This window comes from Oryctolagus cuniculus, chromosome 8, assembly GCF_051225735.1.
Source record: "Oryctolagus cuniculus isolate XC-2025 breed Fujian yellow rabbit chromosome 8, ASM5122573v1, whole genome shotgun sequence".
Lineage (NCBI taxonomy): Eukaryota > Metazoa > Chordata > Mammalia > Lagomorpha > Leporidae > Oryctolagus > Oryctolagus cuniculus.
In genome coordinates this window covers 65,830,743-65,902,831 of record NC_142874.1, presented here as the reverse complement: position 1 = coordinate 65,902,831, position 72,089 = coordinate 65,830,743, and the positions used below count along the sequence as shown (strand labels likewise).

The window sequence follows — 72,089 nt, the reverse complement described above, 5'->3', positions numbered from 1 at the left end:
GGATGCTGGCATTGAGAGTGGTGGCTTAACCCACTGTGTCACAATCCTGGCCCTGATTAGTTACTATTATCATTGTCATCATAACATTGCTACAGATGAAGAAACTGAGAACAGAGATATGTACCTTTCTCAGTGTCACACAGCTGAGGGGGCTAAGGCAGGATTTTAAAACATTTTTATTTATTTGAAAGGAGGACACACACATGGGGAAAGGGGGAGTGAGCAGGGGTTGGGAATAGAGAAAGAGGTATCTTCCATCTGCTGGCTCACTACCCAAATGCTTGCATCAGCTTCAAATGCCTGCAACAGCTAGGGCTGGGCTGGACCAGGCCAAAGTCAAGAGCCTTTGAGCCAATCTGGGTCTCCCTTGTGGTGGCAGAGAACCAAGTACTGAGCCATCACCTGCTGCCTCTCAGGGTGTATTAGCAGGATGCTGGATGCCAAGTGCAGCTGGAACTTGAACCCATGCACTCTCATATGGGATGTGGGTGTTTCAAGCAGCAACTGAACAGCGGTGTCAAGTGCCCATTGGGTAGGATTTATACCCCAGCAGTCTGACTGTAGCTTTTAAATTCTTTGTCGCTTTGCTGTATTGCTTCAGATAGCTGTAGATGCAGAGACATAACTTAGAGTCAGTAAAGACCATGGATGGAAGGAGCCTTAGAAATCACCCAACATGTTAACCTCCTTGTTTATAGCACAGTGCATTATTTCTTTTTAAAAGAGTTATTTATTTGAAAGGCAGAGTTGGAGAGAGAGAGAGAGAGAAAGATCTTATATCTGCTGGTTTGCTCTCCAAATGGCTGCAGCAGCAGGGGCTGGGCCAGGCTGAAGCCAGGAGCCAAGAGCTTCTTCCAGGTCTCCCATGTGGGTGGCAGGGGCCCAAACACTTGCATCATCCTCCATTGCTGGGAGCTGGATCAGAAGTGGAGCATCTGGGACATGAACCGGCACTCCTATGGGATGCTGGCATGGCAAGTGGTGGCTTTACCTGCTGTACCACAGTGCTGGGCCCAACAGGTAAATTGAGGCCAAAAGCAAGGAGTGAGTTTGACAAGTTCTCACTGCCTATAAGTGGCTAACCTGGAATGTTTCCAAAGCATTTTTGCTGCACCATGTGGCTTCTGAGACTCGCTGGCTACCAAGCCTGGAAGGCATACTGGAGCCTCGACAAATGAGCTCTGCCACTGCTGGTTTTGAGCAGCCATGTTCTTCATCTCTCAGACATCAGGGTCTTCAGAAGGGGAAAGTGTTCTTGTCTTTTTAACCAGGACAGGAGATTGGAACAATTCTTTTCCTCTAAATTGATTGTTGCATGCATAAACTCAGCCATCACTCAGGAAGGAAAGCCTGAAGTGGGTGGGGAAGATATTTTACAACTATGATAAAAATCTATCTTCTAAGGCTTTTCTGTTAAAGAGGTATGCCACCAAGAAGCCTTGCAAGCTGCATTAGGAAAAATGGTCACCAATGGTTTCCAAAACATTGTGTGCTTCCTTAAAGATACACACATGTGAATTTAATAGATATGCCCAGACAGCGTTTTATTTTCAAAAGATTTCACTGCACCCTTCAGGGATATAAATACACAATCCCTCTCTTCATAGAACTTATTGCATAGTGGAGAAGGCAGGTATTTAAATTTTTACCTGTAATAGAGTAAAATAAGAGCCATAAATAATAAATAATATTGAGAAACAACTGAAAAGAACAATCAAATCCAACTCAGAGTATTAGGGAAAACTTTGCAAGATTTGAGCCAGACCCTAAGACAGGATGGATTTTGGTACTAAAGTTGGGAACAAAAACTAGATAGGCAAAAGGAAGCACTTAAGAAAAGACATGTAGATGAGAAACACAGGGTGTATATAGAAAACTGTAGTAACTAGTTTGGTTATATCATGGAAGGCTCCAATTGCCAAAGGAGTGCTGTGTTCAGTAAGCAAGAGAGAGCTAGTCTAAGGCATGACTAATCAATCACGAACACGATCGGGAAGGTTAAATTTTAGGAAGGCGAATTTTGCAGGACTGAAGTCCAAGGAGACTGAAGGTGAACAAACCTCAAAAGACACAGTTGCAGAGCCGGCACAGCGCCTCACTAGGCTAATCCTCCACCTGCGGGGCCGGTACTCCAGGTTCTAGTCCCGGTTGGGGCGCCGGTTCTGTCCCGGTTGCCCCTCTTCCAGTCCAGCTCTCTGCTGTGGCCCGGGAGGGCAGTGGAGGATGGCCCAGGTTCTTGGGCCCTGCACCCCATGGAAGACCAGGAGGAAGTACCTGGCTCCTGGCTTCGGATTGGCGCAGCGCTAGCCTTAGCGGCCATTTTTGGGGTGAACCAACAGAAGAAAGACCTTTCTCACTGTCTCTCTCTCACTGTCTAACACTGCCTGTAAAAAAAAAAAAAAAAAAAAAAAAAAAAAAAAGACCCAGCTTCAAAGCTCTCAATAACAGCCAGTGCTTGCCTGGACAGGAGATCTGGTAGTGGGAGTAGAAAGCATATTGAAAGACATTGTGAAAGTGGTCTTTGGGATATGAGGAAGATGAAAAATGATTTCAGCAGTTCAGGGGCTCAACAACAGGAAGAGTGGCAGCATTATTATAGAAGTACAAAGGAGGGGCTGGTGTTGTGGTGCGGCGGGGCACACCACAGCCTGCGATGCCAGCATTTCATATCTGAGTGTTGGTTCAAGATCTAGCTATTGTGGCCATTTGGGGAGTGAACCAAGAGATGGAAGATCTCTTTCTCCCTGTCTCTCTCTCTCTCTGTCACTTTGCCTTTCAAATAAATAAAATAATCCCTCATTGTCTTTTTTTAAAAAAAGATTTTTTAAAATTTATTTGAAAGACAGAGTTACAGAAACAGGTAGACAGTGAGAGAGAGGTCTTCCATCTGCTGGTTCACTCCCCAAATGGCCCCAATGGCTGGAGCTGAGCTGATGCAAAGCCAGGAGCCAGGAGCTTCTTCCGGGTCTTCCACATGGGGGGAGGGGCCTAAGGATTATGGACCACCCTCCGCTGATTCCTGAAGCACGTTAGCAGGGAGCTGGATTGGAAGTGGAGCAGCCAAATCGAACCGGCATCTTTTGGGATGCTGGTGCTGCAGGCCGGGGCTTTAACCCATTGTGCCACAGCATTGCTCCTTCCCCTGAAAATTTTTTTTTGAAAGAAAAGAAGTATGGAAGAAAGGAAGAAGATTTGGCCTGCAATGGGAGACGGTGAAATTTCAAACTGTTGAGATAGAGGAGCCAGTTGGTTACCAAGGGAAGAAGGCACATTTCATTTTGGGTTCCTGGTGTGCCTGACATACTTAGTATTGGGAGCTATTTGCATGGGAAATAAGGGAATGCAGTAACTTTACTATACAAGGGTACTTCAGAAAGTTTGTGGAAAATGGAATTTAAAAATACATTTATTTTTGTACAATTTTGAAATCCAGGCAAAGTTTTTCACAATATTCATTCTCCACAAACTTTTTGAAGACTCTCATATACCTGTTATATTCTGGTCCCTGGGTAAGTATCACTGTGTTGTAGCATCTAACCACATAACTCCACCATGAGGTTGTGATCTGGAGAGACTGATTGGTTTGCTCATGTTCTCATGGTTCATTCACCTTACCTCCTACTGAGAACTTTCCATGTGCCAGACCCTGTCGTAAGTGGAAAAACTTAGTCAAATCTAGCTTCAAACCTGAGTTTTATGAGGAAATGAGGGATAGATTAGATCTAGAAGGGAGGAAATCTGAGGTGAAAAGGTGAGGATACTATGTTGGGAAGTTAAGGGAAGAGGAAAATGGCCCAAAAGAAAGCAGATAACATGCAGGCAGAGGAATAAAGGGAATAAGGCTACCGTTTTTTTTTTTCTTTTTTTTTTTTTAAGATTTTTTTTATAAGGATTTTTTTTTTATTTAACAGATAGACAGTGAGAGAGAGAGACAGAGAGAAAGGTCTTCCTTCCATTGGTTCACTCCCCAAACAGCTGCTGTAGCTGGCACTGCGCCGATCCGAAGCCAGGAGCCAGGTGCTTCCTCCTGGTCTCCCATGCAGGTGCGGGGCCCAAGGACTTGGGCCATCCTCCACTGCACTCCCGGGCCACAGCAGAGAGCTGGACTGGAAGAGGAGAAACCGGGACTAGAACCCGGCACCCATATGGGATGCCAGCGCTGCAGGCGGAGGATTAACCAAGTGAGCCATGGCACCGGCCCCCTTTTTTTTAAAATATTTACTCATCCACTGGAAAGGCAGAGTTACACAGAGAGAAGGAGAGAGAGAGAGAGAGAGAGAGAGAAAGAAAGATCTTCCATCTGCTGGTTCATTCCCCAAATGGCCACAACAGCCAGGGCTGGGCCAGGCTGAAGCCAGGAACCAGGAGATTGATCTGGGTCTCCCATGTGGGTGCAGGGGCCCAAGTATTTGGGCCATCCTCCAACACCCTCCCAGGTACATCAGCAGGGAGCTGGATAGGAAGTGGAGCAGCCTGGACTCGAACTGGCTTCCATATGGGCTGCTGGCATCTGATGGCTTTACCACTTGTACCACAATGTCAGAGCCCTAGTCTACCATTTCATCACAGAAAATAGAGGTAGAGAGAGAGAGAGCGAGCAAGCAAGCTGGAACTGGAAGGAATAAACTTTCATCCTATCAACAGTGCCAGATGTTACATGAAGACCAAGGATATGAGAAATGAGAAAAAGTCTCAATGTGATGGTGGATTGGTTTGAAAAATTCTAGCAAAAATGGAGAGAAAACCACATCAACATGGTAGTGTGTCTAGAAGCCAGATTTCATGGAATTATGTAAGTGGGTGAAAAATACAGACAATAGGCAGAGATAGTTTGGTAAACAAAGAGAAAGAGAGGCAGTGATTGACAAAGACAGAAAGGTAGGAGACTGGCAGGTAAGGAATTCTATGGAGAGGGTCAATTGTCTGACCTTTAAACGAGGTTGGAAAGAGAGGAAATTCAAAATGAATGGAGACAAATTATGGGATCCAGGTCTATGATGAAACTCATAGACAGGCAGTGAGGGTGAAAGAACAGGAAAGTTGGGGAGATGGCAGGTCTTAGAGTGAACTGAACTTCTGTTCAAGATCTTAGAAACTGGAATATAAGGGTGAAAAGGAAAGCTAAAGTTTGGTTATATTGAGGCAGGCTGAGATGGAGTGAAGATGGAGTTTGCTGGATTGAAGAGGAAGGTCAGTGTCTTGACAGCATCATCAATATGTCTGGATCTTCCCGAAGATGGTGGAAGAAGACTGAGTGCAGAAGATCCAAGCATGTTGATGGAGGCCAACAGGAAGTTTGGGAAGGAGCCTTCAGGTCTATGACAGGCATACAGATGATTTCAGACAGTGGGGTAAGCCGATGACCTTCACCTGAAATGAGGAGAGGTTATTGAGTCCAGGTTTTGGAATCCAGGACAGTCAGTCTATGTTTGAGTGAAGCAGAAAGAATGCTTATTCAAATCAGAAGGGAGATGTATAGGACACATTAAAGAAATAGATTACGTGAAATAAGACGGTCAATAGCTGAGTACATTTGGATGGGGATGCTGGCGCAAGAAGAAGGGAGAAAAGGGTGAGTGACAGAAACAGATTTGAGAGAAAGATGCAGGGAAGGGGAGCAATGGGAAAGTCTAATTGGATCTCTGGTTGAATTGCAGATCTGTGTGTGCCCTAAAGTGGTTCTGAACCAAACTACTGTAAGTAAATATAGCTCAAGTGTGTCATGCCGTCTAAATATTTTGGAATGCAGAATGGAGCTATTGTACAATGCCCAGAATGCCTACTTTGGATCGACTAATTTAAGGAACAACGAATCTGGCAAGGTCAGGAGAAGGTTTTTTTTTCTTTTTTAATGGAATAAATGACATCATACATCAACATTGTTTTAAAAGTTGTGGTAGCTATATAAGTAATGCTGTGTCCTAGAGTAACAATTTTCACTTTATTTGGGTAATTTAAAATTCTTAAATGCTGTAGAAATTTAAAAACTCCTGCTTTTCTTGGATAACTCATGCCAACTTCATAAAGTGCAGAACTGTTATGTTTGTTTCTGTGTATATGGTGTTTAACAAGAAAGTAATTTAGATTTGGGGAGAGAAGTTATCAAAACAAATCGGCTTAAAAAAATAAACTCCTTGGGGCTGGCATTGTGGCACAGCAGGTTAAGATACTGCTTACAACGCTGGCATCCCATGTCAGAGTGCTGGTTCAAGTCCCAGCTGCTCCACTTCTGATCCAGCTTCCTGTTAATGTGTCTGGGAAAGCAGCAGAAGATGACCCAAGTGCTTGGGCCCCTGTTTCCATGTGGGAGACCCGGATGAAGCTCCTGGCTCCTGGCTTTGACCTGGCCCAGTCCCGGCTGTTGCAGCTATTTGGGGAGTGAAGTAGCAGATGGAAGAGCTCTCCTCACTCTCTCTCTTCCTCTCTCTCCCTCTCTCTCCCTCTCTCTCTCTCCTCTCTCTCTCCACCCCCTTTGCTCTTTTTGTGTCTCTCCATCTCTCTTCCCATCATTCTGCATTTCAAATAAATAAATAAATACATAAACATTTAAAAAAATCTTCCCCCCCACCCTGAATTCCAGAATCCTTCTATGGTTTTAAGTGGTGGCACAGTGTTCACAAAGTCGAACCTCACAGAATCGGGCATTGCATGTAACACCAGCCTCATCACATAGCAATGGAGGGTCTTGGTCAAGCTCAGCCTTCTTCAGCTTCAGTTTCTTCATCTGTAAATGGAAATGAAGAGAACATCTTCCCTGAGGCTGAGGTGAGAGGAGGCAGTTGAAACCATTGCCCCAGAGAGAAGGGTCCTGGCCTGACAGTAATGATAGTGCTCCTCCCTAGTGTGAATTCAAAGTTTGGGGATGTGGGAACTAGGCCATGTCTGTTCTCTCAACTGACTTGGTAGAATGAACAAAGAGCAAAATCATGATGCTTATTTAAAAAGGCAGTCATCTGGGCCACTGGAGGAATAGCACACAGGAGGAGTTTTGTGAGGGCTCCTGGGTAGTGGCCCTTGGAAGCCCTGCTTCCAATTCTCTACTTGTACTGCCCCATTCCACTGGTGGGTCCTCCCTGAGAGACAGGCCAGTTCTTCTTCATTTCAGGGAGACTGGCCCTGATGTAGCTCTGTTTTCTGATGACATCAGCTTCTATTTAAAGCAAGTCTTTGGACGAAAGCTCTAACTTTGCCTCCCAACTGATTCATACCCTGGGTCTTTAAGATTAGTTCTCATCCAGAGGTTAGGGCTGGGAAATGGAAGATAGCCTTCTACAGTACCAACTCAGCATAGGCTGCACACCGTGCAAGGGTTGGTGCTGGGAGCTCTCATGGAGCCCATTAACTGCTGTTGAAACCTCTACATCCTGGGTTCTCTCTCCACTGTGACACTGCCATGCTCTGAGCACCAGAGGGCTGCTGGTCACCCCCCCCAGGGGAATAGACAGGAGGGCCATAGTTTGGCTTAGGACAATTCCAGAGTGGCCTTCTGATTCCTCCTCTAGGCCTTTCCTACTTCAAATCTACATTTGTCTGGAAGCTGTACTAATTTCTAGAAGTAGAAATTAAGGAATTAGAAAATTAGATTTAATTTTGCTGATTAGGTTCTTAAATAAGATCATTTTCATATGATTACAGAACTAAATTATTCCAAGGAACACCCAGATATTTTGCCAGTCATCAAAGGGGTTAACCAAATCTTATTTGTCTCCTGTCTCCTGTCTGTCCCCTCCCCTCTCCTCCCATTCCCTTCCCTTTTTGAATCTATCTATTCATGAATCTATTCATCCATATGTTTACCTATCTTGTCCATCTTCATCATCATCTGTCTAACATCTGTCTTTATCTAGGTATCTGTTCATCTATATCATCTTTGTGTTATGTGTCTTTTTCTACTTCACGTTTGTTTTTGCAGGGAAGAGAACAAAGGATGATAAAAGGGCAGTGACCATCTGAACTCTCAAATGTTATTGGCATTTTCTTGAAATATTTCCTGAAGACAGTTCAATCATCCTTAGCTTGTATCATTTGATGAAGTAGTGGTCATGGAAGAAGAGGAGTTCTTTGGGGTTCAGAGAGACACAATTCCAGGTACCGGGACCGAGGGAGCAAAGGAATTTTGTTGCTTAAAGAGAATTGGAGATGACAGAAAAGCAATTGTAACCCCTTTTGCCTATCCAGAGGGAGAGGCTGATGGCCCATCTCCTCACTTTCCAGTTGTCAGGAGCCAGGCTGTGGCGCTCCTGTCTATACCCCTGGGGGGAGTGACCAGCAGCCCCCTAGTGCTCAGAGGATGGCAGCGTCACAATGAAGAGAGAACCCAGGATGTAGAGGTCTCAACAGCAGCTAATGCGCTCCACGAGAGAGCTCCCAGCACTGTCTCTCCACGAGAGAGCTCCCAGCGCCGTCCCTCCACGAGAGAGCTCCCAGCGCCGTCCCTTGCATGGTGTGCAGCCTTTGCTGAGCTGGTGCCGTAGAAGGCTGTCTTCCTTCTCCAGAAGAACATCCCGCTGAGCTCTAGGACTCATCAGTGGCCCCAGCTGCTGAATACCCTGGATGACAGTGGTTCTCACCTTCCTCCAGTCCTCCAGGAGGTCCCCCAGCACACCTCACATTCCAGTAACCTCCATCAGCACCAGAGGTCTAAACCTCCCGGCATCATCACGTGGTGCTTCTTTCCACACTGCGTTCCATCCCTGTAGCCTGACTCGGTCTCCTGTGCATCTCTGTAATCTCAAGCTCCCCCACTGCCTTCTGGAATGCCTGGTTTGCTGTCAGCAAATGCTTCCACGTCCTCGACTCTGAACCTTTGCTTTCCCTTCTTCCAGTAACTGAAACGTGGCTGTCCCCTGAGGGAACTTCTTTTCTGGAAATGGTATTCTCTCAGGTGGAAGTGGTCTTTTCCTTCAAGTGGTCTTGAACCCTTCATTTGCTTCAGAAGCTGTGTGTGGAGCAGGCCACTTTTTGTTTCCTATTAATCCATCCAAATCATCTGTCCTTTCAGCTTCAAGAATCCCAAGTCCTCACCTAATATACCTCCTCGTAGTTCTCATCTTCCAGAATCTTTTGCTATGTCCCCTCATTTTTGGATGGCTGTATTGACTGGTTTGACTGGTTTACTATTTCCTCCATTATTCCTAAATCAATGTTACCAGTTTTTTTGTCAGTGTAATGATTCAAGCAACATACTGGTCTCTCAATTTCTTTTTTTTTTTCTTTCAAAAAATTAATTTACTTGAGATTCAGAAAGATGGTGGAGGGGAAGGGGAGAGAGAGAGAGAGAGAGGAAGAGAGAGAGAGGGAGGGAGGGAGGGAGGCAGAGAATGAGAATGGCTTCCATCCATTGGTTCACTCTCCAAATGTCTGTAACAGTTGGGGCCAGACTAGACCAAAGCCAGGAGCTAGGAACACAATCCTAGCCTCCTGCATGAGTATCAGGAACCCATCTGCTTGGGTTATCACTACTCCTTCCTGGAGCATGCATTAACAGGAGCTGGAGTCAGGAGTCAGGCCTGGGTATTGAGCTTAGGTGCTCCCATATAGAACGTGAGCATCTTAACTGGGCTAAATGGCCACCCCAGGTATCTCAGTGTCTTGAACTTGTCTATTCCAGTTATTGCCTGCACTCTAGTATAGCCAGCCACTGCCATTCCCATGGCTGCACCATAGACATTATTAGTCATGACCAATCGTCTCACCTCTTTAAAAATGTAGACAGCAAGCTTATCTTACTTTCCAATCACGTTTTGAGCTTCCATCTCACTCTATCAGTTCCCTTGGACCTGTCCTTTGGCTGCGTAACGACATTCATTCCTTTAGCCCAAGTGATTTCTTTTTCTTTTCCTCACCTTCACATTGTTGTTTTTCTTCATTCCCAGCTTGTTTCTATGGCTTGGCACTTTAGCCCCAACCTTATAGAAAACCTGAAGCTCCTTATGCCCTTCTCTATCCATTCAGCTTATCTGAAAGACCTAAAATCCTATGGGAAATCCAATTACTCTCCGAGGTTGTGACTGACGACATGTGAGAAACTAATGTTTCCAGAGAAAACTCATACCACCACGCTGACTGTGCTTGCGGGAAGTTTTCCATCATAAATTGCAAATGTATCTGATGCTGATAGATGATGCTATTGTTCTTCCCTGGTACATTCACTCTCCTATTCTCTTAGACAATTCCTCCTCTCAAACCTCCGTCCTCTCATCCTGTTTATTCTCAACCAATGGCCTGCACCAATTAAATGCAATGAACTAAGGTTTATCTGATCTCCCATCACTAAAGCTGCCAAACTTCCTGCATCTATACCCTCCACATATTTTATTTTTCTTTCTGTTACACTGGAATTAGCACTTCTGCTCCCCAAATACAACCCTCCATTGGTTGGTGTCTTCCATCATATCTACATTTGTTTACTCAAATACCTCAGTGCTGAAATTATGATTTCTGTCCTGAATTACTGTTTTTTCCTCTAATTTTTACATTATTCATAACAATATACAAGCAAATATTATTGTTATTTTTTAAATATTTATTTGAAAGAGTTACACACTGAAAGGGAAAGATGGAGAGAGATCTTCTATCCACTGGTCTACTCCCCAAATGACTGCAGCAGCCAGGGCTTGGCCAGGCCAAAGCCAGGAGCCGGGAGCTTCTTCAGGGTCTCCCATGAGTGTGCAGGGTCCCAAGGACCTGGGCTATCCTCCACTGCTTTCCCAGGCACATAAGCAGGGAGCTGGATCCGAAGTGGAGCAGCTGGAACTCGAAATGGTGCCCGTATGGGATGCTGGCATTACATGTGGTGGCCTAACCTGTTATACCACAATGCTGGGTCCAGAATGTATTATTATTATTATTTTTTATTTTTTTATTTATTTTTTGACAGGCAGAGTTAGACAGTGAGAGAGAGAGAGACAGACAGACAGAGAGAAAGGTCTTTCTTCTGTTGGTTCACCCCCTCAAATGGCTGCTACGGCTGGTGTGCTGCAGCTGGTGCGCCGCGCTGATCTGAAGCCAGGAGCCAGGTGCTTCCTCCTGGTCTCCCATGTGGGTGCAGGGCCCAAGCACTTGGGCCATCCTCCACTGCACTCCCAGGCCACAGCAGAGAGCTGGAGTGGAAGAGGAGCAACCGGGACATTATCCGGCGCCCCGACTGGGACTAGAACTGGAGTGCCGGCACCACAAGCAGAGGATTAGCCTAGTGAGCCACTGCACCGGCCAATGTATTATTATTATTAATAATTTTTTAAAAATAAACTTCTCTTGGTCCCACATCCCACTCGTATTTCATTTCTCTCCCTCTCTTTTTCATAATCTTTATTCATTTAAACTGTCTCTACTCTCACATGTCCCATATTTACCTACCCTAAGCTATTCCATGGAGACTTTTTTGTATCCTCCATTCTGCTGAAAAAATCTTATCTGGCTTACTAATAACATCTAATATAATGGTCAATTTTCTGTCCTAATCTCACTCACCATTATCTGACACAGTTGATCTCTTTTGTCATATTTAATGTTTATTGTTTGTCTCACCAATGAAACATGTTATTCAATACTTCAAAAATTAGGATTGTTAATAGATGGTGAAAGATTACTCACAATGCATTTCAATTCTTTCATGATGTAACTTTCCATTTGGAAATTTCTCTGAGATCTCTTAAAAATTTACCCTTGGAAATAATTGAATATAGGACGTGTTTTGAAGGGTAATTGCTGATTTCTGATTCAGTAGCTACATACCTCCTTCCTTCTCGGAGCCCTTTCTTCTCTAGCCACTTTTTCCCTCAGATTTTCTCTCTGTCCCATTGGTTGTCATTTGAAGATGCTTGCTCCTTCCTCCACATCTGTGCTGGAACGCCCCAGCACTGGGAGCACAGACCCTGGAGTCAAATTGTTTTGGGGTTTAAATTCTGATTCTATCACCTTCTAACTGTGTGACCCTGAGAAATTTTACATCATTTCCCTCTTTGAACAATATGGAAAAATCATATAATCTGCTTCCTAAAGATGTTGTAAGGATTAAATGAGTTAATATGTGGAGAACTTCTTCAATAGCGCCTGTTCATCACAGACTATTAATTGTGGCTGTTAATGGCACTATTAATGGTGGCTGCTCCATGGTTTCCAAGGCTTCTTTATTTAGTGGAAGGGGACTTGCCTTTTGGGTCATGGGGCTAGTGACACTTTCACCTTCTATATGGAGAATGTCTGCATGCAAGGCGAATGAGGCCAATGCACAGAAAGAGTCTAGAGGAAGGGAATGGCATAGTCGTCAATAACTTCAGTTATGAACAACAGAATCCACTCCAGACAGTTCAGCCAAATCAAGTAAAATGATTTATTCAAAGATATTAAGTAGCTTGAGGGATTTGTGGAATTGCTGGAAAAGGCTTGATAGTTCATTGCCATGGACACTGCAGCTAAGAACAATGACCAACCTCATTGAAAAAATTATTCCAGCAAAAATACAGCATTCCTTCTACCTATTGCCATGTGACACACTCCTCAACCCTGAAACTGAAGTTGACTCTGTGCCCAGAAGAACAAGGCACCTTGATTATTGTTCTTGACAGAAAGTCAACCTCCCAGTACAGGGTCATCACTGCCTATTGTGCTCCTTCACATTTAAGTCTCATGTGGTTGAATCTGGCAATGCCTAGATCATTTGTTTTACTCTAGTTGCAAAGGAGTCCAGTAAATGCAACTTTTTAATGTTCTATTATTACTATATAAATGTATATAAATTTACTAATGTGATTTATACACTTACTATACAATTTTTTTTTATCTTTTATTTAATGAATATAAATTTCCAAAGTACGACTCATGGGTTACAATGGCTTTCCCCCCCATACCGTCCCTCCCACCCACAACCCTCCCCTTTCCCACTCCCTCTCCCCTTCCATTCACATCAAGATTCATTTTCGATTATCTTAATATACAGAAGATCAGCTTAGTATACCTTAAGTAAGGATTTCAACAGTTTGTTCCCACACAGAAACATAAAGTGAAAAATAATAGATGATTTTTTTTAAATGATGATGAAATCAGATCAGACCTATTGTCATGTTTAATCCCAGTGAGAGTCAAGTTGGGAATTGATAATTTCCTATACAATTTAACTTTTTCTATCTGGAAGGCAGGATGTACAATGTGGAAAACTATAAAAAATGGTTTTGAACAGATGTCTGTGGTGGAGAGGGGCCTCATTGACTTCAATGACTCCCTGGATCTAGCTGCATCTAAGGCCACTTCTTGGAGCTTTCTATATTAGGAGACAATAGAGTTTCTTCCTTTAGCTAAGCTAGTTTTGATTTGGTGTTTTCAAGACTCCTAGTGTTCTTGTGTGTTCTCTTCCAACTCCAGGTCCACTCCTGCAACAATCTCACATCTGGTCTCTCATTGTAGCCCCTTCGTCTGTCCATTTTCTTCTCTGGAGTCAGGAGATCTTTCAGAAAGATGAGTCTGTTTATGTCACTCTTCTAAAATCCCTAATGCTTTCTATTATTCTCAGGTGACAACCAAAGTCTTAGAACTGAGTTTGATTCTCTAAAATGTGTGCCTTGCCATTTGTGTGATGGTCTTAGGTTTTTGCTGATTTTTCTGCTCAAGTTTTAGTGGCCTTCATTCCGTTCCCTAAACAGCACCTTCCCTTCATATCAGAGCCTTTAGACTTGCTATTTCTTGTCCCCTTCCACCCTGTGTCTTTCCTCTTGACTCCCAAGCTCAGCCCCTATAAAATTACTCCTAATCTTTATCTTTCAATTTGGCTGTCACCTCATGAATGCCAATTGAATGGGAGCTCCTTAAGGCTAGGGAGTTTGTCTATTTTTCTCACTGTTCTATCTCCATTTCCTAGAGCAGTGAAAGTTGAATGAATGAACGAGGAAGGGAGTCCTCCAACCTCCCAATCTATATAAGGTTTATTATTATTCATTTCTATTTCCCGTGATCACAATATGCCTGATACTTGTAATTTTTGCTTAAATCTGATCTTACATCAAAGGAAATTATCAATGGAGTGAAAAAGCAATCAATAGGATGGGAGAAAAATATTTTTAAATCACATATCTTATAAGGGATTAATATCTTATAATATAAATAATTCCTAAAACTTAGTAACAAAAAACCCAACTCAAAAGTAGGCAAAAGACTTGAATAGATATTTCTCCAAAGGAGATACACAAGTGAGTCAAAACACTTGATAAGATGTACAGATTACTGGTCATTAGGGAAATGCAAATACCACTTCCCAAACAAAAAAATAAGGATTAATGAGGATGTAGAGAAATCAGAATACTTATGTAAGAATACTTATGGTGGGAACATAAAATTGTGTAGCCACTGTGAAAAACACTATGATGGATGCTCAAAAAATTATAAATAGACTTACCATATGATACAGAAATTTCGCTTCTGAGTATGCCTAAAAGAATTAAAAGCAAGGACTTAAAAAGATAATGGTACTCCAATGTTCATAGCAGTGTTTCTCACAATAGCCAAAAGGTAGAAACAACTCAAACGTCCATTATTGGATGAATGGATAAACGTGCCACAATATGGATGAAATTCGAAGACAAAATGTTAAGTGAAGTAAGCCACACACAAAAAGACAAATGTTGTATGATTCCACTTGCATGAGGTATCTAGAATTATACATCTTCATGGAGACAGGTTTCCAAAGGCTGGGGGGAGAGAGCAATGACAAGTTATTATTTAATGACAACAGGTTTTTTTTTTTCTCTAAGATGAAAAAAGCTCTGGAAATGGACATGGTGATGGTCACACAAGTATAAATGTACTTGATGTCACTGCATCATACACATAAAAATGGTGAAAATGCTGTGTTTTCTGTTTTGCATATTTTATCACAATAAAACACAAAATCAAAAAGAAAATACATGTTCCCTGCTAACTGTACGCTCAAAGAAGACAGTGCCTTGACTTTCTTTTCCATGGCTATATGCCGAGCATCTAGCCCAGTGTGCGGGACACAGCGGGATCTTTTGTTGGGGCTGAATAAATGAGCACATGAGTTACGGTGAGGTGAAGGAGGAACCACGCCATTCAGAGCCAGGTTTCCATCCAGGGAATTTTGGCCTAAAGTCAATGCAGCATTTTGTGGCACATGTCTGGCTATGCTTCTTTCAACTCATCCAAGCCAAATTATAATTTCTCAGGGTTCAAGTTTCCATGTCTTCAAATCTGGCTAGTGCTTGACCAGCCTTTTGTTGGAATTCTTTTTTTTTTAATTAAACAAAGGAACTATTTTTAATTTTTACTTTAAAAATTTATTTGGAAGGCAAAGTTATGGAGAGAGAGAAGGGAAACAGAGAGAAAGAGATTTCCATCCACTGGTTTATTCCCCAAATGGCCCAGAGGCCTGGGCAGGGCCAAGTGGAAGCCTGGGGTCAGGAACTCCATCGAATCTCTTGGGTAGGTAGCAGGGGTTCAAGCTCTTGAACTATTATCTGCTGCTCTCCCAGGCACATTAGCAGGGAGGTGCCTGAAAGCACAGCAGCCATCACTTGAAACAGTGCTCTGATATGGTATGTCAATGATGTAAGAGGTGGCTTAACCGGCTACACCACAACACTGGCTCCTTTGATGGAAGTTTTGAGAGAACTGAATGATACACTCTGTAAGGGCTCTTCTGTGATAATTACTCAGCTACCTTTCACATGTGTCATAGTCCTGGGTTCCTCCTTGAGGTGATGTCTTTGCTGCTAATGCTAGGAGTGATTTAAATTCATCTCTGTCACCACTACCTCCCTTCCATATCAGATCTACCCCACCTGATATAACTTAGCTGCTGCCATTTTTTTTCCTACTCTGCAGGCAATGGAGCTGCATTAAGGTTTAAAGGGATGGACCATAAAACCTTCGTTAAGTTGCCTGTATATCCTTTATGACTCTACACACATCAGATTGTAAGCTCCCAAAGGAGCAAAGCCAAGTTGTGTTAACTCACATTCATGGTTCTAAATTCAGTGCAGTGAACAGATCAGGTTTATCCTCATGACAATGATGAAGAGAAATTGGAAGATTTTTCTTCCATTATATCGAATGTAACTACAGAAGTTTATGGGGTCCTCTTAGAATTTTCTAGATAGTTTCCTCTTTTTCACTTGAATACCTTATTCCCCTGGAGTGACATGCATAGAGATAGAGCAGTAAATGGTCTGAAAACAAATGTACTGTAATCATTTACGTTGGCTACAAAAATAAAACAACCCAAACCTAGTTTTTCTTTCAGTCTTTAAATCCAGATGGCAGTAAAATTTGACATTTTAATTCTGTTTGTGAAATTCATTTTGTTTTTAAATTGGGAAGAACCATAGAGCTAAAAATTGCCTGAAATACTAGGGAAGCCTGGGGAGATCTATTGAGGAGTGTTATCAATAAGTAGTTGGTATTTTAAAGTGGATTTGAAGGCTTGTACATAGAGTCTACCAACAACTGAATGGATATGAATAAGGACCTTGATCCTGACAAGTGACCTCCTCCTACTCTATACCTAACATGAAAGAGACAAAAGAGAAATCTGAACAAAAATAGGGACTGTTTTTGTAACCACATTTAGTTAATATTTTTAAAGCCAATTCCCAAATGAGTTTGAAATGGAAAATTTAGCATCAGAATTCCATTTGTAGTTGGTACTATTTACATTATCTATGTAGTGTTGCTGAACAATACCACAAACTAGTTGGAGGTGTTGTTGTAGAACCCCTAAACTGGATCCACTCACCTGATTTGCAGAAAGCCAATCACTGACATCAGGGTGGTGGAAGAAAGTAGGTATTCATTGCAAAGTGCAGGGCAAGGAGCCAGGGAGCTATTGCTTAATTCCTGGGCTCCCCAGGGAGTTAGATGCGAAGGTTCTTATAGATTGAAATTGGACCTGAGAGGTGCGTGATCAGCTCTTGTCCAAGTTCCTGGTTGGTGAGTGGTGCTCACGACCTTCCTTTGATCGGTCAATGATGCCGCGCTCTTTAGGGAATTCATGGTGGCCAGGTAAGCTCCAGTTGGTCTGGGGAGTATGTGAAGGTAGTAGTTATGTTGTGCCAAGACCTGGAATTTACCTACACAAACCACCCCAGGACAATACTGAGCATCAAGGTTCTTATCTACTGGAGAAGCAAATGACTCCTTGAATGCAGTGATCAGAACCTTATAAGAGCAGCTGGGTCACTCCCTCAAGTCAGTGAATTCCTTTTGATAAAGGACAGGCAAGAACACCTTGGGCTAAGGGAAACAGACAAGAGGCTGGGTCCTGTTTTGAATTATAGGAGTTCACTTTTTTTTTTTTTTTAAAGATTTGTTTATTTATTTGAAAGGCAGAGTTACAGAGAGGCAGAGGTAGAGAGAGAGAGGTCTTCCATCCAATGGTTCACTCCCCAGATGGCCACATGGCCAGGGCTGCACCGATTGGAAGCCAGGAGCCAGGAATTTCCTCTGGGTCTCCCATGTGGGTGCAGAGGTCCAAAGACTTGGGCCATCTTCTACTGCTTTCCCAGGCCACAGCAGAGAGCTGGATCGGAAGTGGAGCAGTTAGAACTCAAACTGGTGCCCATATGGGATGCCAGCACTGCAGGTGTTGGCTTTACCTGCTATGCCACAGCGTTGGCCCCCAGGGATTCATTTTCAATAGTAAAATGTTTATAGTTCTCATTCTATAAGGTCGATAATGATCAAAAAGTCTATTTTTAAATATTTGTAGACTTATTTTTTTATTTATTTGACAAGCAGAAAGAGACAGAGAGAGATCTTCTGTCTGCTAGTTCACTCCACAAATGCCTTTACAGTTAGGGGTGAGGCAGATCGAAGCCAGGAGCTGAGTACCAAAGCTGGGTTTCCTATTTGGGAAGCAGGGACCCAACTACCTGAGACATCACCTGCTTCCTCCCAGGGTGTACAATAGCAGGAAGCTGGATTTGAAAGTAGAGCCAGAACCTGAACCCAGTAACTCCAATATGGGATATGGGTGTTCCAAGCAGTGTCCCAAACACTCTATTAAATGCTCACCCCACAAGTCCAATTTTCCGAAGTCACATAAGGTCTTTTCTTTCTTTCTTTTTAAGATTTATTTATGTATTTGAAACTCAGAGTTACAGAGAGAGAGGGACAGATAGAGGATGAGAGATTCTCAATTCTTAACTCTCCAGATGGATACAATGGTCAGCACTGGGCCAGGCCAAAGCCAGGAGCCAAGAGCCAGGAGCTTTATCTAGGTCTCCCATGTGCAGGAGACCAAACACTAGGACCATCTTCTGCTGCTTTTCACAGGCCACTAACAGGGAGCTGGATCCAAAGTGGAGCAGCCAGGACACAAATAGGCACTGGCCGTTGTGGACAATTGGGGGGAGTGAGCCAGTGGATGAAAGACACCTCTCTCTCTCTCTCTACCTACCTCTCCTTCTCTCTCTGTGTAACTCTGACTTTCAAATAAATAAATAAAATCTTAAAAAAAAAACTATATGGCCTGAGATTGGTGGGAATATGGTGGTTTCTTTAAGGAGTGTTATGATAATAACAGGGACCAACACAACAGACACCAGGTATAAATTATATTTAAGTGCTCAAGATTTTAATAACATTTTTACTAGTATTGACCATTACATGCTAGGACATGGAAAGACAGATAAGAGGGGTCTTTTTCAAGTTTATTGTCATCTGGGACACAGTATAATTCTTTTTAAAAATTTATTTATTTGAAAGTCAGAGTTCCAGAGAGAGAGGCAATTTGAGACAGAGAGAAAAATCTTTCATCCACTGGTTCAGTCCCCAAATGGTCCCAATGGCCAGGAGACAGGGACTCCATCTGGGTCTCTCATTTGGGTGGCAGAGACCCAAGCACTTGGACCATCTTACACTGCTTTCCCAGGTACACTGGCAGGGAGCTGGATTGAAAGTGGAGCATCTGGGATTTGAACTAGTGCCCATATGGAATGCTGGCATCACAGGCAGTGGTTTAACCCGTGGTGCTACAACGCTGGCCCCACAGCATAATTCTTGAAGTTGATGCTGCTGTGGGAGTTTTATGTTCCCTGGCTCTTGTGTATTTAAATATAAGAGATTGAGCATGTGATACATTGATGGATATATCTTTGATTTATTTTAGAAAGATATATAAATGAACTATTTTCTCCACACCTCTCTTCTGGGAAAGACACATTCTCTGGAGATGGAGAGAACAAATTTCTTCAAATCCTCCCCTCCTTTTGCTAACCATACTCTATGTTTAGACCAAAAGGAAAGAGTTATTTCTGGCACTGGGCTGAAGGCAGTTCCTCTGTGTGTGAGTATTGCTACTGTATACAGAAACTGTATACGCGTATTTATGTGGCACTGACAGTTATAGCTTCCTCCACTGGCTCTGGTATGGTTCTTATCTGATTCTTCCCCTGTTTCTTTACATGTCTCTTTCTCTTGCCATAAATACATAATGTATGTGTGTATGTGCACATGTACAAGGCATGCAATTGTATACACAGTTGATACCAAAGAATATAACAAATCATACAGCACATTCATCTGCCAATCACAGTGGATGCCAGCCATAAACCACCAGTGCAACTATACAGGGACATAGGAGCTGAATATGAGCTCTCTGTATAGGCTCGGTATAATGGGAGTAAAATATGATTAGCAGGTGGATTTCCAAAGCTTCTCCCCAGACCGTTCTGGAGGAGATGGGAACGGAAATGAGGGACAGGGGTGTAGCGGGTAAAGCCTCTGCCTGTAGTGCCGGCATTCCATATGAGCGCCGGTTCGAGTCCCAGCTGCTTCACTTCCGATGTAGGTCTCTGCTGTGGCTCAGCTCTCTGCTGTGGCCTGGGAAAGCAGTAGAAAATGGCTCAGGTCCTGGCCCCTGCACCCGCATGGAAGACCTGGAGGAAGCTCCTGGCTCCTGGCTTCGGATCGGTGTAGCTCCCACCATTGCGGTCATCTGGGGAATGAACCAGCGAATGGAATACTACTCTCTCCCTTTTTCTCTCTCTCTCGCTCCCTCTCACTCCCCACCCCACTGCCTCTGTCTTTTTGTAACTCTGCCTTTCAAATAAATAAATATTAAAAAATAAAAAGAAAAGAAAATGAGGGGCAGAGGTAAAGAGGACAAGAATTGGATGAGATGTCCTTGAGAAACAAAAAGCGTGAAAGAGGAAGGAATCCTACACTTCTTAGGAGACTACTCATTATCATATTACATCAGTAATAAACTCAGCAATTTGATTTATGGTAACTTATTTATCACTGCTCACTAGGCATACATATTTTAAATACTTTTGATATACACTGTACCAAAAACATGTGTACTAATAGTTTCATATATTTGTGGAAAAATATAAGGACATTCTATATATTTCCACAAAATATCATTTATAGAAAATCTAAGGACATAACCTACCTATAAAAATCCACCTAATTGACTGCACGTTGCATGCTAGCTGTCTCCTGTAACTGTAAGGCCATAACTCAGCTGTGTCTAAGGAAGAGGGACCTGGATCGCTTGGCTCAAAGTCAGCTTTGTACTGTGTTTTTCAGCCTCGTCCTTGCCCACCCCACTTTGAATGTTTTTAACAGGATGAAGTAAGAGGTGGTGAGAGTTCACAAATTTCATGCCATTGAGAGACCTACTTCATGTATTTTAGGATGACATGGCCCTTCTAGAAAGTTTTCAAACAAACAAAAGCCTTTATTTTAGCCTCTCAGGCTAGATCACCTGGAAAAAGGTTTTTCTTGAGAGGACAAAAAGGGGCACTAACAGTTTAGATACCTCTGTGTAAAAGTTTCACTGAGAAGAAGTTGCACATAGCCCTAGTTCCATTTCTTTCTCAAAGATGCTTTTAGAATTGACCCAGGGTAACCCTCCCGAATTCGATGTCCTTGGTGAAGGTGTACCTAACCTTCTGATTTACTGTTGTGAGAATCAAGCCGGAGTTCCCCAGTAAGCAAAGAAAGCTGTGTGAGTTTTGATACCTTATCACATTCAATGCATTCTTGGGATGGTATTGGCTTGATCGATTGCTTACACACACTTTAGAAAGCACTGTGTTTTGCAGAGTACATGTCGGTGATTTACATTTGATAATCTCTGTGATTGTGGTTTCCACAGAGCTGTTCAGTATACATCAGGTCAGACGTGGAACCATTTCTACAGAAAATAACATCCTACTTACAGTGTTTTGACTTACAGCCCTTTCCCCATTATCTTGACCTGCAATAAACATGTTGGGCATAGGCTTCCTGGCCCAAAGTGAAACTCTTTTCCAATAACATCATTTCTATGGGGAAATTAAAGTCTATCTGTGTTATGCTGATTTAAAATAACTTTACAGGAACTTAACCCACATAAATGAGAGAACTGTTTATCTCCTAAATCATTTTCTCCGTGTGTAAACGTAGAGAATATGTGGTCAAACTATGAATACCATTTAAAATTGCTTCTCAGTAGCATTCCTGCTGTTCAAATTTGAACAGAAGAGGTAGAGTCTGACCCAAGCTAGTCTGAGGAGCTCGAAGCAGGCTATGTGGAGCCTTGCGAAGCTTTTGAGAATTGAACCAAGCCGAACAAATCAGGATTTTTGAGATCATAAATGGGTCTTGTTATGCATTTTGACTGGGGAGAAGACTGGGAGATCTGCCGGAAAACTGGTTTGGGCGTTAGATGACGCAGGCCTGGGTGAATGTGCTGACTGTGGAAGGCAACATAACAGGGAAGAGGGAGACAGGAAAGATCTGCAGAGAAACAGGGTGATGTGGAGTCGAGGGACTGGCAAGAAGTGGTCAGGACTTTGACTTTGGATAAGTAGGGAAGAGACTTTGGCTTTTCTTTTCTTTTTTTTTTTTTTTTTTTGACAGGCAGAGTGGACAGTGAGAGAGAGACAGAGAGAGAAAGGTCTTCCTTTGCCGTTGGTTCACCCTCCAATGGCCGCCGCTGCAGCCGGCGCACCGCGCTGATCCTGGCAGGAGCCAGGAGCCAGGTGCTTTTTCCTGGTCTCCCATGGGGTGCAGGGCCCAAGCACCTGGGCCATCCTCCACTGCACTCCCTGGCCATAGCAGAGAGCTGGCCTGGAAGAGGGGCAACCGGGACAGAATCCGGCGCCCCAACCGGGACTAGAACCCGGTGTGCCGGGGCTGCAAGGCGGAGGATTAGCCTAGTGAGCCACGGCGCCGGCTGACTTTGGCTTTTCTGACGCTGCATCTTTAGGTCTAAATGAATGTTTGGCATTGAGTGGATGCTCAATAAATACTTAGTGAAAGAGTGGAGGGGGGCACTTCGATAATCACAAATGAGGTTGCCCACATGACTTCTCAAATTGATGCCTCATTTCACGTTTGTGTGTCACACACCTGAAACTCGACATTTGTCAACAAAAGAGTAGGGGATTTTTCTCTCAGTAGACCTTGTTGCACAGACATGGTGTAGGGTGCTAGCCTGTCGTCTTCCTCTAGGAATAAATTTTAGCATGTCCAGAGAGTGACCTTTGTGTGAACCTTCATGTTTAGAGCAATGAAAAGATTTGCTGGTAGACCTGGCTGTCTGTTTACTTCCTTCATAAATTCATGGACAGCATTGTGTTGCATTAGTGTTTGCTTGCTTTGAGTGGTGGACGGGAACTAGAAGGAAAATGTTGACTGGCAGGGAAGAAGCTTAAGGCTCCGGGACTTATGCCTGTGAAATCTCTTATTAAAGCAGATTTATGGAGTACAAGGATCTTTTAGAAGGTTAAAGTCTCTTTCTTCAAGAAACCAAAGTAGAAGAGGTCAAAATACTATGGTGAAGTCTAAACAGGAAATAAAGAAAACTCGTGGGACATTGGGTAGTAATACATTTCCTAGGTCTCACTTCTTCATATGTTAACAGAGACTTGGTTTAGATGATCTTTAGGGTTAATTCCAGCTCTACAGTCTGTAATTCTTTTTTTCTGACCTTAAATGCATTGTTGAAAATATTGTGTTTTTTTAAACATGCCTTCAATTTAACTTACTTCTGAATACTTACCTGTGTTCCATGTTCCTCCAAGAACTCGCTTTAAGCCCTTATTGACATTCTGATTGTGTTCATAGCAGTGTTAAGATTTAATGACTTAGTTTTCAGGATGGCCATTTGACCCAGCAGTTCAATCACCACATCCCATAGCATGCTAGTCCCAGCTACTCTTGTTACTATCAACTTCCTGCTAATGTGCACCCTGGGAAGCAGCCGGAGATGACTCAAGTATTTAGGTTCCTGCCACCCACATGGGAGACCCGGATTGAATTCCAGGCTCCTGGCTTCAGCTTGGCCCATCCCTGGCTATTGTGAACATTTTTGGAGTGACTGAACCGGTGAGTGGAAAGATCTCTATCTGTTTCTCTCTCTCTCTGTCTTTCAAATAAAATTAAAATAAATAAATAAAACTTTTAGTCTTTTAAACTTGGGGAACACAGCTGTCATATTTGGAATAACTAGTTTGGTGAGGTTGTGAAAGATACCCAGAAATTTATTAGGAGCCTCCTCAGCCACAAATCAACCTGTCTGCTCTTAGGTAGTGTTTATAAACCACATCTTTACACTCCCCACTGTATTTCTCTTGAGTCATTACATTCCACTTAGGAGTTGGTGGCTATAATTTGTCCTTCCAACTCTAGTCCATCGCCTAGAACCATCTTTCTTATCTAATACCACATGGGCACATAATCCTATCATAAGTGTTAATGAGTAAGTAGGTATCTCACTAGGCAGCATTTTCTGCTTGCTGTTAAGTGAGGCCTAAGCTGTTGATCAAATTCTTGCTTCAAAAGATTTGTTATCAGGCCTTTTTCTGTTGTTCTAGAGTTACTACATCATTTTTTCCTCTCTGAGAAAATTTCCTTGGTAAATATGTATAGGATTGTTGGCGTTCGATTCCAATTTATCTATTAAACTTGAGGAGTGGAGATTTACATGGAGGATATGGCTTTAGGCTGACAATTTGGTACTGGCTATAAATTGTAGGTGAATGTAAGACCTGGGTAGAACTTTTAAACTTTGCTTATAAATGTAATAGTGTTGAGTTCTTTCAAAAGACCCTGCCTTGTGGAAATAACATATAAATGTTTAGAGACAGCAAGTACCCAAAGGGAAGTGTAACTCCCTTCGCTGTTGTTTCAGATGGTTGGCTTACTGTCTGGAATTAGTAGCTGTTTCCTCTGGGCATTTTTTGAGTTCCAGTGGGGACTCTGTTGTTAATGAACCTTTCATTCAAATAAGAGACTAACCAAGACTTCCTATTTCAGAGTTTGTTTCTTAAGGAAGCAGATTTACTCCCTTGATACATTTTATAAAGGAAAGTGGAAACTTGACAAGTGCTTCTCTTTGCCTACTTGAAATGAGATTTTACAATGCAAGGAGACTTCAAAAAGCTTGTGGAAAAATGAATTAAAAGATATGTTTATTTTGGTACAAAATTTTTTGAAATCCATGATAGCTTTTTCATACTATGCATCTTCCTTGAACTTTTTGAAATACCCTCATTTAGGGACAAATAAAAGTCCTGAGGTAGATGTTTGGCTTAGTAGTTCAGATGGCCACATCCCATATTGGAGTGCCTGGGATTGAGTCCCAGTTCTACTGTTGACTAGGGCTTCCTGCTAATATAGACCCTGGAAAACAGCAGGTGATAGCTCAAATAGTTGGGTCCCTGTCACCCACATCAGACATCTTGATTGAGTTATTGGCTCCCAGCTTTGGCCTGGCCTAAGCTGCTGCAGGTGTGTGTGTGGAGTAAACCTAAGGAAGGGGGACTGTCTCTGTCTCTTTGTCTCTCTGCCTCCTAAATAAATAAAAACAAATTTAAAAATAATGAGTCTCAGTAACCTTGACCGCCTTGACATATGCCTACTTGGGTGAATCTATAGTCAGACAGAGCCTGCTGAGTCCAGGTGACTAGGGTAGGTTTAACCAGTGTATAATTCACCTGCAGCTGAAGGCTCCCATTAATGCTATGACCCCTTGTTCCTCTGGGTATCATGGACTTAGGAGTTTTCAGGGATGTCTTCAAGGGGAAGTTCATATGGAATTCAGCAAGGTTTGGGGGATGAGTGGACATCCATCTTTCAGATGCTGTAAGGGTGATGTTGCCTTTGTTGATGACAAATTTTCGCTGTATAGCTCCTCATTTATTAGAATGGTACCGGGTGGTTAATGAGTCCTGGTTTAGCTTCCTTGCAATTCCCTAGAATTAATTACCACGTGGTTCCCCCAAGTGCATTTTTCCTATTTATACACAGGTCATCCTCATCACCATTTTCCTATCAGTCCCAGGCCAAATGATCCTCAACCTGGGAGACCTAGAGGGATAATTTCCTCTTGTCTATTCTTTCCAGTTTACTGTCATAAATTCCAGGTCTATTTCCCTTCTTCTTGCTATAACTGTCTTCATTCTCTGTGAGGCAATGTAGGTCCTTCAGATTGAGTAGGATAAACTCACTCCAAGGAATCACAGAAAATAAAATAAACTGTAAATGTTAATAATTCAAAATTTTACTTCACCTTTCTCAATATAACAATAACTGTAAAGGATCCCTTAACTTGAAGTTTTAGGAAGATGTCAAAAATAATGATTGGAACAACTGAACCTAGGTTGTCAAAAGAGGTCCAGTTTTGCAGAGGCCTTCTGGGGGGTTCTGACATCCCTAAGAAGCTGGTGAGAAGCTGCAACTTGAGAGACATAAAGAATTTAGGTAAACATCCTGTTCTTGCTGCTTGTGGCATGGAGAATCCCTTCTAGACACTGAGCATTTATGATTGATTTCTGTCCTTACTTGTGCATTGGCTTGAAGTAAGGCCTTAAGCACTGCATCTATCAGTTGCTTTTCCTGGGATTCTTGACTTCTCTCTGTAATGTTCTACCAGAACTGTCAATGAATATGCAGTCTCCCAGTTCTATTTCTAGAGGTCTCAATGTCTGTGTCTGTATTCTTCTTAGGAGATGAATTATTTTTGCATGATCAGGTGTTTTAGTGATGAAAGAGAAGTTTTAGATTTTTTTTTTTTGGTGGCTTTCTCTCCTGTAGTCCCCTTTGTGGGCAGTGCCATCATGATCTTGAGCAATAACTTTGTACATTAGAGTATCAATGGCTTGGCACTTTGGTATTTCATCACTTCATTCCCACTATCCCATGAGTTACATTTACTCTGAAAAGCTTGGCCTCAGTTATGACTAAGAAGTTAGTCAACCAAAGACTTCTTGGAAAAGACCCCGAGACACAAGCAATCAAAGCCAAAATTAACAAATGGGATTATATCAAATTGAGAAGCTACTGTACTGCAAAAGAAACACTCAGGAAAGTGAAAAGGCAGCTGACAGAATGGGAGAAATTATTTGCAAACTATTCAACTGATAAAATATTAATAAACAGAATATATTAAGAGATCAAGAAACTCAACAACAAAACAAACAATCCAGTGAAGAAATGGGCAAAGGACTTAAACAGACATTTTTCAAAGAGGAAATCCAAACAGCCAACAGGCACATGAAAAAATGCTCAGGATCACTAGCCATCAGGGAAATGCAAATCAAAACCACTGTGAGGTTTCACCTTGCCCCAGTTAGAATGGCTTTCCTACAGAAATTAGCAAACAACAAATGCTGGTGAGGATGTGGGGAAAAAGGTACCCTAATCCACTGTTGGTGGGAACATAAACTGGTAAAGCCACTATGGAAGACAGTGTGGAGATATCTCAGAAATCTGAATATAGACCTACCATATGACCCAGCCATCCCACTCCTAGGAATTTACCCAAAGGAAATGAAATCATCATATGAAAGAATTATCTGCACCCCCCCCCACCATGTTTGCTGCAGCTCAATTCACAATAGTTAAGACATGGAATCAACCCAAATACCTGTCAACTGAAGACTGGATAAAGAAATTATGGGATATGTACACTATGGATACTACACACTATTTTTTTTACAGCAATGGAAAAATAAGAAATCTGGTCATTTACAACAAAAATGGATGAATCTGGAAAACATTTTACTTAGTGAAATAAGCCAGTCCCAAAGGGACAAATGACATCTATTCTCCCTGACCTGTAATAACTAATAGAGCACCTACAAGGCAATCTGTAGAAGTGAAATTGACACTTTGAGAAGCCATGACTTGAACAGCCCTTATCTTGACTGTTGAGAAACAGTTTTTCTTTTTTTTATTTTTTTTGACAGGCAGAGTGGACAGTGAGGGAGAGAGACAGAGAGAAAGGTCTTCCTTTGCCGTTGGTTCACCCTCCAATGGCCGCTGCGGCTGGCGCGCTGCGGCCGGCGCACCGCGCTGATCCGATGGCAGGAGCCAGGAGCCAGGTGCTTTTCCTGCTCTCCCATGGGGTGCAGGACCCAAGCACCTGGGCCATCCTCCACTGCACTCCCTGGCCACAGCAGAGAGCTGGCCTGGAAGAGGGGCAACCGGGACAGAATCCGGCGCCCCAACCAGGACTAGAACCCGGTGTGCCGGCGCCGCTAGGCGGAGGATTAGCCTAGTGAGCCGCGGCGCCGGCCTCTTTTTCATACTATTTGTTAACTCTTAACATGGAGTTAAATATATGTGTATGAAGACAATTGAAAATAGATCTCAGTAAAAAATAAGAGTAGAAATAAAAGAGGGAGGAGGAAGAGGGATGGGAATATGAGTGGGAGGGTGGACACAATGGGAAGAATCACCATGTTCCTAAAGTTGTAATTATGAAGTATATGATGTTTGTAACTGTAAGGCCATGTAGTTCTGCTTCATTCCTATGGACTTACTTCCAAGGGTACTGTTTAAAAACTTGCCATGGGACCCCAAATCCCCTTAAACTGGGTGGTAAAAATGCCATCCTAAGTGTTAAAGTGAAAATATGGTAGGATTAAGTGTCTGGTAATAATAAATAGAATTAAAAAGGAGAGAATGCTCCAACATGGAAAGCAGTGCACACAACAGACTCATAGAATCACTTTAAGTAGTATGCTGACCTCAGAATCAGCCCTTAATGCATTCTGGTCTGGCTGAAAAGCCTATGAATGGAATGCCAACACACTGTGGCAAAAGATGTTCTACATGAAGGACCTCTGTGGGTAAGACCCCAAAGGAAAGAAGTGGTCATCAAAGAAGGAGGTGCTTTCCTTTGAAGGGAGGAGAGAACTTCCACTTTGCTTATGGCCTTGTCTAAATATTGACGGAGTTTGTGCATCTAAAAGGCTCCTATAGCCTAGGCAGCTCATGTCAAGGGCCTCAGGTAATCATTGATATCATACATAAGAGTGTTAATTGTCAGATTAACAACAAGAGTCACTGTGCACTAACTTCCCATGCAGGACTTCTGTCCTCAAAGAGTTGTATTATAATTATGTCTAAGTGCTTGCAAATGATGTATCATTCTTGAGTGCTTCCTTAAAGTTAATTACGTTTCTAAAAAAAAAGGTGAAATTAATTTCAAGATGCAATGACTTTGAACAGCCCTTGTCTCGACTAATGAGAAACAGTTTTTGCTTGTTTCTTTTTTTCTGTGCAAATTGTTGAACCCTTTACTTAGTATAGAGTTGGTCCTTTCTATATAAAGTTAATAAAAAGTGGATCATAGTGTAGAATGGGACTGGGAATGGGAGAGGGACGAGGAGGAGGGATGGGAGAGTGGGTGGGAGGGCAGGTGTGGTGGGAAGAATCACTATATATTCCTAAAGTTGTACTTAAGAAATGCTTGAAGTTTGTATTCCTTAAATAAAAAATTTCTTTGAGGGAAAAAAAAAGTCACCTGACATCTTTATTTGAGATGTTACTTCCATATATGGAAGGTGAGGCTTTAGTTTCTGTCACTCTTCTCCCTTGTATCTACACAAATGTGTATACATTCCATCCCTCTGTCCTCCTAATATGGATATATAATGATTCTAGTAGAACCAATAGTTCATAATTGCAAGATTATAGCTATGTAAATACTATTCTTTTTTATGTGGGCCATGAAAACCTTTCCTTTTCCATACAACTTTAATTTTTCCAGAAACTAAGAATTTCCATGCTTATATGTTTCTAGAGTATTCTTTTTTTTTTAACTTTTATTTAATGAATGTAGATTTCCAAAGTACAGCTTATGGATTACATTGGCTTCCCCAGCCCCAATGACTTCCCTCCCACCCACAACCCTCCCCTTTCCCGCTCTCTCTCCCCTTCCATTCTTATCAAGATTCATTTTCAATTTTCTTTTTATACAGAAGATCGGTTTAGTATAAATTAAGTAAAGATTTCAACAGTTTGCACCCACATAGAAACACAAAGTGAAAAATACTGTTTGAGTACTCATTATAGCATTAAATCTCAATGTACAGCACACTAAGGACAAAGATCCTACATGAGGAGTAAGTGCACAGTGACTCCTGTTGTTGACTTTACAAATTGACACTCCTGTTTATGGCATCAATATTCCTGGAGTATTCTTTGTGCATGCAACAGGACTCAGAAAACTATGCCTCTTGGACCAAATCCAGCCTGCAACTTTTTTTGTAAATAAAATTTAATTTTATTGAAATACACACATGCCCATTTGTTTGCATGTAATCTATGTCTCCTTTCACCCTACAACAGCAGAGCTAAGTAGTGTGATGGAGGCTGCGGCTTGAGAATCCTAAAAACACTTGCCATCTGGCCCTTTACAGAAAAAATTTGCCTACCTCCAACTTCTATACTTCAATTTCAAACTTCAAATTTTTAATATCTCCTCCTATTATATGCAGAAATAACCAAATTCTATTGACTTCATCTCTTAGGGTATTTTTTTCTGGAGCTTCCTGACCTGGTTTCTGATCTTTCCTTGTGGGCTGTTTTTCCTGGGCCTGGGACATGGCCGTTAGCCTAACACACTCTTTACCATCCGTCTTGTGATTCCCTTCACTATCTTTTGTGATGGACCCTTTGTTAACTGTATCTTCTGTGCTTATTTTTTTCTAGTGTTAGTCCTTTATTTTGGTGGAACATAATATCTTGCCTCCTCAAAAGGGGTGTGTGTATGGAATCAAATTTTTGAGACCTTGCATGTCTAAAGATGCTTTTTATCTTACCTTCATTCTTTTTTAAAAAAAAAAAAAAGATTTATTTTTTATTTATTTGAAAGGAGTGTTACAGAAAGGCAGAGGCAGAGGAGAGAGAGAGAGAGAGAGGTCCTCCATCTGCTGTTTCACTCCCCAAATGACTGCAACCGCCAGAGCTGGGCCAATCTGAAGCCAGGAGCCAGGAGCTTCCTCCAGGTCTTCCGCATGGGTGCAGGGACCCAAGGACTTGGGCCATCATCCATTGCTTTGCCAGGTCACATCAGAGAGCTGTATTGGAAATGGAGCAGCCAGGATTTGAACCAGGACACAGATGGGATACTGATATTACAGGCGTTGGCTTTACCCACTAGCCACAGCACTGGCCCCCTTACCTTTGTTCTTGACTAATAGTTTGGCTGGGTGCAAAATTCTTGGTTGGGGAATCATTTTCTGGACCTTTGAAGCCATTCTTTCTTAATGTTCTAGATTTCAATATTTTTGAGATGTCTAAAGCCAGTCTGATATTATATTCCCTCTCTATGACTTTTTAAAAAATTTATTCAAAGTTCATTGGATATTTCCTCAATGTTCTACCATTTCATAATGGCATGCCTTTCTCCAATGAATTTGGCCAGGCATTTAGTGAGCCTTTTTAATCTGAAAATTCTCTCAGTTCTGGGAAATGCTCATGAATTACATGATTAATATTTTCCACCTGGGGTGTGCTTTGAGGCAAAACTTCTTAAGTAGGAGAGTATAAAAAATTACCTGGGAGCATTTTTAAGCTACACATATCCATTCCCCAGCCCTAAAGTTTTTGACATATATATCACAGTAGGGTTATTTATAATGCAAACACTTTGGAGTAGTTCTGAGAAGTACCTCTGAATTAATGCAGTCACTTCGGGGTAACAACTCTCAGTATAAGTAGTGTGGCAAAATATGGAAAATATAGTCTTTGAAGTCAAACTTGGGTCCCGTGACCTTTTGCCACCATCACCCATAGTTGCCTTGTGGCCTTGGGCAAGTGTTAAATGGGAATGATGCTGGTGAGGATAAACTAGGTTGGATTTTCTTGAGGTTTAAAGGTCATAAAAGTGCCTCTCAAAATGCCTGGCAAGAAGATAAGAAGAAAATAGGTTAATGTTAGGATTGTTTCTAGACTACAGGGGAGCATGTAAACAATGGCCCATGTTGGATCAGAGAAAGACTGTGTCAGAGCTCTGACTGCGAGTAGTTCATACTTCACATCCTCACAGCTTTGTTTAGATTACATCAGCTCATGTGTGTTTAGATTTCATGTCACTTAACAACTGCTCTTAAATAGTTTTTTCCCTTGAACAGTTTTGATGGGCATTTTGCCTACATGGTCAAGTGATAAATTACACAAGGTAGAGCTGTCATTTGTTTGCTTTGAGTCATTCGTTGTGCCTGTTACAGCGTTCTAGGGATCAAATGTTTTCATTCTTGATTGATAACAGCCTGAAATGAGGCATATATCTGCTCTTCTGATTAGTCGAGAAGACATGAATAAAACAGAGCTTAGGGGTTTAAGGGAACATGATTACCAAATCAAACATTCAGCATGATATTTCTTAGCAATTGTGTGCATAGCATCATGGTGATTCCAATTCATTGGTGCTTTGTTTTGAGTATCTCTTAGGGAGATAATTGCAGTAAATTATTTATTTGTATTTATTATTGGTTCTGTTGACCTTGCATTCCTCTACTGTTTTTGGGTGACATGACTGGCATGTGTACAATTGCAGAATGTAAGACATACATGCTTTCTATGTTATTTGTAAGATCCTTCAGGGCAAGCAACCCTGCCTTAGTAACTCGCATTCCCAATATCTAAAACAGTGCCTGATGTACTATGAGGACTAGCATATATTTTGCTGAATGAGCATATTTATACATATTTATATATAAATATTTATATGTATATAAATATGATTCATATTTATACATAATGTTGAGTAATGCTATAGACCGGTAGTTCTTTGGGATGCTGAGCGTTCATTGGTTTTCAAAATACAGGGTTTGTTCTTATACTTCTGAGGGTTTGTGATCTTCTAGGCATTTTATTGTCAATATCTGTAATTATCTTACCTCACCAAGCAACAATGTAAACTTAAGGTTTATGTTGTTTGATGTAGCAAATTTTGCTGTTCTTCAATTCCATTCAAAAATATTCAGGCCGGCGCCGCGGCTCACTAGGCTAATCCTCCGCCTAGCGGCGCCGGCACACCGGGTTCTAGTCCTGGTCAGGGCGCCGGATTCTGTCCCGGTTGCCCCTCTTCCAGGCCAGCCCTCTGCTGTGGCCAGGGAGTGCAGTGGAGGATGGCCCAGGTGCTTGGGCCCTGCACCCCATGGGAGACCAGGAAAAGCACCTGGCTCCTGGATCCTGCCATCGGATCAGCGCGGTGCGCCGGCCACAGCGCGCCGGCCGCGGCGGCCATTGGAGGGTGAACCAACGGCAAAAGGAAGACCTTTCTCTCTGTCTGTCTCTCTCACTGTCCACTCTGCCTGTAAAAAAAAAAAAAAAAAATTCAGCAAACATCTTCTAGTTTGTTTCTCTGAAATTCTATTGTGTGGCAAATTTATTTAGAAATCAAACAATTAAGGTCAATGTTTGATAATTCAAGCAGTTTACAAATGCTTGAATTCATAAGTATACATTAATCAAAAGTATTTTACTGTGGAATATCTTAGAATTGTATCACATCTTTTTTTAAATAAAAGAGTAATTTATTTAAAAGGCAGAGTTACAGAGAGAGGGAACAGACACAAACACACACACACACACAGAGAGAGAGAGAGAGAGAGAGATCAATCTTCCATCTGCTGGTTTACTTCCCAATTTGCTACATAACATTTTCAAGGTTTATCTATGTTGCATCACTTCAATACTTTTTGAGAACTTCAATACTTTTTAAGACTGAGTAGTATTCCATTGTATGGCTATCCTACCTTTTGTTTATCTATTCATAAATTAATTAATATTTACATTTTTCCATGCTCAGCAAGTGTAAATAGTGCTGCTATGAAGTACATTGGTGTACAGATGTCTATTTGAGTCCTCATTCTCATTTCTTTTGGGCATGTACACAGTAGTAACATTACTGGGTCATGTGGTAATTCTGTGTGACTTATTGAAGAACCATCAAGGGCTTCACCCATGTTTTGTTGACCTTGCATGTACTTTTCACCATCAATGAGGGTTCCAATTTCTCCATATCTTTGCCTAGACTTGTTATTTTCTATTTTTTTAAAAAAATTATAGCCACTCTAAAAGTGATTTTATTTCATTTTTTCAAAGACCCATCTATTCATTTGAGAGACAGAGCCACAGAAAAAAGGAGAAGCAGAGAGAGAGGTCTTCCATCTGCTGGTTCACTCCCCAGATGACCACAATGGATGGTGAGTTGGGCCAGCCTTAAGGCAGGAGCTAGGAGCCTCTTCCTGGTCTCCCACGTGGGTGCAGAGGCCCAAGCACTTGGACCATCCTCTGCTGCCTTCCAAGGCCATCAGCAGGGAGCTGGATCAGAAATGGAGCAGCCTGGACTTGAACCAGCACCCATTTGGGATGCCAGTGTTGCCAGTGGTGGCTTAACCTGCTGCACCACAGTGCCAGCCCCCAGTTTTGATTTTTGCTTTACATGTTCTTTTGGCCAAGGTAGCACGGTGCTCTGCATGGTTTCCTGGCCAGTGCTGACTGCACTCTCCAGTCACCCGATACAGTGTGGTTTGTGTGTCTGGCAGAGTCATCAGAATGTTGCTACAGTTGATGGCTGTGGAGTGTTCCTCTTTGTAGGGAAGATTTACAGGTTTATGACTAAAGACTGTTCCTGGAGATCTTTTTCACTTTTTCCAAATAACTCCATGCCAACCAGTGTGAGATGAGTCATCATTCTTGTTTTGATGTCAGAAACATACATTGGTAGTAACGTCACTGTTTTGCTGTTGTAGAAGTGTCTTACTCTGCTAGAAAATGATTTTAGATTGCAGAATTTTGGCAAGTTAAAGAGTTTCACTGTCTATTTTATGATATGATAAAATTTTCTCCTCTGAGAAACAAATGTTCACAGTAAAATATAAAAGGAATTGTAAAAAGCAGCAATGTTGAAATATATTGTTATAGTCAGGCTAAGGATCTTGACCTAAGCTTTTGAATAAATATACAACACAAAGGAGTTACTGGAGTTATGTGAAAAGGTCCAGAGATAAATCTAGAAAGACAGTGATCTATTCTTCTATTGCTTAACAATCTTCCTGAGGTTGTGAGTTAAGTGATTAGGTCATACAAAAAAATTAAAAAATAACTTTGTTTATTTATTGATTAAGTATCAGGTGAAGTATTAGGCTGCCAGGCTGCTATTAACTTTCTCATGTATTCCCCCAAAGAAATCCACTAGGTAGAAGCACAAATGTACATAAATCATTTTAGCACAACCTGATACCATATTATTTGGAAAGAAATTTTTGCTGTGTTGGGAAAGGAACATTCCTTGTATAAAGTATCTCAAAAGACATCAGACAATCCTCAAAGCCCTAATAACTCACCCAATTGGAACGGAAACTACTAAGTTATCTGGGAAAATTAATGAAATACCAGTAGGGAATGAAAGCAAGAAAGTTTACAGCTAATAGACTTTTAGCATATAAACACAGGGTTTCAGGGAGCACTATTATGCGATGACATGCCCAGTAGGCTTTCTTTTTTTTTCTTTCTTTTTTTTTTTTTTGCGAAGTGATAAGGTTTTATTGGGTAAAGTACTTTTTTTTTTTAACTTTTATTTAATGAATATGAATTTCCAAAGTACGACTTATGGATTACAATGGCTTCCCCCCCATACCGTCCCTCCCACCCACAACCCTCCCCTTTCCCACTCCCTCTCCCCTTCCATTCACATCAAGATTCATTTTCGATTATCTTAATATACAGAAGATCAGCTTAGTATACATTAAGTAAGGATTTCAACAGTTTGCTCCCACACAGAAACATAAAGTAAAAAATAATAGATGATTTTTTTAAATGATGATGAAATCAGATCAGACCTATTGTCGTGTTTAATCCCAGTGAGAGTCAAGTTGGGAATTGATAATTTCTTTTTCTTTTTTTTTTTTTTTTACAGAAGATCAGTTTAGTATACATTAAGTAAAGATTTCAACAGTTTGCACCCCCATAGAAACACAAAGTGAAATATACTGTTTGAGTACTCGTTATAGCATTAAGCCTCAATGTACAGCACATTAAGGACAGAGATCCTACATGAGGAGTAAGTGCACCGTGACTCCTGTTGTTGACTTTACAAATTGACACTCCTGTTTATGGCATCAGTAATCTCCCTATGCACCGGTCATGAGTTTCCAAGGCTATGGAAGCCCCTTGAGTTCTCCGACTCTTATCTTGTTTAGACAAGGTCATAGTCAAAGTGGTTCTCTCCTCCCTTCAGAGAAAGGTACCTCCTTCTTTGAAGACCTGTTCTTTCCACTGGGATCTCACTCGCAGAGATCTTTTTGCCAGAGTGTCTTGGCTTTCCATGCCTGAAATACTCTCATGATGCCCAGTAGGCTTTCAGAAAGTGTGTGCAGAATGAACTTGAATACGGTAGGAAGGAGCAAATGCTACAAACTGAATTGAGATACTCAACTTAAAGAACCAGTTAACCCAAAGAAGAATCTTTGTTGCTGTCTCCAAAAGAGTTTAAGTTTCATATTTGCCTTTAGTTCAGTCATGTTTGTGCCAGGCCCTGAGAGGAGGTGGGGAAGGGAGGTAGTGAACAGACAGGGAAGGAGAGGGATGTAAACAAGGATGTGCGGCAGTAGAAGCAGGTACAGAGGTCAGAGGCAGACAGGAGGGGAAAGCACAGGAAGGCATTCACTCTGCCAGTGGGAGCATATTAGAGGAAACTGGCAAAGCAAAGGACTTGAGCTCGGTTCTGAAGGTGAATGCTGTTTTTCAAGAAATCAATGGGACAAGAAAATTCTGGGTAGTCAGAACAGAATGCACTAAGATGAGGTCTCAGAACCATACATCATGCTCAAGAAATCCAAAGAAGTTGGTACTGGAGTTCCTGAAAGTTATAAAGTTGAGGAGGCAGAGTAAAATATGAGACTGAAAAGGTATTTGAGGCCTAGGTCACGGAGACTTTATATCCCATAAGAAGCGGGGCTTGGGGTTTAATATCCAGCCATCACTGATCAGTCATTGAACTGCTTCAAGCAAGACTGATAACAGAGATTGGAGTTTTTACTGAAATTTGTGTGGAGTAGAAGTTCTCCCAGGGTCACACACATTACAGTCATCTGCGGTGCTTGTTAAAAATTCCAAGCCCTGAACTCTGTCCTGCGTTTACTGAATCATAAGGTCTGGGCGGAAACTTGGGCACCTCCAAGTACAGCCAGCTAGGATGTCCTTGCTCCCTGCAGTTTGAAATGCACTGTCCTCAAGGAGTGGGCAGGGCTGCACGCAAGGAGAGCATTCAGGAGGAGATGTGAGACTCCGGGAGGGACAGCTTCAAACACTGACAATGAGACTGCACGGATAAAGAGAAGGCGATGAGCTTGAGAGCCATTTTGGTGATGAAATCAAATGCAGCTGGTGATCGATCAGACTGCATGAAGAGGTCGGTTTCAAGTTAAGCTTCTTGCTTGTCTGAGTGATGCACTGATAGTTTTTATTAATGTTTTAATCATTATACTTTTCCCTTTAAATATATGACTTTAACATTGGATGCACTCCTAAATTTGATGATTAATCCCTTTTGGGACCGACTTCTTGTTTTGTTGTTGAATTTTATGGAAGAAATAAATGTAAAAATTATCAATTTATTGAAATCTGTTAGTGTCAACTTGTCAGGAAAACATTCACTTACTTATTTGTAGCTCCCAAAGTGCCTATTTGCCTCTATGGATAAAATGACTAAACAGATTTATTTCTGATACTTCTGAGATAACTTATACCCACAAAATTTCAGGTCTAATTCATCATACAAATGAAGCTATTGGAAATATCAGTCAATGAACTGGAGATATTTACTGCATGCAAGGTTTAGAAGATTGATATTTCACATCAGGAAAAACCAACAAAATATTTCACTGTGGATGTGTGTCATGTCGCTGTCTCTTTCCCATTTCTTCCTTTCTGATCTTGTCCTGAGGAAAACACTTCTGACAAACTAGTTGTGTGAATTGTTGCAACCAAGTCTTGATTATTTGGGGGAGTGCAGTGGGGATGATCACTCACTCATCCCTGTGCTGCCCCACATTTCCCCGCTCCCTGTGCGGTTCAGTCGCTGTTGAGCTGACTTCAGGCTAAGGAACTGGTGGCGAAAGCGGTGTGTTCCACTTGTGAACTTGCGTGACCTTCCAAGCTCTGAATCTAAACCATGCTGCTCCATCTTCCATGCTGTCCCTATCTCATTCCTGGTCACTTAAAGAGCTCCAAATGGCTTCATCAGACTTGGCTTGTGCCAAAATTTTTTATTATGTTAGGCTACTGAGATGCCAGTTCATTCTGAGGTAGAATATTGGCCACTCTGATCAATGCATAGTGGTAATTATAATTTTGTCAATGAATGGAAGTGATGATGGAATGTCAGGTGCTGGGGTGCCTCTTTGAGGATGACAGGGAACTCTGGGTGTAGCCTGAAGTCACTTCAGGAGGACTATCCTCTTTGAACCCTAAGGACACTGCCTTGACAACAGAACTTGTCTCTTATTTGCTTCGGCCTGCTCCCACTAGACTTTCAGGTTTTTTTTTTTTTTCCCAGTTTGCAAAATGGGGTGATTAATACTCATGTAATAGAATTAGTATGGAGATTAAAAGAGATGCCATATGTAAAATGTCTAGACCAGCGCCTCACACATAGCAGGTGCCAGAGCCATCCTGGGAGAGCATCAGACATGCGATCCCATAATTAACTTCGTAAATTTCTGATGTGATTCCCAGATGGGTGTTATTTACATTAGTGATATCTAGTAGTTTTAAAATCCATGTTTAAAATTTGAACTCTCTAAATTTCAATGTCCTGGGACTCTACTGGCTATGCCAAAATTAATGCACAGACAAGTGCCCACTAAATGGTAGCTTTTAGCTCTTCGAGAGGAAGTGAGAACAACACAGCCATGGTGAGGCTGGATTATTCTTCACACTTGGGCCAGAGAGGCTGGCCTACTCGGTAAACTGGGCAGCAGTGTACAACTGATCGGACTGGTGCCAGTCTGGCTGATTTGTTCTAAAGGCTGGAAGAACTGGACTGATCCACACGCATAATAACTGTGTGTTCTAATCATATTTACTCTCCAATTATTTCTTCCTGCAAACAATGACAGGAAGAGCATTGAATATGGGCAGGGTGGTAGCTCTCACAAGATGACATCATAGTTCCCAGCTTTACAACTGAGACTTACAAACAATGCAAACTGCCTGGGGCTGTCGCTGCAGCATGGTAGGTTAAGCTTCCACCTGTGCCGCTAGTTCGAGTCCTGGATGCTCCACTTCCTATCCAGCTCTCTGCTGATAGCCTGGGATAGCAGTGGAAGATGGCCCAAGTGCTTGGTCCCTTGCACCTGCATGACAGACCCAGAAGAAGCTCCGGGCTCCTGGCTCAGGCCGTTGAGGCCATTTGGGGAGTGAGCCAGTGGATGGAAGGCTTCTGTCTCTCCCTCTCTCTGCAACTCTACCTCTCAGATAAAAAAATAAATCTTTAAAGAAATAAAAATAAAAAAAAAATGCAAACTTCCTCAGCTTTCCCACCTTTCCAGCTTCATTTCCCCACCTTGGAAATGAGAGAACTGGGCTAGAAGATCTCCATGATCCTTTCTCTTATCTATTACAGCTCAAACATAACTGAAATCCCACATTGGCTTATTCTCTGTATAAGAATGAAGTGAAGGGCCGGTGCTGTGGTGCAGCAGGTTAAAGTCGCTGCCTATAGTGCCAGCATCCCAAGTGGGCGCTGGTTCGAGTCTTGGCTGTTCAACTTCTGATCCAGCTCTCTGCTATGGCCTGGGGAAACAGTACAAGATGGCCCAAGTCCTTGGTCCCCTGCACCCACGTGGGAGACCCGGAAGAAACTCCTGGCTCCTGGCTTCAGATTGGCACAGCTTTGGCTATTGTGTCCAACTGGGGAGTGAACCAGTGGATGGAAGACCTTTCTCTCTCTCTGCCTCTCCTTCTCTCTCTGTGTAACCCTGACTTTCAAATAAATAAATCAATCTTAAAATAAAAAAAGGATGAAGTGAAAGAAATGATCTGGCATTTAAAAAGTAATTTGGGTTCTTCAAATAATTTGCAGTCTCTCAATAAACTGCCAAAGTGGAGTGTGCATTTTCAGGGGGCAGGTATTCTTTTTTTCCAAAACAGCTTTATTGAATATAATTCACTTAGCATAAACCCATCCATTTACAGTGCTACAATTCAACAGATGCTAGGACGGGGTGTGCAGTCTTCATAGAGAAGCGGTGAAAATCTCTTGCTGTTGTCCACAGTCTCTTCCACTTGAAAAAGAATTCACGCTCCTCCAGGAGCTGATTCTCCAGCTGACAGCCTCCCAATCCTCAGATTCAGCCTCTGCACCCCTTTGTTGTGACGCCCTGGTCTCTCCCTCCTTTGTCCTTTTGCTACCTCACTTAGTGCTTTCGTATAAAAATCAGCGGGGACTTGTCCATTGTCAACATTTCTATTTGTTCTTTATTTTGATTCTGGGCAGCAAAGGAGAGTTCAAGAGCAATCTGGACAGGTGGGCAAATTTCCCCTTTAGACATAAAAGGGGACCATGGAGTCTGGGAGGACGGAGAAGGGGACAACGTCTCACATTTGATTGTCCTCCTTCCTGTCGTGCCGGGGTGCACACGACTTGTTCTCTGCTTGTTCTTCCTCTCTGTGGGTCCAGGCAGCTCCACCAACGGGCATGACTGCGCGTACAGTGATGTTTCTGAGGAAGGTCTAGAGTTCCAGGGGGAAAATTGCTGAATTAACTTGAACGAATTGACACAGATTCCACCCGCTTGCCTCACTTGTCCTGTCAAACGGCAAGGCTGTACTTGTGGCATTGGTTTTCACTTCTACCCAAGGCGGGTGCCGCTTGGGATAGCATCTCTGGGGTGACAGGGGTGTGGCCGTGCAGTGGAAGGCCTGCCCTTGCCTGCCGCGGCAGGTCTCCGCCTGATAAGGCCGTGCAGGCCTCACTGCTCCTGGGGAAGTTATCACCATGTGGTGTGAAAATTTCTCCATGACCCAGTTTGTTCACTGTGTTGTTTTATTGAATTTCATACCAATGGAAATCAATTCAGGAATAAATATTTATTAAACACCTGCTGTGTTGAAACCATACCCTATGTATTTCATGTAATAATGCATGGTCCTTAGCCTCATGTAGTTTTAAAATGGAGACCATCTAAGCACTTCAATATTATTGTATTAGAACCATACAGAAGCTTATCTGTCAGGACAAAATTGAGTTCTTTTTTTCAATTGGAATTTTCTTTGTAAAAGATTGATTAATAAACCTTCCAACATTTGTTATATTTTTTGGTGATACAGAGGAGCAGGAAGAAGAAAATATAAAGCATGGTAAATTCTGCTTCCTAGAAATAACTATTGTTTTGATGAACATTCTTTGAGATATCTTGCTACGCCTGCACGCACATATATATTATACCTACATAACTTTACATAAATAGACTTAGAATACACTTACTATTTGTAACTTACTTTTTTCACTCAACAATAAGTAATGAATTGGTTTCTTTACTGATAAGTGTAGACTAACATCATTATAGTTAATCACAGCAGTATATTATATTGCATCAGCACAATTTATTGAATCAACCTCTTACTGCTGGAAATTTAAATGATTTCTAATTATTTAGAGTATTGTAAGCAATCTTCGCTTAAGTCTTCAATCACTCCCTGGAGGTGGAATTGCTGGGCCAAAAAGTGAGCATTTAAAAAGTGCCATCCTTCCCTCAAAACCAAATCCCCATGATCCGAAGGCTGCTGATGCCCTGCCCAGGTCTTCTTGGCCCACTCAGAGACCCCTCAGGTGGAACAAACTCGGGGGTTCTGCCAAGGAGGTTCTGCAGCGGTGGGGCCCATCCACAGTTAGGGAAGCAGGAAGTGGTGGAAGAGCCCTGGGATTTCAAGTGATCCCTAACTAACAAATGGTGGGAATGAGGATAAGCACCCCAATTTCTTTGCTCCTCAGTGGGACTATTCTGAGCTGTCCTCTACACAGTCCCAAGGGAGTTCAATCCAGTTGTCTGTAATGGGTGCCTGCTTTTTCCTTCACTTGTAATTTGCTTTCCACTCCTTTATTGGGTTTCCTGAGACTTTTATTCAAATCCTAGTCCTTTTTTTTTTTTTTTAATTTGACAGGTAGAGTTATAGACAGTGAGAGAGAGAGACAGAGAGAGACAGAAAGGTCTTCCCTCTGTTGGTCCACTCCCCAAATGGCCGCCACAGCCAGTGGCCGATCCAAAGCCAGGAGCCATGCGCTTCCCCCTGGTTCCCCATGTGGGTGCAGGGACCCAAGCACTCGGGACATCCTCCACTGCCCTCCCGGACCACAGCAGAGAGCTGGGCTGGAAGAGGAGCAACCAGGACTAGAACCCGGGGTGCCGGCGCTGCAGGCGGAGGATTAGCCAAGTGAGCCACGGCGCCGGCCCAAATCCTAGTCTTGAGGTCTGCTTTTGAGGGAACCTGAATGGCAGAGGCATCGTTCATATTACATAGGAGAGCTGTGGTCGGTAGAGCAATGCCCTGCACCACCATCCCTACGACATCCACATCATAATTCCCGAAACCTGTGGAAGTGGAATCTTAGATCACAAAAGGAACTCTGCAGGTGTTGTCGCATTTGCAACCACATATTCAGAAACTTGAGATGGGAAGGCCATGCCAGATGATCTGGGTGGCCCTAAGATATTCACAAGGCTCCTTAAAACTGGGAGGTAGAAGAAGAGAGGAAGTAGAGATAGGAAAAGTCATCCCAGGGATGCAATGTTGCTGGCTTTGAAGATGGAAGATGTGGATCGTGACCTGGGGGAGTGCATGGCCTCTCACAGCCGGAAAAAGACAAGGAAGTGGGTTTTCCCATAAAGCCTCCAGGAATGAACATAGCCTTGCTGACATCTTGATAGTGGGCTCCGGAGATCTGCGTTGGGCTTCTAACCTTTAGAACTGTGAGAGAATAAAATAATCTATTATGGCAGCAATAAAAAACTAATACAAAATGTTAAGCAATACAGGACAACTGAATGCCGGCAGCATTCTATGGTAGTGTTTATTATCCTAAAAGAGGGACACGAACAGTGAGGCAGGCAGAAATCACAACACACGTTCCTTCCCCATGAGTGCAGGGTGGTTTGCCTGTGGGTGAATTCTAAATAAATGACTCAATGCCCAGTAAACATAGGCCCGTGGCCAGAGTCTCTCCCAACAAGCACAGGCTTCATGTGACTTCCGATCTACTTGAAAGTTATGTCCAGTTTCTAGAAACTTCAGTATGTATGAAAATTATCTGAGAAAATTAAAATTGAAAAAAAAAATCACCTAAGGAATTAAAAAAAAAATATAGCTTCTTGGATTCTGTTTGCCAGAGAGTGTGATAGAATTAGGGCCCAAGGAGGGACGTTATGGGGGGGAAGCCATTGTAATCCATAAGCTGTACTTTGGAAATTTATATTCATTAAATAAAAGTTTTTTTAAAAAAAAGAATTAGGGCCCAGGAGTTTGCTTTAAAATCAGGTTACCCTGACACATGTTGCTTCAGGGAGCTCTCCCACTAGAAACATCTGCTCCTGGGTGGCAGTGGGTTGAGGTCTCCATGGTTCCTGCTTTGTCAGGCAGGTTGTGCAGGCCAAGTCAAAAGAGAAGGGAGTCACAGGGAACCATTACCATTGTTCTATGAGCAAAAGTCTCTGTTTTTTTTTTTTCTTTGGGAGACTCAGCTGGACCAACCATTAGGCTCAACCAGAAGCCTAGTCCCTATAGGTGGGGGTGGCCTGTGTCTCCAGAGACAGAGCCTCTGGGCAACAGAGCCTCTGGGCCTCTGAGCCCCTGAGGGCTGTTGGATCTTGGGATGGGCTTGTCCACGGTAGCATTTCCTCATTTGGCTGATGGCCTTATCGCTTCCAGATGGCCTTGGAGACCCAGGGCAGTTCAGCTGTGCTAGCTACAAGCTGCAAATGCAAACATTCGGAATATCTTGAGCATTCCAGATGTGCTGGAGGCTGTCCTGGCTCTCCCCCAGAGAGGGCCATGGAGGTCACCGTGAGAGAAAGCTTGCCTTTGTCTCGGGCCTTTTTGAAGGAGGCCCTGTGCTTGTCTAGCTGCACGCCGTTCTCTGAAATGTCAGAAGATAAGAAATGCCTCTCAGCACGAAGGCTTCCAGACACATATGTGACAAGGAACTTGGCATCGGCTTCACAAGTGTCAGATGTCTAGGATAAAGCAATATGGGTATAGTATTTCTGGTGCTATTTTGGTGCCTTGTGCATGAGCCTGCAGCATTAGAAAAACTGCTTTTCAGCTTTGGGTGATAGCCTTCCTGGCACTCGGCGTGCATGTCTGACAGTGCAGTTGGGTCACGTGCTAGTTAGGGGGCCACAGCAAGTCACCTAGCGCCATGGTCCTGGCATGGAGAGAGTGACCTTGAAGGGTCTGGGCGTTTCACAGCCTGTGACTACTTGGGTGGCACAGCCTCAGAGCCACTCATCAGATGGTGCCACACAAGCTTTAATCACCTCTTGCAACACCCGCGCAAAGTTGGTAAACACTCTTATCCTTGCCTTTCAGACCTGGAGAAGTCCAACAGCCAGGGTCACAGACTCAGGCAGTTTACTTATTGTTGGATGATATCAGGTGAATGAGCCCAGAACATGTTTAGCCTCTATTTAACTCAGGGAATTTGTCTCCTGGTGAGAGAGCATTTTTGGCACTTTGTGACTTGCTGAAAGACTTGAAGTTCCCAGTCGGGCTGTTCATTGGCTGAGAGCAAATGCCTGGGGCACTTGCCTTAATGACTGTCATAAGAGGTGTGAAAAAATGTGTAAGAAAAAACAAAATCTGGTAATGTAGGGAGGTTGTTATGGCAATAATATCCGATAGGAATACTGTATATAAAATCTGATGATAATATCCACCTCTTACCCAATGTATTTGATACTGGTTTTTAATTTTAATTTTTAAAATTTATTTATTTTAAGAAATCTACTGGTACAGCTGTGGACATCCTAGTTTAGGAAAGTGAGAAAGAACTTCACGTGCAGAGTCTGTTGAATAATTCAAATGTGGAATAAGAAGACCTGTGAGAATAGATGAAGGCATAGCTATGGACTTGTAGAAAAGGAGTTGATGGAAAATTATGTGGTCTGTAATTATACCACAAAGTATTATTTTGTACAAGACAATTTAATTTTCTAATGATGGCAGGATTTGAAAAAGGACTCTTGTCCCAGAGCATGAAGAGTCACAGGAGGATTCTGGCGCTGGGGATGATTGAGGACCACAGAAGCCTACTCAAAAAGAAATTTCCCTTGTCTTAAGGTCTTGGCTAAACATTCATAGACTAAATCGGCAAAGTGTGATTGAGATGAATGGTTTTAGATGATGTCCCCTACACCCTAAGGTGGGTTGCCTGGTGATGAGGGCAGTAAGATTACTATTCTTTCAGTTTTTTTAACTTCCAAATAATTTTAGACTTACAGAATAGTTCCAAAACTAGTGCCTAGAGTTTCCACACATCTTTCACCTGACATGCTCTTTTTATTTTTTATTTATTGACAGACAGAGTGGACAGTGAGAGAGAGAGACAGAGAGAAAGGTCTTCCTTTGCCATTGGTTCACCCTCCAATGGCCGCTGCGGCCAGCACGCTGTTGGCCGGCGCACTGCGCTGATCCGATGGCAGGAGCCAGGTACTTCTCCTGGTCTCCCATGGGGTGCAGGGCCCAAGCACTTGGGCCATCCTCCACTGCACTCCCTGGCCACAGCAGAGAGCTGGCCTGGAAGGGGGGCAACCAGGACAGAATCCGGTGCCCTGACTGGGACTAGAACCTGGTGTGCCGGTGCCGCTAGGCGGAGGATTAGCCTAGTGAGCCGCGGCACTGGCTCCGACATGCTCTTGATGTTAACATGTTACACAGCCCTGGTACAATGATGAAAATGAAGAAACTCACGTTGGGACAGATGGTGGTGGGAGTTTTGAGGGGAGGCAGAACAGGTAGGACCGAAGACTTCACAAACCCGTCAGCCGAGGAGGCCCCTTCTGTGTATTTGCTATGTTGAAACTCCACATGAGGTTTTTTTTAAACAAAAGGTTCTGTTGAAGTCCACGGATCTAGGAAGGAGAAGAGTTAACCTCTACAACTAGGATTTTGTGTTTTTGATAATTATTTTACTTGTTAAATAATTAGTGAGTAGCTGTTTGGGACAGACATTGATACCACTATAACCATGCATGTGCATTTGTTGTTTCTTGATCTTTCCAGGTTGGAAGGGTCTTGACACTTACTCTCTCCCCAGCAGCAAAAGCAATGACTGGCACATGTTCTATGTGAAATTAGTATTTGTTCAGCGATATCAAATTAGTATGTTTATCTTTTTCTCATTTCTTCACATAGTTTGCTACATATTCAGATATCTCCTGAAGCCTTCCTTGACTGCTATAAAATAACATCTTCTATTTTTCTCTCTCTTTTTCTCTCTCCAGCTCCATCTTCTTTTCCCCCATCCTATTTTTTAATTGAGAGTACTTATCACACCTGAAAGGTGATTTGTTCATTACTGTTTGTTTAAAGTATATGTTTTGCTGTTTTGTTTCTCAACGGTAAGCTTCCTGAGAAAAATGATTTTGTCTTTTTAAAAAAAATCTTTATGCCTACAGTGGTATCTGGTACCATTTGTGGAGTTTGCACAAAATACTTGTTGCAAGAATGAACGCACCTAAACTTCAAAGATAAGTGGTCAGCTTCAGACGGCTTCACATAGGCATCTTTGAACTCACAATTTGCTTATGCAAATGACACAGTGTGATTATTTTTTTCAATTATATCACTGTATTCATAAATTTCCTTTTGCCTTTCACTGATGTTGGAAAATTATTTCTCATTTGAATCTCAAATAGTGATCCTGTACCTGGAAACCCCATAGGAATGTTCTTGAAGGGAAAAGGATAAATTCTATGGAACTCTGAGCTATAAGAAAGATAACTACCTTCAATATAGTTTTATTGTCATTATTAATTAGCGTTATGCAAAAGCAAAAGACTCACACGGTCTTGTCGGTGTCATGGGAATCACAGAATCCACCAGATTAATTGGAACTCTGATCTTATTAAATGAATTAAAATCATTCAAAATATTATGCATGTAGGCAATCCCACAGCATGCCAATTGGCTCATTTCTTAGAATCAACCTCATCTGCACACCAAGGACTTAAAATGGTTTGTGTGTGTGTATGTGACTGAAGCACTTGATGTATATCTGATATTTGAACATTGTTTTTCCTTGTGCACATGTAGACAGCTGGGTGGCTTTGCATAAGCGTACTATGGTCCTAAAAGAATTCTTTATGCATCAAGGCAAATTAAAAAAAGCCTTATCATGACCGAGCCATGCGCAATTTCAGAGGTGATTTCGGGCAGCTCAGTCTGAAGCGCTGCGCTTTCATCATGTCGTTTGAGGCTTAAGAGGAGAACAGTGGCTTCTCATTAACTACTGAGTGTGGAAGGCCGATGTCTTAATCCTTGGGACCTGTGAATGCTAGGTTACCAGGCACAGGAGAATTAAGATTCCGATGAAGCCAGTGTCACCACCAGCTGACCTTGAGATGGGAAGCCTATCCTGCATTCCCCGGGTGGACTCCGTATAAATACAAGAGTCCCCAAACTGCAAGAGGAAGGCAGAAACAGTGTTCGCGTGTTGTGATCAGACGGAGGCGTGGTGGCCGTTGCTGGCTCTGAAGCTGTAAGAGGATCTTGAGCCGAGGAATGAGGGCAGCAGGAAAAGGCCAGGAAATGTTTCCTCCACAGATCCTCCAGGAACAAAGGTAACCATGTCAACACCTTGATTTTATTTTCTTTTTTAAGATTTTATTTATTTGAAAAAGTTAGAGAGAGAGAGAGAGAGAGGTCCTCCATCCGCCGGTTCGCTCCCCAAATGGCCAGAACAGCCGGAGTTGAGCTGATCTGAAGCCATCTGAAGCCAGGAGTCAGGAACTTCTTCCATGGTGCAGGGCCCAAGGTCCTGGGCCATCCTCCGTTGCTTTCTCAGGCACATTGGCAGGCAGCTAGGTTGGAAGTAGAGCAGCCAGAACTCAAACTGACATCCATATGGGATGCCAGCACTGCAGGCTGGGGCTTTAACCCATTGTGTCGCAGCGCCAGCCCCAATACCTTGATTTTAGCCACAGTCTAGCTTCTAAGACTGTAAGCTAATAGATTTTTATTGTTTATTTAGAGGCAGAGAGAGAAAGGCAGACAGAAAATTCTCATTTACTGGTTTCTTCCCCAAATGCCCACATTGGACATGATTGGGCTGGGATCAAAGCCAGGAACTTAATCCTGGTTTCTCACATGACTGGTAGGGGCCCAACTACCTTGGCCATTATCTGTTGCCTCCTGCAATGTCAGGAAGCTGGAGTCAGTATCAGGGACTGATATGTGGGCATCTTAATTCATGTCTTAATAGCCAGTCCAAACACCCACCCAGCTTTTTGTTGTTCCAAGTTTATGGAAATCTGTTATAGAAGAGGAATCTTGCATCTCATTCACACCCCTCTAAGTGCCTCTGTAATCTGATCCCACCCAATCAACGCAGCTGTATATCCCTTAACCCCCAAGCAATGTCTGCAGCTATAGTCCGATCAGTTTCCTCTCTCCCTCCACATCCATTGTCCTCATTCCTGCTCCCCTACTTAGTCCCCCTTCTGTGGATTTCTGTGATTGGGGAAGAATTTCTTTTTCTTTTTTTTGACAGGCAGAGTGGACAGTGAGAGAGAGAGACAGGGAGAAAGGTCTTCCTTTGCCATTGGTTCACCCTCCAATGGCCGCTGCGGCCGGCGCACCGTGCCTATCCAAAGGCAGGAGCCAGGTGCTTCTCCTGGTCTCCCATGGGGTGCAGGGCCCAAGCACCTGGGCCATCCTCCACTGCACTCCCTGGCCACAGCAGAGAGCTGGCCTGGAAGAGGGGCAACCGGGACAGAATCCGGCACCCCGACCGGGACTAGAACCCGGGGTGCCGGCGCCGCAAGGTGGAGGATTAGCCTAGTGAGCCACAGCGCTGGCCCGGAAGAATTTCTCTTGTGGGAATGAATCTGTGTGAACGTGGTTTCTTCCCATAAACTGTGAAGGCAACCTTGCTTAGCCTGACTCTTCAGATGATCGGATGTTCAAAGATTTCACTCAAAACGAATTTCTGCCACGTGCTAGCAGAGCTGTCGTGAAAATGAGGAAGAAGATTAAAGGGCTTACTGTGTTGGACATGGCCATCGACTGCTGAGCAGATACTACACAGAGGCAGTTATGAAGCAACATGACACGTGCTGTAACTGAAACATGTTAGGGAGATGGAGGAGTGAAGAAAAAGGCTGCCTGGCTGCTCCCCTCGTAGGGGGCGAGCGTGAGGGTGAAAGATTGGGTTTAGGAAAACTTCTCAGATAAGAGGATACTTGCATTGACTTATGAATGATGAGTTTATCAGGCAGCAAAATGATGGGAAAGGCTATTTCAGGCAGAGAGAGCAGCTGGTTCAAAGAGAAAGGTATCAGATCAATTTTATATGGGGACTACAAGTTGTTTGGCATAATGATAGGGGATTAAAAGAAGAGTGACAAAAATTAGGTTAGAAATACAGGCAGAGGGGCCGGCACTGTGATGTAGCAGGTAAAACCGCCGCCTGCAGTGCCGGCATCCCATATGGGCGCTGCTTCTAGTCTCGGCTGCTCCTCTTCCAATCCAGCTCTCTGCTATGGCCTGGGATAGCAGTAGCAGATGGCCCAAGTTCTTGGGCCCATGCACCTGCGTGGGAAACCGGGAAGAAGCTCCTGGCTTCTGGCTTCAGAATGGCGCAGCTCTGGCTGTTGCGACCATTTTGGGAATGAACCAGCAGATGGAAGATCTCTTTCTCTCTCTACCTCTACCTCTCTCTTTCTCTCTCTACCTGTGCCTCTGCCTCTCTGTAACTCTGCTTTTAAAATAAATAAATCAAAAAAAGCAATGTATTTATAAAAAATATAGGCAGAAGTCAGATATGAAGCAGTCTTCAAGGTAATGCTAAGTGGCTTGTAAGTAATGGGGAGCCACTGAAAGATTTAAGGGATGGAATGATTTGCATTTTAGAAAGATTCCTGTGGTTGCCAAAGGGAGAATGGATGTGCAAGAGTGGAGGCTAAGGGCAGCAAAGAGAATGTTTGGGGACTATGGTTTAGGGGACAAACCACTAGGACTTGAACTATTGCATCAATAGGAGATTAGGAGAGGAGGAATTGGCATGAGAGCCTTTTTTTTTTTTTTTAAAAGAGATTTATTTGAGAGGCAGAGCTGGAGAGAGAGAGAGAGGGAGGGGGAGAGAGAGAGAGAAACCTTGCACCTGCTGGTTCACTTCTCAAATGCCTACAATAGCTGGACTGGGCCAGGCTGAAGAAAGGAGCCAGAAATTCCATGTGGGTCTCCTGCTTGGGTGGCAGTGTCCCAAGCACTTGGGTCATCCTCCACTGCTTTCTCAAGAGCATAGTAGGGAGCTGGTTCAGAAGTGGAACACCTGGGACTCGAACTGGTACTTGACTATGGTATGCCAGCTTTGCAAGCAGCAGCTCGATGTGCTGCACCACAATGCCAGTCCCTGCATGAGACATATTTAGAAGGCGAATCAATGGAAAAGAGGCTATGGATTGGACGACTGGGTGAGTGATAGTCTCACACTATGATGCAGGAAATTTGATTTTGTGAGAAAAATAAGGTTTTCAGCTTAATGGTGAATGTGAGGTGCTCATGGTATATGGAGAAGGAGAAGTCCAGAAGGCAGTTTGTATTGACATCAGGCAAAAGATTTAAGCTGCAGACAGTGTTGGGATCATTAGTATGTAGGTGAATGTACAGAGCTATATAAATATGTTGGATGGAAATAAATGGTTCAGGGAGTTTTAGGAGACCCAGGAGTTTTAGGAGACAGGGATGTGTCAGTGTCTTAGTCAGTTTGGGCTGTTATAACAAAACACTATAGACTATTGGCTTACCAGAATTTATCTCTCATGGTTCTTGAGGCTGGGAAGTCAAGATCAAGGTGCCAACAGATCCAATGCCTGGTGAAGGCTCTCTTCTTTGTTTGCAGACGGCTATTTTCTCATTATATCCCCACATGGTAGAGAAGAGAGAGAGAGAGAGAGAGAAAGGAAGGAGAGAGAGTGAGCTAACTTGTTTTTTCATAAGAAATGTAGCAAGTTAAAGGTAGAGAGAAATGGAAAAGTTGGGAGAAATTGGGATGTAGTGCTGAGTGGAAGAGCCTTTGAGCAACAGCTACTAGAGAGAAAGGGCAGAGGTGGAGAAGATTAGCAAGAGGAGGGAGTAGGGCGAGTATTAGAGAAGAAGGTAGATAATCTAGTACTGGTGTAGTCTAGCATTAGTGAGAGGAGGCTCTCTCTTAACTGAGATATGTTCATGGAGTGGAGTTGAATCTAGTAAGTTAAAAGAATTCACAATTAATAGCCACCATAGAGGAATGGTGGGCCATCTGTCCAGGGGGATAGGGTTTGGGGTGCAAAAGCTCTAGGGTTTGGCCATGGCACTGAGTTGGGAAAGGGAAGTGAGGCCCCTAAAGTCCGAGGCATTGAGGAGCTGTGAATTTTCAGGGTTAGGTGGGTATTTCATGGGGATTTTTCTACTTTGCCTAAATGGATGGTCAAGGTGGGAGTAGAGCAGAAATTGGTGAGTCCGGTACTGGAGCTCTCAGCAACTGCATTCTGGTGGTGATTGTGGTCACTTCTGTAATCACTCAAGTTTACTTCTAATAAGGGATTGAACGAAGACAAGCTGGTGGTACAGCAAAGCTCACCTGCTGCTAACAGTAGTGCTTTGGGAACAGTGAGGCGGTTGTTGGAAGAACTGATGGATGTGATCCCCAATTTGGCACATGAGATATAAACTCTGAATTTCTTGTACTTTTCCAGGGAGAAAAAAATAAATATCAATTCACAGATCATTTCTATGTATTGCCATTGCCTTGAAAACTCAAATCAAAGATAATCCTTACTTGTTAGAAGGCAAGAGTAGAATTTTGAAGGATTGATTTATTGAAGACTGAGATCTTTGTTCCAACCAAAAGACATGAAAATCTTTTGCTTTGTGAACTCTGTATTAGCTTCCTGTTGTTGCTGTAATAAATGATCACAAACTTGTTGGCTTAAAAAAAATCGGGGTGGGGGTTTTGCCTAGTGGTTGGGTCACTTGCATCCCATGTCTGAGTGCCTGAGTCTGAAACCCAGTTCTGCTCCCAATTCTGGCTTCCTGTCAGTGTACACGCTAGGAGGCAGCAGATGATGGCTCAAGTGGTTGGTTTCAGGACACCCTCATGGGAGACTCGAATTGAGTTTCTGATTTCTTGTTTCAACCTGGCACAGCCCTAGCTACTGTGGGCATCTGGGAAGTGGGAGAGTGCATGGGAGATTTCTCTCTCTCTCAAAAAAAAAAAATTAAAATAAATTGATTCTGTCACAGTTATGGAAGTCCAAATCCGAGGTAAGCAAGGCTAGGGACACGCTTCCTTTGAAGGTCTAGTGGGGAATCCTTTCTTGCCTTTTCCAGTGTTTGGTGGCTCTGAGAGTCCTTGTCTCGAGGCTTGCATCTGTAATCTCTGTCTCTGTGTTTGCAAGGATTTCTCCTCTGTGCCTGTGTCTTCTTTTCTGTTTCTTATAAGGTCACTTGTTACTGGAGTTAGAGCCCACTTAGATAATCCAAGATTAGTTCATCTCAAGATTATTTTTTTAAAGAAAAAGATTTATTTATTTTTATTTGAAGGGCAGAGTTGCAGAGAGAGAGAGAGGGAGAGAGATAGATCTTCCATCCACTGGTTTCCTAAGGGCCGCCGCAGCAGCCAGAGCTGAGCCAATCTGTGGATGAAGGACGTGGGCTGTCCTCCACTGCCTTTCCAGACCATTAGCAAGGAGCTGGATTGGAAGTGGAGCAGCTGGGACTCAAACCGGCATCCACATGGGATGCCAGCTTCACAGGTGATGGCTCTACCTGCTATGCCACAGTGCTGGCCATGTAGGGAGTGAATGGATGGAAGATCTCTCTCTCTCTCCCTCCTCCTCCCCCATCTCTGAAACTCTGCCTTTCAAATAAATAGGTAAATAAATAATCTTTTTTTTTAAATAAGAAGATTCTTAACCTAATTACATCTGCAAAGATCCTATCTGCAAATAAGATCACATTCACAAGTTCTAGGTAAGACTATCTTTTGGTTGGGACCAGCATTCAATCCACTACAAACTCCAAAAGATTTAAAGATTTTGATCAATGAACCATATTATATCTGCAATTATATATGGCCTTTTAAAACTCAGAGTGCCTTGGCTGGTGCCGTGGCTCACTTGGCTAATCCTCCACCTGTGGTGCCGGCACCCTGGGTTCTAGTCCCTGTTGCTTCTCTTCCAGTCCAGCTCTCTGCTGTGGCCCGGGAAGGCAGTGGAGGATGACCCAAGTGCTTGGGTCCCTGCACCCGCATGGGAGACCAGGAGGAAGCACCCAGCTCTTGGCTTTGGATTGGTGCAGCGCTGGCCATAGCATCCATTAGGGGAGTGAACCAACAGAAGGGAGACCTTTTTCTCTTTCTCTCACTGTCTACAGCTCTACCTGTCAAAAAACAAAAAAACACCAAAAAACAAAAGAAACAAAACAAAACAAAACCCTCAGAGTGCCTTGCCTTTTTCCATAAAATAGTGCTCAGTGTTCAGGAATTCGTGTTTGGCTTGATGTGAGAATAATCTAGACCTCATGCTTAGAAAATAAGTGTTGTTTTAATGACAGTATTTGACAATGGCTTCTTTCATCAATGGCAGCTTAATATATGGATTTGTGTTCAAACTTTGCATTTAGGAAGCCAACAGGAAAAGTCCTATAAGGCAAAACATCCAAAGCCTCTGTTTCATTTAAGGCCTGGGCACATGGAAGTCTCAGAGAAGTTTTAAGACCTTTTGCTTTGCCTTTGGATGCAATACTTGGCAAAATCTAACAAAAGTTACAGAATAAAGATTTCAACAGGACTGAGAGAGAGAGAGAGAGAGAGCGAGAGAGAAACAAGCTGCTGCTTGGGAGTGCTTTTTAGGGGCCACCATTACAACTTGGCCAGTGTCACAGTACCTGAATCATGTCTGCAGGGGATCGGAGATGGACATGGGCAAATGAAGTGATTCTGACAGCATGAGCACGCTAATTGTAACTTAATGTACTGCTTGTTCAACAACTCTTCTGTAAACTAAAAAATATTTAATTAAAGTAATGGGGAACCAAAAACACTTATTATTCATGGTACTACAGAGATGTTTTTCATGTTTATGATTCTCACACATATCTATTTCTAGTCATTAATTCTTATTCTAACTCCAGTCTCAAATTGAGAACTGCTTATAGGACATTGCTAATTAGAAGCGTGGCCATCTTATCAGTGTTCACATGTCCAAAACCAACTTAATTATCTGAGAATCTGAGGTGTGTCCCCATGAATCTCAATTTCTGTCACTGATGTCATTTATTATTGATATTACAGTCCTTTAGATTTCCCAAGTTGGGAGCAAGTTACAGCAGGAAAAAAGTCTAGAATATGTGTTGGGATTTGGGAGTTTAGATTTTGCCACTCACATAATTTTGGTTAATTCACATAGACTTCAGGATCTGTTTGCTCTCATGTAAAACAACGGGCCTGGGCTAGAGGCTACATGACTCATTATTTACTTAGCACACACATTTCTTACATCTGAGATGTATGGGTCAGTCATTAACAGAGCCAGGTGTGGGGAAACCCTGTTGACGGAACCAGGACCAGATCAAGACGTCACACGCAGACCTGTTCTCTACACATCTCCTACGCTGATATTTCACAGGGTGCCGTTGATTCTGTCTTCACAGTATCATCTCTGCTTCAGCTCTTTTTTTTTTTTTTTTTATTTTTGGACAGGCAGAGTGGACAGTGAGAGAGACAGAGAGAAAGGTCTTCCTTTGCCGTTGGTTCACCCTCCAATGGCCGCTGCGGCCGGCGCGCTGCGCTGATCCGATGGCAGGAGCCAGGTGCTTTTCCTGGTCTCCCATGGGGTGCAGGGCCCAAGCACTTGGGCCATCCTCCACTGCACTCCTGGGCCACAGGTAGAGAGCTGGCCTGGAAGAGGGGCAACCGGGACAGAATCGGGTGCCCCGACTGGGACTAGAACCCTGTGTGCCAGCGCTGCAAGGCAGAGGATTAGCCTAGTGAGCCGCAGCGCCGGCTCTGCTTCAGCTCTTGCATCTCACTCCTGTTGTTATCATTTTCATCAAGGTGGGCTCTTGGCTCCACCCTGGGTGCCAGCAGGAGGTTCCTCCCCATCTCCAGTCTCTCCATACCAGGCTGTGTTGCACAATGCACTATTGTCCTCACCCTCCTCCTCCAGAGTCTGATACTTCCAATTGCTTCTTTTAAGTGAAGCCCTGGTGTTTTAGAACATTGTCAATGTCTTCTGTAATCTGTGCTTATCTTCAAGTCTAATTTTATCTCAATTTTCCTACATGAAGTCTATCTATAGTTAGGACAGTCTCCTCATTATTCCCCAAACGTGCCTCCCATCTACCTCCATGCACTTGCTAAGCCTCCCTCCTGAGATACTTTCCCCTGACTTCACCTCCTGGTTAAACTCCAACCCACAAGGCTCAGCACAAGCCACACATTCTCAAGGAAGGCTCCCCAGAACCTACAGGCTTTATCCCTACTCCTGCATTCATCTTTGAGGCCCCCTCCTGTGTGTTCTGCACAGTTTGGACATTCAGTTACAGACATTTACAAGCATACTTATTAAATGCGTAGGTCTTACAGCTCTATTTGTTTGAGAGCTCTTTAAGCACAGGCATTTCCTTTAGGGCCTCCTCCAAGTCCAGTTACACTAGAGTGGAGGCTGAGACTGTGAACTGCCAAGTCCAGCTGCCTGAGTTCTTGACATGGCTTCAGGCTTTCCTAGCTGTGTGTTCCTGGGTGAGTTCTTAATCCTCTCTGAATTTCCACTTCCTTATTTGCAAATATGGGGCAACAATATTTTGTGCCCAGCTACTCACTAGTTAATATGCATAAAGTATTTAAAATAGGTCTTTGTATGTAGTGTTTAACAAGTATTGTGAAAATTAAATGAGATAATTCACATAAAACCCTTAGCCTAGTACCTGGCCTGTAGTAAGCCCTCAGTAAGTATTAGCTGTTATTATTTTATTTAACAAATGAGGAGGTTTGACGAAAAGAGAATGACCATAGTCTTAGTTATGACCAAGTATTTACAATATGTGAGGAAGCATTACAAGGATCTAAGGTTTTTAAAGAGGAGGAAACTGAGGTTTAGTGATGTTAATGAACATGATGAGGCTCCATACCTAGAAATGAATGGAGCAGACTAAACACCAGGAAGACTGACTGTAGAATCAGTGGCTTTTAAACCATCATTTTTTGATGCATCTGGTCCAGGGCTAATCTGGTAGTGAAAACAAACCTGGGTTTTGGATTCACACAGTCCTGGTTCCCATCCTGGCTTTACCACTTACCTGGGCAGGATATTTGATCTTTAGGAGGTTACATTTCTTTATCTGTGAGAGGCAGACAGTAATACCTCCCTCCTATTTTGTAGTGGGAATTAAAGAGGTAACATAAGTAAAGCTCCCTGTACAAGGCTGACCTTTAGCAGGTACTCAATACATTTTAAGCTCCTCTCTCTTTTCCCTTTAAAAACTTGAGCTAAAGGTTGTATCTCTTCTGGCTTTTAATTAGTCTGTCATATGAATGAAAATATAATGTAATGACTACAAAAGTAGCCTGTAAGAACTGGCATTCCATTGCCTTGACTTTGAGTTATAAATAGCCAACCATGGCTGGTATTAGAGACATGTGAACACCTGGCACAACTCATTCACAATCAATGTCAATGTAGTGTTTCCAATTAGCTGGAATTCTACAAGTTGCGGCATGTCCTGGTAGGGAAAGTCTTTGGCCAACAGTTGGGGGTGAGTAAAACATTTGAGATTGCAAATAGTCTAAGTGAGGGAATGTTCAGAAGTGCACGTGATGGGCAGAGAATGCTGGGACTTTGAGCAAACATTTCAGTCTTCCGAAGGTCACATCCCTCTTTGATGAGTATGCCACTGGAATTTTCCAAGGATTGTTTTATTTTAGTCATTGGACTGAGTTGGTGGTGACACAATCTGTGGTTGAAAATAGCATGAATAATTAGGTTAGTAGCAGCTTAATGTCCCAAGATGTCAATAAAGCCAACTATTAGAAAACCATAGGAATTTCATTCCCAAATTTGAAGATTCCTAAGTAGGCATGTGTTACATGACAGGTTTGAATGGTTGGTAAGAGAAACATCAGCCTCTAGCACATGTAAGTTTCAAGTAGGCATAACAGAGGCTACACTTTCCTTTTCTTCCTTTTAAAACTTTAATCAAGACGTGTTACCTTACACAGAGGGATGATCCCCTGTGACTTCACTGCTCCCTCTGAGGGACAGTGCTGGACAGAGCAGCCAGCAAAGATGATCGGCACCTTGGGGTTGCCATGTGCTTTCCTGTTGCACTCCCTGAGTCTCCTTTCAGAGATATTTTGTAGTAGAAGTCAATCCCAGCTCATCGGATTTGGGATTGGTTTAGGAACACCATTATTTCCTAGATATGCCCTGCTTAATAATGTGCGTTAATATATTTGAAATGTCTCACTGCTGTGATAGTATGAGAGCATGGACCCTTAAGAATAAAATCCCTAAAGAAAAACAGGGGTGATTTTATTGGATAGATTCGATTAAGCAAGTAGAGCTCTGACATTGGATGTCTGAGTTATATTCTGGCTCAGCTGCTTATCAGCTGTGCCTCTTGAGCAAGCTACTTAACCTGTCCTCGCCTCATGGGGTTGTCATGAGGATTACTTGGGATGATATATGTAAAGCCATAACACAAGGCCCTCAATGAATGTCTTTTTATCATTGTTAACATCAGTATTAAAAGGTTTGCAAGGTTGGACTCCCCAAGCAAGAATGAGATAGCATTTAAAAAGCCCCTGAACTTGAAGCTGGCTGTGCATATGCCTTTTGGGTGACTTGCTTATCTATAAAGAAAATGCTTGGATGGAGGAGGCTTGGACTCTTTCCTGTGCCCACTGAAGGTTAGAAGAACCACAAAGGGAAGAAGGCATAGGAGAAGTTGGTAGATGGTAATGTCTTCTCTGTGATCTCTAAACTTAATTGGAATCAGTTTAAAAAGAGAAATTCAGGTTAGACTTGCACAAAGATCTTGCTCTTCACAAAGTCTCTGGGGGATTCCATCTAATCTATGCATGCAGGCATTCATCCATCCATCCAACCATTCTCAATCTTCCATCCAAACATTTGTCAATCACCTACTATATTTTAGGAACTGAACTTTTTTTTTCTAAGTCTACAAAGATGAATAAAATTCAGTCTAGTCCTTAAGGATTTAAGGATATTTTGAGCCAAATATGAAAAAAAAAGTCTTAAAGATAATAATAGAGGAACATGGAAAATACCAAGGGAGCTCAGAAGGTGGTGTTGCTTTTATTTGGCTTTTAGTGAATTCTAAGCAATTCTGCAAATGCAGGTTCATCATTGTAATAACAAGTATTTTTGAGGAAAAGAAGAATAAGCTAGGTCCATACCAAATATATCTGTGTCTAACACATTCTGGCTTCAGGAATGAGAATGGGAGAACCTTTGTACTCTCCTCTGAAGAAAATGCAGATACTGGAAGAAGGGACTCTAGAGGAGTGTTTTAGAACACACCTTCTGTGTGCCCTTCTGTTAGCACTGGTGGGAAGAGCTTGGAAAGGTCTCTCTGGGATTTAGTGCCCTGAGGGAAGAGGACACTGCTAACGGGGGAGGGACTCAAGAAGGTGGCCCAGGAGAAGGTGTATTTGAGTGCAGAATTGAGAGTGAACAGCCAGTGGGACAGAGGAGTGGGGAGGGAGGGCCACCTTCCTAACCCCGGTCATGACCCATTCCAGAGGCTGAAAGAAGCAACCTGGACTTTGTTCCAGGTTATCCAAACAAGGAGGCCACCAACCCCAGAACAGGAAGTCAGCGATCCAGAAAGCATCAACTAAGTCAGAGCCTTCCCTGTGGAGAGGCTGGAAGAGCCAGGAGCCCCAAGTCTTTGAGTTAAACCAATCACCAGGGCCCTGCTGGGAGGTCCTCGGTACCTGGAGGTCTCAGCCGTTATTTCTGTAAAGATATCTCCTTTGTTGCCTTCAAGAAAGGTGAAACCTCAAAGGTGACCACAGCCCAGAAGCTCTGTGGGTGATCGTGTCCTTACAGAACTGTAGGCAGAAGCTGAAATGGGCGGGGGTCAGGGCAAGTTTCTGGACCACAGATTAAACTGATGAGCGCATTGTGGATTTCAAGGTCTCTAGAGTACACATGAGAAGGTCTCAAATCTTCTGAAGCGTGAGCGAGTCATGACTTAGTGGAGAAAACACAACAGGGGCTTTAGGCAGCCATTAGCTATTCTTCATGTAGGCAAATTAATTTTGGGCAACTGGTAGGAGCCTCTGAAAGCAGTGACAACCATATTTATGTCAGAGTTTGTGAATATTGAGTTACATGATAGGGTCTGGTACAATGCCTGGTAAAAGTGAATTCACTTGGGGCTGCTGCTGTGGTGTAGTAGGTTAAGATCCTTCCTGCAGCTCTAGCATCCCATGGGGCACTGATTCTAGACCAGGCTGCTCCACTTCTGAGCCAGATCCCTGCTAATGGCCTGGGAAAGCAGTAGAGGAGGACCTGAGTACTTGGGCCTCTGCACTCATGTGGGAGATCCAGAAGAAGCTCCTGGCTCCTGGCTCCTGGCTTCAGATCAGCCCAGCTCTGGCCATTGCAGCCATTTGGGGAGTAAACTAGAAGATGGAAGATCTGTCTCTCTGCCTCTCCCTCTCTCTGTCCGTAACTCTACCTCTCAAATAAATAAATAAATCTTAAAAAAAAAAAAAAAAAAGAGGATTCACTCAAAGGGTTTCCCTGCATTAGACAGTCAGCTGTGAACAGACATGCTCAGACACAACTCTTCAGGGATCCATTCTCAGGTCACAACAATGGTAACATTCATTGAGTGCCTTCTATGTGCCAGATACTATGCTAGCTGCTACATACCTTATCCCTATTAACACCTTTCACTCAGCCCATGGGGTGGTAGTATCATTCCTATTTTATAGCTAAGGGAACTGAGGTGGAGACAGGTTCACAGAGTTGTGACGATTAGAGCCAGGATTCTGTCACAGTGATCTGAGTCTGACATTGGAGTGCACATATCTAACCACAATATTCTGACGTATGTGGACATGGTAAGTGAGCATTCCTCCCTGCTCTGAGAGGACCGTGGGGTGTCTGGCATCAAGTGAGCACTGCAGGGAGTGTGCTACCTTTTTGGCATCTTGTAGGCTTATAGGATTCTAGATGCAGAATCTTAGGCAAGGGATTAGGATTTTCATTGATGGTGAGAGGGCTGCCTTCTGTACCTGTAAGGACAGCGTGAACATTGGACAGTGTAAAGCCATTGAAGGGCTGTCTCTGTTCTCTCAAATGGCAGCTACTGTGTAACTAGATATTAAACTACTATGTAACCTGGGCCAGAGTGCCATTGTTGAGATCCTTCCTATTCAAATAGTAAACAGCCAGTTGAGGGTAAAGTGCTATTTAGGATATCTTATGTATACCCACAGGCCGATGAAAGTTGGACATTTAGATTAAATTTTTTATGACTATAATTGTTTGGTTTATATTTATTTGAAAGGCAGAGTTACAGAGAAAGTGGGGGAAGAGAAAGAGGGGGAGGAAGGGAGGGAGAGAGGTTTTCCCTCATCTGGTTCACTCCCCAGATGGCCACAATGGCCGGAGCTGTGCCCATCCGAAGCCAGGAGGCAGGAGCTTCTTCCAGGTCTCCTATGTAGGTGCAGGGGCCCAAGGACTTGAGCCATCTTCTGCTGCTTTCCCAGGCCATAGCAGAAAGCTGGATGAGAAGTGGAGCAGCCAGGTCTCGAACTGGTGCCCGTATGGGATGCTGGCACTGCAGGCATCGGCTTTACCCGCTATGCCACAGCATCAGCCCCTGTTTTAATTTTTTAAAAGATTTATTTCATTTATTTGAAAGAGTTACAGAGAGAGACACACACAAAGACGTCTTCCATCTGTTGGTTCATTCTCCATGTGGGTACAATGGCTGGGGCTGGGCCAGGCTGAAGCCGGGAGCCAGGAGCTCCTTCTAGGTCTCCCATATGGATGCAGGAGCCCAAGGACTTGGGCCATCTTCCTCTGCTTTCCCAGGTGCATTAACAGGAAGTTGGATCAGAAGTGGAATAGCCAGGACATGAACTGGTGCTCATATAGGATGCAGGGGCTACAGGCAGAGGCTTAACCTGCTGTGACACTATTTATTTATTTATTTATTTTTGACAGAGAGAGATAGAGAGAAAGGTCTTCCTTTTTTCTGTTGGTACACCCCCCAATGGCCATTGCAGCCAGCGCACCCCGCTGGCTTCCTCCTGGTCTCCCATGTGGGTGCAGGGCCCAAGCACTTGGGCCATCCTCCACTGCCTTCCTGGGCCACAGCAGAGAGCTGGACTGGAAGAGGAGCAACTGGGACAGAATCCTGCACCCCAACCGGGACTAGAACCTGGGGTACCAGCACCACAGGCAGAGGATTAGCCTATTGAGCCATGGCGCCGCCGGCCTTATTTATTTATTTATTTTTTAAAAAAATTATTTATTTTTTAGAAAACTTTTATTTAATAAATATAAATTTAAAAAGTAAAACTTTTAGATTATAGCAATTTTCCCCCCATAACTACCCTCCCACCTGCAAACCATCCCATCTCCTACTCCCTCTCCCATCCCATTCTTTATTAAGATTCATGTTTAGTTATCTTATATACAGAAGATCAATTTAGTATATACCAAGTAAAGATTTCAACAGATTGTACCCACACAGACACACAAAGTATAAAGTACTGTTTGAATACTAGTTATACTGTTAATTCACATAGTACAACACATTAAGGTCAGAGATCCTCCATCGGGAGTAAGTGCACAGTGACACCTGTTGTTGATTTAACAATTGACACTCTTATTTATGATGTCAGTAATCACTTGAGGCTCTTGTCATGAGCTGCCAAGGCTATAGAAGCCTCTTGAGTTCATAAACTCTGACCTTATTTAGACAAGGCCATAATCAAAGTGGAAGTTCTCTCCTCCCTTCAGAGAAAGGTACCTCCTTCTTTGATGGCCCATTCTTTTTGCTAGGATTCACAGAGATCCTTCATTCAGGTCATTCTTTGCCACAGTGTCTTGGCTTTCCATGCCTGAGAAACTCTCATGGGCTTTCCAGCCAGATCCAAATGCCCCAAGGGCTGATTTTGAGGTCAGAGTGCTATTTAGGGCATTTGTCATTCTATGAGTCTGCTGACACTATTTATTTTTAAAATTTATTTATTTATGAAAGGCAGAGTAAGAGAGAGAGAAAGAAAGAGAAACCTTGCATCTGTTGGTTCACATCCCAAATGGCTGCAATAGCTGGACTGGCCCAGGCTGAAGCCAAGAGCAAGGCACTCTATCTGGGTCTCCCATGTGGGTGGCAGGGACCCAAGCACCTGAGCTATCATCTGCTGCCACCCAGGGTATACATTAGCAGGAAGCTGGTTTAGAAGCAGAGTAGTCAGGAGTTGAAACAGGCACTCTGATATGGGATGTGGGCATCCCAAGTGGTGGTTTAACCTATTGTGCCATAATGCTAGCCCCTGAAGTTTACTGAAAACAAGCAAACAACACAACATCACTAGCTGAGCTTAACTTCTATTTTAAGGATTAAGATCACATTTAGCAAAATGGTGTTAATCAAAATGTTTTATTTGGAAACTCATGAAATTTTACTGGAAAAATTACTTCACCATTTACAGGTCTGAACTCTTGACATTTGGATATTAACCTAACTGATTGTTCATGGACAGAGAATGATGATCAATAATTATTTCTCCAAAGAGGTTGAAATGATGAAGAGAGAAGAGGTTTTACAATTTTTTCAGAAATTTTATTTAAAATAAAAATAAAATTTTATTTAAAATTTATTTAAAATATAGAGGAATTTTCCATCTGCTGATTCACTCCCCAAATGCCCACGATAGCCAATGCTGGGCCAACCAAAGTCAGGAGCCTGGAACCCAGTCTAGGGCTTCCACATAGGTGGCAGTGACTCAAGTTCTTGAACCATGATCTGCTACCTTCCAGGGAGTGCATTAACAGGAAGCTGAATCAGAAGTGGAGGATCTAGGACTTGAACCAAGCACTTTAATGTGGGATGTGGACGTGTCAAATGGCAACGTAATGACTGCACCAAGCGCTCATCCCAAGGCTCTTTGTACAGTTAGCTCATTTACTCATAGATTAGATGAGGGGAAAAGTAATAAGAATAAAAGCAGTAACTGAAGCTGATCCATGGGATGGAGGAGCAAATGCTGCTGGGTTGCCTCTATGTCACCTCAAGGAAATTATTTGAGATATCTGGATCCAGGAAAAGATTTTATTTTTAATATAAAAATATAAAAATAAGATTTTATTGAAATCTTACAATTTATTAGGCATTTCCTAGCATATATATATATATATACACACATGTATATATGTATGTTTGGGCATATATATATTGTATTTAATTCTTACTATATAACCATGAAGTAGATATTATAATCTGCTTTTTAACCCTGAGGAGTTGAAGCTCACAGAAGGTATTAGACTTGCCCAAGTTTCCCTGGCTACTAATTGCAAATCTGGAATTCTTTTAAATTTTCAAACATTTTTTAAGGTGAACAAATTTCATGTATTTCATATAAACAGATTTAAGAGCATAGTGATACTTCCCACCCTTGCTTCTCTCCCGCCCATATACTTTTTGGATATGGCAGTTGGATATAATGCAGGCTCATTTGCATGCTATAGACCTTAAAAACAGGGTACCAAAATGATAAGCAATGAGAATTTCGTGTCATGTGTGTCAAGGTGAATGATGCTGCTTCTATGGTCAGTGTCAGCCCCTTGCACATGACAGCAGATGCAGATTAAAGCTGACGCCCGAGCTCAGCCAGACGCCGTGGCCTCGCAGTTCTGGAAGTGGACCTCAGTGAGGAACTCCGGATGGAGTGCAGCGGCGAGCCACTTTGCCAACCAATCTCTGCCTGCCGTGCCGTGGTCTTTCACCTCGGGAGGATTAAATCTTTGGCCAGAAGTGTTTCTCAAGTCCCCAGTATTTCTTAATTTGGAAGAGCATTTCACAAGCTTCAGCGTTAGTCATGATCAACATGTCCTCGAATCAATTCCCTCCTCCAATGGTGTGTTTGCCTGTAGTCTGTGGATTAAGCACCGTTGCAAATAGTTCATGGAATGATTTGTTTCACTCTGTGGTTTTTGTCTCTCTCTGTCCTTCTAATGCATCCTCCATACCCTCGAATGTACTCCTTTTCTGCTCTTATTTTGGCCTTCGAGACAGATGACCTCTGAGAAGTGTTGATTGACCTTGTCGGCACCATCTCATAACCCACAGTCCTGTACTGCACGCATTTCCTCATGGCTTTGTGTGCGGCGACGTGCAGGAAATGCTAACTAGCCCACGTGGGTATTTGACTGGGCTTCCTACATTCATACTTGAAACCAGTGGTCCCTGAGTGCTTGGGGTTCACGTTGATATTCAAGCCCGAATACAAATCAGACCTCTGTGTTCCTCAAGGGGTGTCAGCATTCATAGAAGTTGGATATGAGTGAGCTTCTCATATTTTTATAATTTCATTTAAATAATATAATTTATTATCATAAATTTACATGTTACTCTAGGGCAAATTAAACCATACCAGGCTTAGCTCCAAGCACAAAGTATACCCCTTGTGAATATTATTATTTTTGTATCTTTAGGAAGGACATAGATTATATTTAAATATCTTAAGAAGTCATTTATTTTCTGTGAAGTCAGGGTCTTGACCACTGTGATCACTTGTCCAGCTTTCACGAGAGCCTGGATAGCAAACAATGTTGGGCTGCATGGGCTAGTGCAGTTCATTTATTCCCACATCACATGTTTGCTGGGTGTCTTCCTGTTGCAGGTCCTGCTGCGGGTTGGAATCGTGAGAAGAATGGAAATGGACTCAGAATGATGCCCTGACCGCAGGACGTGTCACCTAACTCCTCACACAGAATCCAGGTGTGCAGAAGTCATATCATTTAGCACTGGTCACAGGGAAAATGTCCTCTCACAATGTGACTGTTTTGCCACTGAAGAGAGACTTGTGATTGAAGCCAAACAGGGCTGCTCTGGGAGCACTCGCCTTGGGCCACCTGCCTGCACAGCCTCCCATGTCCTCCTTAGAACTCGAGGTTCTTCCAGGTGCCACCAACCAGAGGGCCACAAGAGGGTGCTTTGCTCCTTTCAGGTTATGCCTTTTGGAAATGCAGCTCGTCGTTCTTGGAATAGAATTTGCTGAGCCCTCGATGGGAAGTTCGGGACATTCAGCTGCAGGATGATGGACTTGCTTCTGGGCGAGAGGAAGGCGTAATTCAGTGCATATGTTCTGTGTTTACTTATCTGATGTCTGTCTCCTCTGCTGGAGCGCTCAGGACCAGGTCATGTCTTTGTGCTCATCCCTCTGTCCTGTCACTGGCTTAAAGCTTGGTACATAAAAGGCCCTTAATAAATATTTCTGACTTTAAAAAACTGATCTTGACTTTAAGTCCTGGCTCAGAGGTTTTTGAGTTTTCTGCCCATAGAAATCATCTGGGTTCAGTCTCCCTAGCTGGGAATGTGATGTGGACAGCTGTAGTTTGTCTCTGGTTTGAGCACTGCTGTCCAGCTATGCCTGCCCTAGACATGGCTGCTTAGTCTTGCTCCCTTGCTTCTGGGGTCTCTGGGCTCCCAGCACTTGAGGGTGAGAAACAGATCTCTGCTTTCTAGACCTACCACTGAGATCCCTTCCTTGTGACCAGCCTGCTTACCCATGCTGCCCTTCCTGTTCCTCTTCTCCTGAGCCTGTGGTTCTGTCTTCCAGCCCCATGGGAGGAGGGAAACAGTCTTGCCGGTCCTGGGAAGACACCTACAACATAAGAAGGTCTTGGTCACCACCCATGGGGGTCAGCCTGTTCTGCAGGCCGGTACTCGAGGTGCCACCTACCTTGGTTATACCTAAAAGGATACTTACCACAGATGCTAGAATAGAGACCACTCCAAAGTTGAGGAGAATTTTTCCCTTAAAACAGAGGCTTAGGCGTAGTGCAGTGAAAAGATGCCATTTGGGATACCCATATCCCACACTGGGCAGTCTAGGTTTGAGGCCTGACTTCGGTCTGGATTCCAACTTCCTGCTAACATGTGCCCTGAGAGGGAGCAGGTGATGGCTCAAGTACTTGGGTCCCAACCACCCACGTGGGAGTCTTGTATTGCTTTCTGGGCTCCTGGCTTCAACCTGACCCATCCCCATCTGTTGCAGGAATTTAAGGAGTGAATCAGTGGACAGAAGATGTCTCTGTCTTTGTCTGCCTGCCTTCCACATTTCAAAAATAGAAATAAAAGCCCAGATGATTCTAATACTGCCTTCTGAGAAAATCGGTTTTCCAGGTGTTTGAGAAGGAAATGCACGGGTTATCATGATGACTTTGGAAGAGAATAACTTTTGGTAAAGAAAGGTCTTTTTGTTATGTGGCGTGGCATTGCTGGAGTAGTATAGGCAGCACAAAGTGTGTGGACTTTGGAGTTAGATGTCCTTGTCCAAGACCTAAGACAGTGTGTCTCTCATGGAGTGTGTCTGGGACAAATCAGTTAACCTCACTGAGTCTTCATTTGCTCATTTCCCAGACTGGAAAATAACAGCCACTTCACAGGGTTATGTGCAGACGTGCTTTTAGTTAGCTGTGAAGTTGCCAGCTTATAATCAATGTCAACATAGAAATGGCTTTTGAAGCTTGCATTTGCATCTCTACTTAAGGATGTTGTAGGGGAAGTTGTTTTGCCCATCATGTGCACTGGAGAAATTTATCTGGTCATATACCAAAGAATAGTTTCTTTTTTTCTTTTCTCTCTCTCTGTCTCTTTTTTTTTTTTTTTTTTTGCTGTGCTTTAGTTTGTGGATTTGGTGACTTCTATAACGGACTGCTTTTCCTTCTGTGAACTAGCTCTTAGGAAACCTAGAGCCAAATGTGTAGCCTCTCAGTGTTAAGAGTGCACATCATCATGGCACGCACTTTTGGCCTCACTCATGGCTCCATTTATACACTCAACATTTACAATTTTTTTTTTCCCACTTAAGCATTCTTCTACACTGTTCTTTAATCTTTCTGAAGTGGCACAGAATAAAATAGAAAATGAATTTGTAAAACTAAGTAAATGAATAAACATTTAAAACAGTTTTCATAGTGTCTGGCCAGTAGTAGGTGCGTGACACAGAAGTTGGTTTTATATCTTTCTCATAAATGTGTCTGTTTAACTTCTCCAAAGAGGTTAAACTTGGCCCCTCCGGGGTTATAAGAGAAGGGCGTGGTAATGCCATTCTCACTCTAGACAGTCTTCCCAGCCTGGAAAGGTGTTACTGTCAGGTACTAGGAGGTTCAATTCTAAAATAAGTTGAGAGTCCAAAGACCAATCTCTGCATGGCAGTTCCTATAAATAAGTCCAGCCTAGACCCAAAATAATTCAAAAGTGATTCCAACTTTATATAAGTCTCTCAAAACATATCAAAGGGGAGCTCGCTTTTAATCTGCCACTTGTGCATCATAAAATCATGCTTCTCCTTTTTAATTCTCTCACCCACTACTTCTCAACCTCTCTGCTGACAACTCCGTTTACCCCTTTACCTCTAGTTCGGGATGGTGCAGCCCAGCCTCCCCTCTCTGGCCAGAGCCCCCCACCCCCTGTTTTCTCACACCTCTCAGGACTTGTGTGACTCATTCTCTGATTCTGGTTCATAAAAGATTTATGAACTAAGCTTACAAAGAGAATTCTCCTTCTTAGGGTGTGTTGGGGAATTCTTGCATGCTAATAAATCCTCTCTGTCATCTAGGAAATAAAGAATGATTAATGCTGAAGAAGAGGGGAGAACTCTGGCATGTGGTTTTACCTCAGGAATACTCTCAGGCTGAGGGGTTTGGCAGAGGCATGTTGAGGCAAAGGTTACAGGGTTTCGTTCTTCTGGTCCTGCCTCTACCCAAGTTTCTCTTGCCTTAGGAGAAGAGACTTCATGGCGTCTGTAACCTGCAAGTAGAATCACATAGCCCTTGTATTTATAGATGGGGCTGAGGGCATTGGTGCAGAGTTGGGGACATGGCTGGAGAGCAGATGTTCCAATCTATTCTTGGTTTCCTGTGGACCACATGGGCTGGTCACACTGGTTTGTCCTCCTTCTGGGTGGAGAAAAGATAGACACCTTTTCATTGGATTCATTATGTCCAATTTCCTAGTGGAAATTCATCTACATGTTACATTCTTGTTCTGAGAAATCCAATTGATTGCTAGTCCATGTGCTTATATACTTGTTACATCAATTTGAGGGTCCTTGATCAAGTCTCTGTTCAAGGATCACAGTTGAAGGGAACAGCCATGCCAGATGATTCAGCCATAGAAATATTGATCCAGTTCCATGGGGTTAATGAGTCTGATCATTCTGAATTGAACTGATGGTCCCCCCCCCCCCCCATTTTAGAAACCCATTCTTCAGTGAATATTTATTGAGTGTCTCCTATTTGTCAGTTCTGCTGAGCACTAAAAACATTAGTATGATAAGGCATCAACCCCTGTGGTAAAGAGAGTCTGGGAAATAGATACATAAGAAGGATAATTAGAGCACAACTTGCCCAGTGCCATAACTCAGGAATTCAGGGGAATCCAAGGGCAGGAGTGACTTGACCTGCAGGACTCGGGGAGGAGGGAACCCTGGGGCTGGGATTTGAGCCTGAAAGGGAGTTTGCTCCTTTTCTGGGGTTATATTTACCAGATTTCAGTTTGATCACACTACCTCATAATATTAGAAAACATCTTCTGGCCAAATATGGTCTCAGCATTTGGTCTTTTGGTTCTGCAATTAGTGACAGACCATAGGAGCATCCTTGGAATGTTCTTCTAGCTGAAGAATTTCAAAGATGTCACACAGAGAGACAAACCACATCCCTGGGGCTTCACAGCTAAATGCTCTGATTTGTAAATGCATTTTAAGGGGGACTTTCACTGGGCCACCCAGCATTTACTTCCTGCGGCAATAACCCCATGTGACATACACACTGAATGGGAAAACCTGTCATTCTGAAACGTGGCTATGATGCTCCAGGGATAGATAGAATGGACAGAGTTGCTGTCCTTGAGGGATGGGAGAAACTTGGCTGCTACGCACACCACCAGGATCTCCTTCAAGCAGTGGGAAGGTTGTTTCGGGGCCTAAATCACAGGGCTCGCTTGGTGGCGGTGTCACAGTCACCACCAGGAAAGGCAGTGTGGTGGCACCAACTCTCTGTGGCTTTCCCCTGTTCTCTAACCCATTTCGTTCCATTTTTAAGAAATAAACTCAATTTGGTTTTGGAGCTTTCTTTTCTTTCTTAGTGTTTGTCATAACAGTGACCATTTAAATACAAGGTTTTAGTGACTGAAACAGTTGGAGGCCACAGGCGGGCTGACAGCTTTGTAGTGAGTTTATTTTCAAATTTTTTACCCCTCCAGCCCTGCTTCGGCTTTAAATTAGATTGTAATGATCATAACAAAGCTTCTCCTGAACCCTGGTGGAAAGCACATTCCAGACCTGAAATCCTTCTGAGATTTGACGGAGGCCAGAATCCCTTTCAACTGTCATAGTATTCCATATTTTATGGGCGTCCATTTTCTGTGGTGTTTCAGAAACCATAGTTCAAAACCAGTGTGGACTCTTTAGGGCACTAGAGAGTCCTTCTCTGGCAATTGTGTCAGTGTGGATCTCATTGTGAGAACACTGGAACACACAGGAACATGGGTTAGTGAAGGCACCGGCTTTGGAGCCCTGTGATCTGGGCGCTTTTCCCATCTGAGTGATTTCCTAGCTGTGTGACCTCAGATACCTTAGGGAATGTTTCTGTGGTATAGTTTTCTCAGCTATGGGGAGAGACCCACCTTAAAGCTTGGTTGGGAGGATTCAGTGGTTGAGAATACCCATACTTTCCCGCCAAAAGTGCTTCACAAATGTTAGTTGTTGACACTAGCTCAGAATTCAGGAAGTTACATAGTATAATTGATGGAATTATGACCACAAAAGAATCATGCTTTGGTTAGTTGGCATATATGTGCTCGCTGAAGGTATGGAGAGAGGGGTTTAAAGTGTTAAACAACCATACTTTTTTTTTTAACAGGCAGAGTTAGTGAGAGAGAGACAGAGAGAAAGGTCTTCCTTCCATTGGTTCACCCCCTAAATGGCCGCTATGGCCGGCGCTGCGCTGATCTGGCCAGGAGCCAGGTGCTTCCTCCTGGTCTCCCATGCGGGTGCAGGGTCCAAGCACTTGGGCCATCTTCCACTGCCTTTTCAGGCCACAGCAGAGAGCTGGCCTGGAAGAAGAGCAACCAGGACAGAACTGGTGCCCCAACTGGGACTAGAACTTCGAGTAGTGGCGCCGCAGGTGGAGGATTAGCCTAGTGAGCCGTGGTGCCAGCCTAAACAACTATACTTAATATGTAAATGCTTAGAGTTTCCTGGAAAATAGGAGGCAGTGCAGTTTAGCAGGGAAGAGCATTGGGTTTGGAGGCAGAGAGCTTTATCCAGCAACAGTTCTTTGTTTTTATAATTTTTAAATTTTAAGATTTAAAAAATTATTTATTTGAAAGAGAGAGAGAGAGAGATCGAGAAATCTTCCATCCTCTTGTTCATTCCCCAGTCAGGGCTGGGATGGGCTGAAACCAAGAGCCAGGAGCTTCTGGGTCTCCCATGTAGGTGTCAGGGGCCCAAGCACTTGGGCCATCTTCTGCTGCTTTCCTAGGCCATTAGCAGGGATCTGGATTGGAAGTGGAGCAACTGGGACTTGACTCTAAGCCTATATGGGATGCTGACACTGCAGGCGGAGGCTTGATGCATTATATTACAGTGTTGGCACCAAGCAATAGTTCTGTCAGTTACACAGCCTCTTGGTCGCTCAGTTGCCGCATCTGTAAAATGCACACGTTTCCTCATGAGGCTACTGCAAGAACGATGTATATATATGAGTTGCTGAAACACATGTTGAGTACTCCAAAAAAAGTTGGAGATGGGAGTGTGCTCAGGGCACCTTGGCATCCAACTGTTTAGGGAGAGGCACTCCTTTCCATCATTTTGAACTCTAACAGTATTGAGGGAAATTGCAAAAACAAGAGGGACAAATGGCAATTTGTTGCTGTCAGTATTGTAAACATAAGTGTGAGGGTGGGGGAATTTGGTTTAGCTGAGTCATTTTGGATCTGTCCAGTCCCATCTAAGAACTCCGCTTGCGTAAGATGGGTGACATCGGTGAGAAACAAGAAGCAGGCCTGGGCACAGTCTTTCTTCTTATTGCTGGGCATGGGGCAGAGCTGGGCTGTCCCGGGCTTTGCTCACTGTTACAAGGCTCTCCAACTCTAGGGGGTGGAAAATTCAAACAGGGAGCTTGATAACAGGCCAGTTACCAAAGCTTCATCCACAGAAATTCCAAGTCAGCAGGTGGGCGGTGTGGCCCAGCGACCAGCTTGTTTGCAGACTTTCTCAGCGCTTCTGATGCGGGAGTCTAGAAGCTGCACTCTGAGAAAGATTGCCCTGGTGAGACTGGAAAGGAAAATCCCATTGCTGGAGGCAGGAGCCCCAGCCTTCCCCCAGTGTGATGGTTGCTCTGACAAGACGGAAACGTAAAAGCCAATTTTGCTTTATTGTGAGCTGAAACACTACCAAATAACTCTTGTTAATTGTTTCTCACAACACTGCCTGGAAGACTTAATAGTCATTCTGGTTGATCCAAGAGGAGTCAGGGACACAAGGAAGATTTCTTTAAAGGTACAGTGTGGTTTGGTGCAAGCATGAATTATGGGCAAACATTACATAGGTCCTTCCATTTGTCCCCGACCATCTGGGTATTGCTAAACACATCTGCTCCTTCTCCTCGAGAGATGCTCCAGTGTTGCCACGTGACTCAAATTATGTCAAGAGAGGGGCCTGCATTTGTCCCCTTCTCTGGTCTGCAGGGATGGCTCCGGGGAGCCTGGGTTTGCTGTGATTGGCATTCATTCAGGGCCCGGGTATTTAACTGTGAATTTTGATTTGGGTGTTTGCCTGGTGTGATATTCTGCCAGGGCCTTCCCAGTCTGTTCTCTGCTGTTTTGCTCCTGAAGATTTACAGCTAATGAAGGGATAAAGAAAGGTCGCAGCGAGAGGCAGCAGCATGTGGTGGTGACTCATGGTCTGGGCCTGGTGTGGAGCCAGTTTGGGTGGAACGCACGCCTGGCTGCTGTGCCTGTTTGCACGTGGCTCTCAGCCATGGCTCTGCAGGAAGCAGTTTCTTGCCTGTTCCTGGTCACGGGGAGGGTCTGGTCATTCTACTGTCCCCTGCTGTTATGGACTCCGGTCAGGGCCATGAAGTCTGGTGGCTGATTGACAAAGAATCCCATAGTCGGGGAGTGAGGCGCTCAGGAGCCAATGAGTAGGCCAGTCCTGGGAGGGCTTAGGGTTGGCGACCAGCCAGATTCACCAGAACTGAGGGGCACATGGACAGCAGGGGCTGAAGGAAGCCAGGTGAGGCTGCTGCTGGCAGGGTGGGCTTCTAAACCTCAGCACCATTGCATTTCAGACTGGATAACTTGTGTTG

At 43.2% G+C, this 72,089-nt stretch overlaps 1 long non-coding RNA gene across 1 annotated transcript; it reads left to right on the top strand.

The window, feature by feature from the left end:
- The first annotated feature begins 46,927 nt into the window (after positions 1–46,927).
- Positions 46,928–65,001, top strand: LOC138843487 (uncharacterized). The gene is made up of 3 exons (XR_016211970.1): positions 46,928–47,081; positions 64,394–64,491; positions 64,721–65,001. It is a non-coding gene; the product is annotated as an uncharacterized LOC138843487 (long non-coding RNA).
- Positions 65,002–72,089: the final 7,088 nt, after the last annotated feature.